The 57,057-nt window shown below is 49.8% G+C and overlaps 1 protein-coding gene across 2 annotated transcripts; it reads right to left on the bottom strand.

Annotated features, from left to right (window-relative positions):
- Window positions 1-20,414: 20,414 nt before the first annotated feature.
- Window positions 20,415-56,458, bottom strand: SLC6A12 (solute carrier family 6 member 12). 2 transcript variants are annotated; one of them, XM_058852954.1, is made up of 15 exons: window positions 56,262-56,458; window positions 48,220-48,416; window positions 44,528-44,662; window positions 42,706-42,846; window positions 41,255-41,342; window positions 39,613-39,745; window positions 36,697-36,831; window positions 35,101-35,204; window positions 33,555-33,679; window positions 33,168-33,280; window positions 32,311-32,448; window positions 30,948-31,050; window positions 24,034-24,134; window positions 22,834-23,004; window positions 20,415-21,831 (listed from the first exon to the last, which is right to left on the bottom strand). In XM_058852954.1, exons 2-15 carry the CDS (start codon window positions 48,410-48,412, stop codon window positions 21,688-21,690), a joined length of 1,824 nt encoding a protein of 607 aa, XP_058708937.1. In that variant the 5' UTR covers window positions 48,413-48,416; window positions 56,262-56,458; the 3' UTR covers window positions 20,415-21,687. The 2 variants fall into 2 exon arrangements, with proteins under 2 accessions (XP_058708937.1, XP_058708938.1); XM_058852955.1 differs by lacking the exon at window positions 56,262-56,458 and adding an exon at window positions 55,258-55,406.
- Between the last annotated feature and the right edge of the window lie 599 nt (window positions 56,459-57,057).

Genomic DNA, 57,057 nt, shown 5'->3' with positions numbered 1-57,057 from the left:
CTGCAGGAAGAGCTCTGGCACCAGCAGGCATGCAGAGAAAGCACAGGTTGTGGGTGACCCACCACAGAGAAGAGAGATGTGTCTGTCCTGTCTGAGGGACAGTGGAGGAGGGCACGATGAGGGTGCCACAGCTCCCAGGTCTGGGATCCAAAGCTGAGTGCAGCAGCCCCAGAGCCATCTGAGAGTTTGTGGCCCAGCCAGCCAAGCCCAGCTTTGCAGCCACACCAGGGCTGTGCTCCACTGAGCAATCCTGTGCTTTATCCCTCACCATAGCTGTGCTCACAGCATCTGGCCAGGGAATCCCTGCTCTGCTCAGCTCCCCCCTGCACACCACGTTGCATGTGGTGCTGTAATCCCCAGGTGTGCTCAGCCTGTGCTCACTGGTGGTTACAGCCAGCCTGTGAACCACTGAAATCCCACTAAGTCAGGACTCCAAAGTCCTGATGATTAATTGCATCAGTCTGACTAAAAAATTTAATTAATACCTGCATCGATTTTAGGTCCTAAGAAGTATATAACCATCACACCAAAACTGTTTGGAAAGAGAGAGAGAGCAGGCTGCTTTACTCCACCTGTGTGTAAACCAATATTGCACTCGTGTCTTGAAAAATAAGTGCAGTTCTCTCTTCCTGTCACACAAGCTGCTGCAAAGTCAGAAAAAGGCATAGAAGAGAGCCAAAAGGCTGCTTAAAAGTGTGGAGCAACATCCACATGAAGAGAGTACAAATGAAACCAGATCCATTGTTCTGTGGAAGAGGTGGCAGGGGCCTGTGGATGTACCAGTGTCACAGGACACAAGTATTCACCATTTCTGACACAAGAACTGCAAGGGATTCAAGCATGAGCAGAGGGTGGTAGGTTCAAAAAGAGCAAGAGGTGAGATTCCAGAAAATGTGCAGCCATGGAGACTCCACTGCAGGACACGCTGGATGCCAGGAGTTAGGGGGTAAATCACGGAAGGAAAATCCACCAGATCCTGCTACTGCAATTCTGCACAACCTTGAGCTGGAAGCTGTTGGAGGCTGAGGGACTCTTCCAAGGAAATAACACTCTCTACTTTTGCTGGGTTTATCCTCTCCCCTCAGCATCTGCCCTCAGCCAGTACAGAAGGCAGGACTGGGATGGGGTTTGCTCTCACCCACTTCTCATCCCATTTTACAGAGACAAATGTAATCCTCACCAGGGGTCCTGAGGGTGATCAGTGCTACAATCTGCCAGAGACAAAAACATTCACGGGTGCAAACACTGGAAAGCAAACTAACCAACCAAAAGAAAAACAAAACGGGTGTATTGGGAAACAAATCAATGCTGTAAAGAGGTGCCATGCTCCAGCAGTCAAAGCTGACCTTGCTTGAGCTTCTTGCTATTGGCAGTCTGGTCTCATAGAGAAGCAGCAGCCATTGTCCCAAGGGGTGTTTGGGGACTCATTAATTAGCATTTCCAAAGGGAAATGCACAGAGATGGTCACATTGAGGCCAATGGCAGTGACTCCTGTTTACAGCAGGCAGCCTGTGGTTACAGCAGGTGGATTTTGTTCCCCCACAGAATTCATCACTGAGGTCAGGAAAACTCTGTCAACTGTGAAGGGAATGGCTGAGCCAGGCAATAACTGTAATTCCTTCTGATAAGGCAGTGGAGAAGGCAGGAATTGCCTTGCTGTGGGCACAGTCTGTAAGCAAAGCCCCTGAGCTGTGGAGCTCACACCGAGCCCCCCTCACTCCTTTGGCCTGGGATGGTTGCAGTAAGCCCAGCAGAAAGTGGCAGCATGAAAATGCCATTTTACTCAGCCCCTGAGGCAGATGCCAGGAGAGGAGAGGCCATTGCAGGACACCCAGAGCAAAGGCTTTGGTTGACAGATCCCATTTCCATCCTGCACCTTGTGATTGCACTGTCACAGCAGCTCCGGCTCCTCACTGAAGCAGGGAGAAAAAGATTATACAGAACATGTAGGAGGAAAGCAAAATAAAGAAAAATTATAAATCAAAATAGAAGAAATAGCACCAAAATCCTTGGGAAGAACTCAGAGCTGGGCTAAGTCAGGGTAATTAACTATGCCTGGAGATATAACAAATTGGACTCAGCAGAAGCTATTCAGACTCACTTGTTTTCTGTGGACAAAAACCAGAAGGTAAGCTGCTGTCTTTAAAAAGTGTTTCTATATCCTGCTCTCCCTGTGCTCTTTCCCCTGTTCCTGTTGCCACAGTTCTGGAGTGATAGGTGCTGCAGCCTCATGGTCACACCTCATATTTCCTGCACCTGGGGCAGGATGATAAAGGAGCAGCAGACCGCACTGGCGATTCCTTCTTACCTGAAAAGTGAGGCTCTTTATCTCCAGCTCAGAAAGAATAAAGTGTATTACAGAGGTTTCTTCAGGCAAGAGGATGCCACTGAGTATCCATCCCCCCTTCTGTCCTGCCTCTCTGCAGCGAGGGGTGGTGAGGGCAGAAGGGCTGGTGCATGTCCCACAGCCTGGCTGTGCCATGTCCTTCCCCAGACACACAGCCCTGACCAGCAAAAACAGGCATCAGTGGCCCAGGCAAGTGTTTGACTCCTGTGCTGCTCACAGGCTGAACAAGGGCTCCCACAGGCATGAAATGCCAGCCCCTCCACTCACCCACATCCAGCACCAGCACAAAGCCCTGTCCTGTGCTGACAGCCCAGAGAGAGCAGGGGCACTTCAGCAGCTCTCTGTCATGCCAGATCATTTGTTCTGAAAAGCTCACCGTGCTTTGGGCCAGCAAAACGCCTCAAGGACTCAAGATGATAATCAGTAAGAGCAGAGCTACAAGGTGGAGGTGGGCTCTGCTTTGCAAGGACTTGAAAACAAGGTCAGAGAGCTTCAACATGACACTGTAGCAGGTTCCTCATTCAACTTCTCCCAAATGCACTGGATTCTGAAGCCAGAACTTTCCGAGCAATCAGTGAAAGCTAATGCCATAAATTCCTGGCAGTAAAGGAGTGACCTGTGTTTCACCAAGTTGTGTAGAAGGCCTGGTCTTCTGCTGCTCAAATCAATAAAAACAATTGTCTGGTCTCCAGCAGACGCAGGGCCTGGCTGAAACACATTCTGGCAAACAGACCTTCTTTTTTTTTGAGGGATTTCACTTTGAATAAGAAAATAGCACTGAGAAAATATAACTGCCACTTGAAACTCTGTCTCTTGAAATGCTGTTGTAACAACAGTGACCTTTTAACTTACCCCTGCTTCAGCATCAAATATTAACAACCTTCTCAAATTTGACAGAAACCAAAAATTTAATGGGCACAAAGTTGCCCAAAATGAAAGAGCAAAATGACCCATGGAAATATATCTTAAAATACTTCACACACCTCTTATCTGTCAGTGAGGTAACAGCCACACAAATTACTTCTGAGCATTGCAGGTAGAGGCACAATTAGTTTAATTACGCAGCACAGGCTGTTGTTCAGTCAATTAGCCTCTTCCTTCTATCCACACCATTTTAGTGACAGCCCAGTAGCCCCAAGGCTGGTGTGTCTTGTTTAGAGCCGTGACCAGATCAGGGCTCAGCAGACTGGCTCCATGTTCTGCTCACTGCAGCAGCAGCAGCAGCAGCATGCACTGGAGCTTCCTGCATCAGTCAAGGCTGGAGGGTCTGGGGAGGAGCTCCCTGGGGGAGCCTGAGGATTCTGGCAGAGTGCTGGCCCCCCCCATGGAACCCACTCAGGGCTGGAGCATCACTGTCCTGTGCAGCTGGGCCAGGCAGACAGGGCTCTTGCTTCCCAGCCCTCTGCATGCTGCCCCAGAGCTGCCACTGCAGCCCCCAGCCTTCCATCTCCCCCTGAGGACAGGTGATCGCTTGCTTGGAGAAGTCAGCACTCACAGAGGATGTGAGAAAAGAGCAAATTACCCCTCTGAGGTGATGGAGCTGTGCATGGCCTGCAGCTCCAGCCCCTTTGCCAGCCTCTTGCATAGGTTTGGGTTGCTGATACCTGGCTCTGTCCTGCAGCTGCTGTCCAACGTGCCTCAGCAGCTCCCTTCACTCTCAACAATGTGCCAGGTGAGGCTGGCACCACACCACGACCTGATCCAGGTGAGAGGAACAGACAACCAGGCCATGAGCCACGTTTCATAAACCATCAGACAAATGGGACTTGCACATGGGGCCAGGACACATCTTTCAGCCCCCAGCCATGATCCCAGGAGGGCTCTGGCAGAAACCTCACAGCCCTGAAAAGCTTTTGGAGCTGCTGGGCCTGGCTGCATCCTGCCACGCAATCCCTTTGCCAAGGGGCACCTTCATTTTTGTGATAAACCTGCAGGAGAATGGGGACAACCAGTGCAACAATCTCCCTGTCCCCAGGTGTGCATTTGAGCTTCCTCTGCCTCCTCAGCCCATGAGGAAAAGCGGGGTCAAGTCCTGCTGCTGGCCAGGGGCTGTGCTTCACTCAGCCCTGCTGCTGTCACCTCAGTGCCACCTGGCCCTGTCCCCGAGGAGAGCGGGGTCTGTGCCTTGCTTGGAAGATACAAATGGTGCAGCCTCTCAACCATTTTAATGCTCTCACTTAAAACTCACCCTGCTCCCTGAGAAGCTGCCCCAGGAAGCAGGGATGGCTTTTTTTAGGCCCTTTTTTGTGGCTCTTGTTTGGCCCTGACAGACTGTCCTGACCCAGTCTGAGCCCCACAGCAGTGAGAGGATCCCTCATGGCAGAGTCTGAGCAGACTGCACCTTTCCAGATTGGGAAGGACACACAAATAGCTTAAAGGCATCCTTGTCTCCATCCTCCTCAGAGAAAGTACCACATTAAAAAGATTAAAGGTCTATTTCTGCTTGTTTTAAATGTGTTGATTAAATTTAAAAGTGTTTTCCTTTTTGTATATAGTGCAGCCTGTCATGCTGGGATGCCAGTTTCATGATGTTGGCAGTTTTTGCTGCATTATTCTTTTGCCCTGCCTGAAGCAACACAGACATTTTTGGCCTTATTTTTAGCTAGCTGTCTATTTTAGACATTTTTAGCTTTATTCTGTGAAGACCCATTTGTCTGATCCCAACCCCAGTTCCTTTCTGAGTTCACTGGCGAGTTTCACCTGTGCTTGAAAAAGGAGCACAGCTCTCAAAGAAGTTCCTCAAGAAGTAGGGGATGGAGGGAGAGGAGAGCTGCAGGTCAGTGCTCCTCCAGGAGGGAGCTGGGGTGACCTGCTTGGTTCCTTGGAAAGGCACAGTCCCACTCCAGGGGGGCTCATGGAGAGAACATCCCCAGTGCCTCCAGGGAGAGCAGCAGTGCCCAGAATGGCCACAGAGTTTCCAGTTTCTCATGGAATTTCTCACTTGATGCCTCCTGTGCCTGTTTGTGGCGTGGTGTCCAGGCACTGGCACCAGGATGTGGACAGGCATCCATGCTGGGTTCTTCTCTCTTTCCTCCAGAGAGGCTGCAGGGTCCCAGCTCAGTCAGTGCAGCCTGAGTTACTGCTCACTCACTACTGCCTCACCAAAACTCTGCCTCTGAACCAAGATTTTAGCTTAAATCCTGAAATGAAACAAACATCCTGGGTGAGACTTTGGCATTCCCGGGGGCAAAGTGCCCTGTTTTACAAGGACTCACCAGTGCTGTGCAAAGCCATGGCTGAGCAGTGTGTGAGGGGTAAGAAATCAGAACTTCACACACATAAAGCTGGATTTGGTGCAGCTCCAGAGATGTTGCAAGTGGTGTCAAATAATTTGGTTATTTGTCCTGGTATGCTTTGGGGGGTTGTTTTGTGTGCTTTGTTTTTTTGGTTTTTTTGGGTTTTATTTTAGGTTTTTTAGGGGTTTCCTGTTTGTTTGCTTGTTATTTGGGGTTTTTGTTTGTTCAGGGTTTGGTTTTTTTTTTTGTTTTATGAAGTCATTGAACTGAGCAGATTGGACCAAACTGATGTTGCAAAGAAAAGTGATTACATGCACTTGAGTAAGTCACCTTGGACTTTGTTGCCACAATTTAATAACGATAAAAGTGAATAAGGAAAAGAACTGTGCAGGAAAGAGCAGAAAAAAGCATGACAATGGTCCAGGGTCTGCTCTGAGCTGTCCAGCTTTGACAGGGAGCAATCTCTTCTCACTCTGTGTCCAGGGGAGCAAAGGACTGGCTGTCTCTGGGGCTGGGAAGCTCAGCTTGGGAAATGACCCAGGGCACAGGGAAGTTCAGCCTGCTCCTCACTGACCAGCACCTGCTGCCCTTGGAGTAGGATGAGCAGGTAAAAACCCTGCACCGCCTCAACAAATTTCTGCCACTGCATTCGGATGAGAGCACAGAGGAAGGGACGCGGAGAAGGATGAGACAATCACAGACCTTCCCCCTGCTCCTTCTGGGCAGGGTCACAACAGCACCTGATCCAGAACACCTGTGAATGTGCCTGTCACCACTCTGGCATCACATCCAGCTCCAAAAAGGCTGGAGCATGCTGAGCACATTGTTTTCCTGCTGCAGCATGGCCAAGCTGAAGAGAAAATCTGTGCTCATTTTCAGAGGCCAAACTCTTTGTTCTTCTCATGAAACCTGAGAGAAAATCATGCTCCAGAGCCCTCAGGCTGCCACAAGGCTCCCTTTGTTCACACGCCTTTTTGAGGGGCTGGAAAACAGAGACCAGCAGAGCCAGCTGCCTCTGCAGGAACCTTGCGAGAGCATTGACTGAGGTTTTCCTCCCTCCAAACAGCCTGGAAAACGTGTTCATAACCCTGAGCAGCATCCCCTGCTGTCCAGGATCAACCTGGGCATTATCTCTAGCAGTGTAGCACTCAGATCCTCTCCCATCCTCGCTTCCCGAGCTAAGCTCCACAGAGCAGTGGAGAAGGGGCAGCTCTCCCCAGGACCTGTGATCAGGAGATTGGGCAGAGGAAGGAAAGGTTGCTGTCCCTGTTGGCTGGAGACTCGAGTCACATCCACACAGCCAGTCCATAGCAGGGTGCAGACCCTGGCTCCCTGGCACCAGGAACAGCCTTTACCCCCTGAGCATCTCCACAGGGCCAGACACAGCGGCCACTTGCTCCATCCCCAGCAAGCAGGACTGTGTCATGTTCACCCACACTGAAAGGACATTAGCTGCTTGCTCCTTGTGCCTGTTCAGTTTCTTCAGAAGAAAATACATTTCCAGCTGTGTGTCTTCAACCTGATTTTTGTTCTCCTCACAACAAAATCCCAAACCATTGCAGAGCTTCTCTCGGAGGGAGAGGAACCAAGATGAAAAGTGCTGGAGGTCTCTACCAGGTGCTGGCAGAATCACAGCAAGGTCACCAGCAAACTGAGGAGCCTTTGGTATCCAGCCTGCAGCTCTGAGAGGAGACAGGGAGCAGGGAGAGGGTAGGAGGGGAGGGAGGAAGGGGATGGGTAGGTTTGTCCAGATCTCCTGTGCTGTGGGGAGGGCTTCACTGAAGGAGTGAGTTACCTCCTTCAGACCCTCTTGCAGACAGACAGGAGGGAAGGGCACAGACACAGACCCCAGAAACATGCCAGCAGCTGTACAGGCAAGGAGCTCTGCTCCCACAGACCATCAGGGCTTGCAGGACCTTTCTGAAAGGTCCCCAAGAACCCAGAACACCGTGTGCCACGCTGACCCTTGGGGCTGAAATAGATAAGGCTGGGGAGGGCTATCCCAGCCCCAGGGAGGAGCAGCTGAGCCCATGCCTCCCATGGGGTATCACCAAACCCATTCCCTGAGTTTTACTCCTCCCCAGAGAAGCTGGCCCCAGGTTTCCACAGTCAGTGCCCATGCAGCATCTGTACTGAGCAGTCACTTGCACTCACTACATTTTCCCCCAGCCCACAGGCACCGTGAGAAGCTCTCCAATACCTGGGGCCCCAGCACCAAGGTCAGCTGTGGGACAGCCATCTCCCCTCTTGCTCTGCCCGGTAGTGCCAGCTCCCTGGCTGGAAACAGAGGGCTGCTCGAGCAGCAGGGCAGGGAGCAGCACCTGCAGGTCCTTCCCAGCCCCCAGCAGCATGGGGGAGAGATGGATCATACCCCACTTCTCTCCTGCAGCAGAAACAGCCTCTTCAGCCCAGGATTTTGCTCAGTGAGCAGGTTTTGGAGGTTGCTTGCTGCACCTACCTGCTAACACCTAGAGCAATCCAGTTATCTCTGCATGGGAGTGACAGTGGAAAGTTGCTGCCTTCCCAGCAACTGGTGTCTCTCTTGACCAAGGGGACACTGCAATGGCAATGGCAACTGCCAGAAGAGGTTTAGGCACTGTGGTGGTGCAGCTGGGGGTAAAGCTGTGCAAGACCTGCCCTTCACACTGCTCCAGCTGAGGGCCAGGCAGGGCTGTCCTCATTTGCTCAGCCCCCCATCACTTTTTGGGAGACAGGAACAATTCTGCATCCAGCCTTGTCCTCAGGGTGCTGCGCCACTCAGCCCCACACGCCAGGCAGTGTGGATGGAGAGCCCAGCAGCTGCAGCACTGCTCCCCAGGCTGCTGGAGCAGGCAGGAGGCTCTTTCCCACCGCTGCTTCCACACTCCCTCCCGTGCCCCCAGTGCTCACAGCCCGGAGCAGACGCTGGGACTCACCTGCCCGTCGGTGCCAGCGGGTCCTGGGGCACGCTGAGCTCTCACGGGGATGCACACACAGAGTGCTCCCACAGCAGAGGGGAGCTGTGAGCCCCTCCTGCAGGGCCCTTCTCCCCCTGCCTCACCCCACACTGCTCCTCATTGCGCTATCGACGAGACCTTAATGAGCTTTGCGCTCACGTCCAGTCGAATCAGCGCCCCGCATGTCGCCCAGTGGGGCGGGGGGGTCCCACAGCCACTGGAAAATCACAGTCACTGCGGAGAAGAGGCTCCAAGGGCACGGCTGGGAGCGAGGACAAAGCAAAAGGGCTGATCCCAGAGGCAAGGAGCCATCGGGCAAGGGGGTGGCAAGGGTTGGTGGAGCCCATATTGCCGCAGCGGTTCCTGCAGGGATTTATTGGTTCCTGCAGGGATTTGTTGGCTCCTGCAAGGATCGAGTGCATTGCTGGGATGGGTCAGGCCTTTGGGATGGAGGGGGCAGCCACAGGAAAATGGACACTTCTTGTTACCAACCACCAGCCAAGGAAAGGGACCACGAGTGAATAACCAGGTGCTTGGTGTGTGAATCTTGCCATTGGCTCTAAACCAGCTTGTGTGGAACCTCTGTTTCTCTTTTCCTTTCTGGGGCCCAAGATGATTTCTGTCCACTGGGAGTAGAGAGTTTTTTCACTCTCAAAAGCAGCGTGGGGGAGCTGCTGACGCCGTGAGCATCGCCTGGTTAGAGGCAGCACTGACCGAGGGGCAGGGGAAGGAGCCCAAGGGACATCACTGTCCCCAGAGATGGCACCTTAGCACTTCCTCAGCTCCTCTCCTGGTGCTGAAACAGAGCTAGGGATGCTTAAAATAGCACCAGCAGCACATCTGGCAGCTTTCAGTGCTGAGGAGGTGACCTGACCCCCCTCCTGCCCCACGTACAAACCAAGACTGGCTTCACCCCGTCAGTGACACTGCAGCAGCTCCAGGGAGGCTCAGCTGGGCTGAGGGCACCAAGGTCACACCACGGGGTTTATTCCTTGCTATCAAAACTCTCCTCCTTTAAAGGCCCCCCCTGCCCCCCTAGGGCAGGCAATAACCCAGCACAGCTACACCTGGCACAGCTCATGGGCCACAGCCCCAAAGGGCTGGGAGGGAAAAGCTGCTGCCTCAGAGCTTTGCTGGGCTTGTGCTTGTGGTGCCACCTACACCTGTGCTGTGATCCTGCCAAGAGCCTATGCTTAAAGATCACATTTCAGACTAAGTGATCACCAGAGGAGCATGGAGGAGGCTGTAAGACCCCCATCAGGTTTTTCTGGCCTTTAAAGGAGAAGGACAGTGGTGCCAGGAAGGCTGGCAAGAGAGAAACTCGAGAAATAAAGTTATTTTTACTGGGTAAAGCCAGGGGGCTTTGAGAGCTGAGTGGATCTCCAGCACACATGCTGCAGGCATCCTGACAAGAAGACATCCCCTCTCTAGAGCTGAAACAAATGCAGTGAGTGGCAATCTCTTCTGCAAGAAAGCTGTGGGTCTGACAGAGCACCCTCATCCCTCTCCTCTTCAGGGAGTCTGTGTCCCCCACACCACCCTGGGAGCTTGAGTACCTCTTATTTAGCAGCTAAGGAAGCTAAAAGAGAAGTAAACTACATCTGTCTCAGAAATCTTTCCTTTAGGCTCCTAGCTGGGATAAAACAGCAGGCAGTGAACATGTGCTGCCTTTGCTCCCCAGGAATTCTGTATCTCTGCAGCTGAGCACAGCTTGTGCTGGCCAGTCCTGCAAGCACAGGGAGCACCAGTGCAGCACAGGGAGAGCATTACTGCCCACCCTGCCATGCAGCACTGCTGGAATTGCTGCCAGCTGAGTCCTGCAGGGGCAAGATCAAATCCCTTCCTGCTGAACTGAGGCTCACACTGTCTTGGAGAACTTTTTCTATGGTGGTGGGGTTAGAACGAGAAGACCTTTAAGGTCTTTTCCAGCCCAAACCATTCTGGGATTCTATGACACAGCTCTTGGTGAAAGCAGAGCTGCCCTCCTGTCTCCTGGAAGGTGTGAAGGCACAGCCCTGCATGTGCTGGGCCATGGAGGAGGCTCAGCTCTCCCTCTGTGCCCAGCTTGCTGTGCACACGGAGCCCAAGACAGGTCCCTTGGAATGTAATGCCGTGATAGCTGGATTGGCTTTGGCCAAACCAACCAATTTAAAACAGGTACCTGCAGGTAGTTTCAGAGGGGAGCCAGCAGCAAAGCCCCTGGCCTCCTTCTGTCAGAAAGAGTGAAACTTCTGCTATCAAGGTATCACAGCTCACCCTTTTCTGAGTCTGGCATTAGTCCATCTATCACTGTTCTCTCTCAGCCTTCAGTCTCTCTTCAAGACCAGCTGCTGATGTGACATCTCCTAAAATAAAAAGACAGAGAGAGACAGTAGGAATTTGCTTGCAGGGCAGGTGGAGAGCTCAGGCCTGAGGGAAGCAGCCTGTTGTGTGTGCTTTCACAGCTCTCCACAGAGCCCTGGCTCAGGAACACCTGAGATCTGCAGTGGAAACTCCAGTTCCCACAGACAGACTCCCTTCACACCAAACCATCTCCCCACCTACTGCTCTGGAAAGAAAACAGGCCAGAAAGAGACCATTTCCACTGAAGGGATAAAGACTGGACCTGAAAGCCACAAGTGTTTTCTGTATCACATTTGTTGTGTGAGTTAGAGGCAGAAGCAGGCTGTGAGGTGCTGGAGAGGAATAATGTCTCTCAGCATCAGTCTGAGCAACTCCTGCTTTTCCAGAGAAAGAGGGAAGTGGCACCAAGAAAAGAAGAGAGTACATGGATATTTCATACTTGGCAAGAACAAGACAGGGACTGGTAAACCAAAATGAGTTTGGGAACATGCCTTAGAAGAGAAGCAGAATTCATTTGAAAAGATGGGATTTGGAGCTGCTCTCTTGGTTGTTTTCCATAAATGTTCATGAGGCTAAATTTTGATTCACCAGTGTGTTCTCAGAAAATGAGGGCTTGGCAGATACTCAGACAAATACTGGCTTCAGTATTTGCGTTCAAAGCATTTGGGCTGCCACCTCCGAAGCTTTTGGTGGCTTGGGAAATATCCAGCAAGAGAACCCAGCCCCACCATATAATCTGTGTGAGTAAACACAAGTGCAAAGAGTGTTTTCTAAATAACAGCTATTGGATGTGATGACAGTGGTGGAAGCAGCCAAATAATCAGGCTAGACATCTCTGGGTTTAAAATTCATTTGCAAAAATCATTAACACAATCATTGCAAAATAAGCAGAAGTATAATCACTCAGGGATAATTTGCAGAGGAATAGGGCTGCACTCACTGAAAAGAGCTGTTATGAGATATGAGCCTGCCTTGCTCTAAGCCCACCGAGCCCACCAGCTCCAAAGGGAAGCAAAGCTGGCGAGCACAGCACAGCAGAGCTGGCAGGGATTGCTTTCCTGAGCCCAGCCTAAGGCATGGGCTCCTCCTCTGCCCCCTCAACAATCCTGCCAGCCTGCAGTGGGGCCAGCCTGGCTGCCCTCCTTCCTCCCTGAGCAGCCTCAGAGCCCAGCTCTGCTCTGACTCCTGGCACCCAAGCCATCCTGCCCTAAAGGGTGCCAGTAGGGAACAGACAGGGAAAAGGTGTGAGAGCAGGGTGGGTAAGGCAGGAGAATTCCTGTGCTCCCAGCTCCCAGCCACAGGTGCTCCATGTGACTCCCAGCCCAGCTGGGCAGGGGTGTTGAAGAACCCCTTGTGGTGTCCAGAGTCTCTTTGTCCAGTGGCTGGGCTGTTCATGCCAGGTACCAGAATCTCCTGCCAGCCTCCCTGACCTCTTCTCCCCAGGAAAACTGCCAGGATCTCTGCTCATCTCGGCCATTCCTGGTCAAGCTGGGATGAGCCAGTCCTATGGAACAGGGAAAGGTCTTGCCCCACAGGTTTATAGCTCTCCACAGGCTGCCAGCCGTGTTTCCAGGGCACACAGATTCCTTGAAATATCATTCATCTGGAAAGCTGTCCAATACTTTTCACACAGAGTACTTTTATTGACAATTACCTTCAGCCACTGGTATTAAATCTGCATTTATGCCACTTGTCCCTGCAGCTGCTAGGAACCCTAAGGAACAATTTCATCTGTAGATGACTTGTTTCAAAGTCTGGGCATTTTTAAATCTCTCCTGCTGCCAACAGCACAAACAGAACACAGTGAAGGAATAAAAATGTAAAAGAAATATGGCAAGAACAAAACTGAAAATAAATACAAGAAAAGAAAAGGAATTTCCACCACTGGAGGAGATTAAAAGTGACCTGTCAATGAAAAATAGATTGGGTTGCAGCACTTCAGTTCAGTGCATGCCTGTTCATTTTCTTTCTCCTGGAATGCTCTGGAGACAGGGAGAACTAGTGAGATAATGTCACTGGATACTCTGGCAGTAAGATTTTGTCAGGTGTGAAACAGCCAGGTTCTGTTAAGCTCAGTGTTCTTTGTGTTGTTTGTCCTGTGCACTTCACCATAACTCATGTGGTTGAGAAACACCTGGGAAAAAAATTTCCTCTGCTAAAGATTTATCAGCACTGAGCTTTCGGTCAGCGAGTAAGACCTGAAGGACCAAGAGTCCCCCAGCACAAAATGAAGAAGATCAATCTGACAAGTCCCAAGATGTCTCTTGGGAGGAGAGGGATATTGGGTAGAAGAGAAAGAAAAGGCCACTAAAATAAAATCCATGCATTTAAAGATGTCTCTATGGCATTTTCCATATTCTTTCTTTTTGACGAAGAGCCTTCACCTCCAGTTTGTGTGGGTAAAGTATTTCCATTTGACTGAAATAAATAGGGATGTACAGATGGGTGTTTCTGGGAGAAGAGAAGCACACTGCTGCACACATTATCACCTCTGTGTTTGTCAGCAGCTCAAGTGGGAGCTCAGCCCTGGGCTCTGTCCCCCTCCCCAGGCTCAGCACAGCTGGTTTTGCTGCTCAAGGATGGTCCTTCCCCGTGGCTATCCCACCCTTCTGCTGGGGCTCAGCCCTGCAGCTCCTCACTGCAGCAGATTCCCTTTCCTGGTGGGCAAAGCCAGACCTGAGTGGCCCTTCCAAACACGGTTTAATCAGCAGTACCTGCCTGCCAGCTCCCAGGCTGATTGCTGCTTGTTCTCCAAGCCCTGTCCTTGTTCTCCAAGAGTAAGGCACCTGCTTTCAGCTTTCTCCAGACATGCTCCAGGGGCTGGAGTCCCAGAGTTCCAGCATGCCCGAGGTCCAGCTGACACAGGGACACAGAGGTTCCCAGAGGTCACACCACAGGGGTCCCTGGTGTGATTTGGGAGCAGATTTCAGCGAGGCAGTGTCCCTCCCAGCTGTCCTCCCTGCCACGGCTGGGTTTGGGTGACACTGGGTGTGCTGTGTCCCTGTGATACACCCAGCACAGCAACAAGGAGCACAAGGCAGCAGAAAGTGAGAGCTGTCACGGACACCAGCCTTGGGATTTCTGCAGGGAAGGTTCCTGGCAGGACCTGGGTAACAGCAGCAGCCACCCACTGCAGGGTGTTCTCTTAGGTCCTGTCTACCCAGCCAGTGTTGTCCCTCTAAATCAAAACAAATTAGGCCAAATTAAACCAGAGCAGCCCACTTCGAACATGATTATTCCAGCTTAAAGACCATTTGGGTGGTGAGTGGACATAGTCACACTGATGAAAATGTGCCTGAGCCTGCAGGCTGTTTTGATAAATGTAGTTCAAAAAACCTGATCATCTTTCTGTCAGTGGAACTGCAAGGGACTCACAAGGGACTGGAAAGATTTAGCTCTGTTGCTTCTAATCCATCAAAAACAGTGTGAGCAGTAGCACCGTGTTCAACTTAGCTCAAACTTGATCCTGATGGACTTCATATAAATTAAAATTAGTGTGAATGGAACATAAATAGAAGTGTCCTCACATGCTTTGGAAGATTTAACTGAAATCACATACTCTGTGAAACCAACCTAACTTTAAAGTAAATGTGTCCCTAGGTTACATCATTGGTGTAACTATTATGATTTTTTCCCCCTCTTTATTAAGAGGCTTATGCTAATAAAAGCTTTGAGGTAGATGCTTTAAATCAGCATCAGCACAGTCACACTGACAGAGCTTAGGCCACTTCCCAATGCTTTGGGAAGCTACAGGGAGGCTTTTTGTGGAAGGCTACAGGGAGAAGCCTTATTGCATATCTGTGTTTGACCTCAAGAGCACAGAGTGGGAAACGTGTCATGGGTGCAGAGGGAAAAGAGGATGGGTGTGGGTATGGGGTGCAGATGAGGGTTCCTGACAGAGGCAGCCTCACCACTGTCCAGCACAGGTGGACATCATGGTAAGTGCACAGGCCCTGGGGATGAGGAGGAGCAAAGGGCTGGCTGCTCTGGGGAGTGCACACAGGGACAACCTCATTTATTACAGCATGGCAAGGGCCAGAGCCTTCGCTGTGAGGGGAAATCTCTCCAGCCTGCAGCCCTGCTGCTGCTTGGCCGTGTGATGCACACAACCAGAACCAGCCCCTGGCTGCAACAATCGAGCTCCACACACCCCCACCCTCCAGGGAAATTGCATCTATTGACAGGATTGGGTGCTGGGAAATTGCTTTGCCATCGCTCGATGTGTCCCACGTCAGCCTGCCCAAGGGACTCTGGCCACAGCAACCAGAAGGTGCTGCTGACACCTCTGCCCAGGGTCACTGAAACACCCTTCCCTTCCTTCCAGAGAGGGAAACACTTTTTGGAGAGTTTTACCAAGATTACAAATTACCTCTACTTACAGTAGGAGCCCAGGGCCCCAGAGACTGCAAAGGCTGACAGCAACACATTTACCCAGCAGCGGTGTCACAGTAACATGTCACAATATCACAATGTCACAATATCACAATGTCACAATATCACAATGTCACAGTGTCACAATGTCACAGTGTCACAATGTCACAGTGTCACAGGAAACACCTCATTAAGGCAAAACCCACCAAAGCACAATGCCAGCATACCCACCCACCTGGTCTGAAATGTTCTGAACCTCCAGCTTCCCAGAAGGGATCAGCCCCCTTTCACCTTTCTCCTCTTCACATGAATCCTCACAGGTACCCCAAGGCCAAACAGCAAAGGTTTTGCTGCTGCCTCCCTTGACCATAGAAACAGGAAAGTGAGACTGAGCTCAGAAATTCCCAAATGCAAGGGAAATGCCACCCTGTCTTCTACTGCAAAAGAGGCTGGAGTTGGGGTCATATTAAAAAAAATTAGGCACTAAATAAATTTTGAAATCTGATTACGGCAGGTAATTCATAAAAAGTAAAAAAAATTAATTTCCATTATTTTCTTGGCTTAAACACTAAAATGAATAGGTTCTGAAAGTGCATGAATATCCTCCACCCAGAGGTTCTGAAAAAACTAACTGTGCCTGCCCACACTGTTCTTCTGTGTGGAGACAGACTCCCATGCTTGGGCTCCTGGACAAGGAGATTCATGGGCCAGGACATAAATCCTGGAGATTCATGGGACAGGACATAAATCCTGGAGATTTATGGGACAGGACGACTGGAGGTTTCTCCTGAGCCTCCGGGGTTTTTACTCAGCTGGTAATTAATGCTTTTGCTAAGGTGTAAAGCAGGTGTAAAGCTGCACCCTGCAAAGGCATTTTCGGGGTGGGAGAGCCCAGTGCTGGTGATGAGGGATGGACACACAGGAGACAGGATCCAGTGCTGGTGATGAGGGATGGACACACAGGAGACAGGATCCAGTGCTGGTGATGAGGGATGGACACACAGGAGACAGGATCCAGTGCTGGTGATGAGGGATGGACACACAGGAGACAGGATCCAGTGCTGGTGATGAGGGATGGACACACAGGAGACAGGGTCCAGTGCTGGTGATGAGGGATGGACACACAAGAGACAGGATCCAGTGCTGGTGATGAGGGATGGACACACAGGAGACAGGATCCAGTGCTGGTGATGAGGGATGGACACACAGGAGACAGGATCCTCCTGAGTGGAGCATGAAGAGAGAACCCCAGCAGCACCTCCCTGTTCCCAGAGTGATGTCTGCATCCCACCAGTGCCAAGGGGAGCCACCTGCCTGGGGAATTAATAGCTCATCCAAAAGCACTGCACAAAACCTCACAGTGCCATGATCTCCCCAAAGCTGTGAGCCCCAGCACCAGGCCAGTTCCCAGTGCCAGGCTGCCTCCAGCACGCCAGCCCAGCCAGGGTTTCTGATTCACACTGCTGTGCCTTGCCACTGGTGCCATTTCTCTGCAGCAGCTCCTGGAGCCACGAGCGTGCTGCGTGGGGCTTTCCAGCATAAAGAGCTCTGCTCCTGGACAGCCCAGTCAAGAATCCCAGCTCCAGCTCTCAGGTCATCCTCACTTCAGAGGCAGAAGGTGGGGAGGAAGCTCATGTTGCAGCCATGGCCCTTCTCCAGGACATGTGAAAGTGACAGGTTGCTTTTATGCTGGAGGGAGGGTTTATTTCTCCATGAGAAAAAGAAGCTGATTTCATGTCCTGTTGAAATACGAGGTCCAGAAAGGCACCAGATGGCCTCCCATCCTCCCCCAGAGACCACTATCTACAGCATGCTACAACAAAAGCTGCACACTCCATAAAGCATGTTTTGGAAAAGTTTAGTGGTCACTGGCAAATAATGATTGAGTGTAAGCACACTCCTGGTCCAAACGAGCCATCCGAGTCCAGAGCTCCCATCCTGGCTGTAACCCAGGCTGGGCAGGAAAATATTCTACAGCCTGTAAAAACACCCAAATAAAACAGGAGAAAAAAAATCAAAAAGCCATTTTTAACAGGATGGTCTTGGCATGTCACCATAACCATGACAGGATGGAATTGCCCACAAGTGACTTTGCACAGACAGCAAAAGCATTTCTCCCTGGGAATCCCTTTCCTTTCCTCATAGCTCTCCAAGCTCAGGCTTGACAAACCAGAACAGACAGCTCTGAAAATACATGTCCTCCTCTGCAGCTGTGGGTCAGGGGCTGAAACCAGAGCCAGGATCGTGCTCCACAAACAGTTGAGGGGGCAGGCCTCATTGTGGGTTTAGAAAACAAAACAAAGCAGATCAACCTCTGCTCTGTCCATCCATGCACTGTTAGGCACATCTCTTCTCTTCCCTTGGCAGGTTCAAGAGTAAAGTCTTTCACTTTGAAACCTCAGTCTCGTTCCTGCAGCCCTGCACAGGGAACTGGATAGCAGCATCTGCACATCTCCTCAGCCTCTTGAGTCATATATTTTAATCTTTAATTTTTGAAATAAGTTACTATTTTGTCTTCTCCTTTGATGAACACTACTCCCCTCTTAACCCATTCAAACACAATTTAGCTAATTAGTCAGAGGTTACCATATGTAAGCACACACAACCTGGTAAAGCAAAGGACTGCAGGAAGACCTGCTGTGTTCTGCATGCCCTTGTGACTGCTGCTCTCCTTCCCAGCCCTCGCTGCTGTGCAGCTGAGTCCCCCTGGCCTTATTTCCACCTGTGCAGGGCCCACCTCTCCTCAAGGTGGGGAAAGCTCCTGAGCAAAGCTCTCCTGTCACACACCAGGGAAGCAAAATCTCAGGGAAGTCCCCAGGCTCCAGCACAAACCACACTGCAGAGTACCCATAACTCACACAGCATAAACACAGCCTGAGATCTGAGAAACCCCTGTTCTTCTAAGAGATTTAATTTCCTCCAGCTCAGTCCCTGCTGCCCTCCTTCATCTTCCCACCCTCGGCAGGCTGCAATAGCTGCGCAGGGGAAGCCGAGGGCTTTGCTCAGGCTGGAGCTGAGGCTGCAGCCCTTGGTGTTACCCCTGCAGGAGGGCAATGCTGGCCAGGGGTTCTGTGCAGCCCAAAGGATGGGGTGAGGGCTGGAGGAGGCCATGGCTGCACCTCCAGCTCACTGGAAACCACAGCACTCACTGTCCTTTCCCTGAGTGCTGCTGTGAGCCCCTGGGACAGAAGAACGTTTGAGAGCCCAGAAGAATTCCCACTGCAATTCTCCTTCTCCCAAAAAACTATGTTGGGGGTCAGAGTCACAAAAGCTGAAGATATCCTGGTGATATTTGATTGTTTTATCTTTCTTTCTTCAAATTTTGTCCAGTACAAGGTTTCAATGACCATTTCCTTTTTTTTTGCCATTTGTCACTGTCAAAGGAAGAAGGGAGGGAAGGCTGAAGTGGGGGGGGGACAGGAATAACAGGATGGAGAAGGATAATACAAGATCTTTTGGCTTGATTTCTTTTTTAACAAACTTTGTTCTGTCTTTTTCTTCCGGAGAGAGGGATGAAAAATGGCCTTTTTATGAAGAAAAAAAGCCAAAACAACAAATCAAAAAACCAAAAAACCAAAGCAGAACAAACAAACTGGAAACCCAGAAGTGGTAGTTAGGTGTTTACAGGTGTCCTTTCTTCTGTACAGTGTTTTAATTCCAGCTGGGAGGAGCAGCACAGTATGAAAACCTCATATCTTCTCTTGGACTTCAGCCTCAAATGCATCATGTCTTGGCATGTTATTAACAATTACAGGGGAAAAACCCCAAATCTCTCCCTCCTGTGCACACCAACCCTTCAGCAGTGTATTCCTGGTGGTGTGCAGGACAGGAGCACTTTCCCATCAGACTCAGAGATCTCCAGAGGTGCCCAGTTCCAGAGTTGATGGAGACCTGTCAGATCTGCCATGTGCATGCAGAGTGCCTGAGACATTTGTAGAAATTTAACAAAGCACTGCTCAGTCTCTGATTGTGCTGGGGTCACACAGCAAAAATCAACCACTGCTGGCATTCCCCCCTCTTCCCCCAGCTGGGTGGTTTCATTTTTAAAGGAAAGGGAATTAAATGACACTGGGTCACTGAGCTTTGACTTAAAATTCCTGAAACTTTGTCAATTCCATCCAAAGAAACTGGATTAATTTCCTGGTCCCGAGAATTTTATGGTTGTTTTCAATGGGCACAGCAATGCCTCCTCTAGCTTTATTAGAATAAGTTGCTTCCTGGCAGAGGTGGGATGCTATTGTCAGATTATACATGAGCAAGAGGAACAGGTTCATGCAGTCAATAACACAGCACCACATTTGTGTTCCAAACTGAAGTTGTTTGTTTCTATCTAGGATTTTTGCAGTGTTACTCAACTGCCTCAGAAAAAGAAGTGAGCACATCTCCATTACTTCTCTGGCAGCACGACACTACCTCACATCTTAAAGGCATGGCAGCAGGAACAAAGGGGCTAAATGTCCTACCAAGGATTGTGCAAGAGTCAAGATTGGGGAGATACTTCCCCCACCAAATGATGAGCAACACTGGTGGGAGGGAGAGGAGAAATCACCAAACTGCTTACCACGAGCCCTGACTGCGAGCCTCTGGGTGCTAAGCTCTTCCCACAGCTATTTGCAGTATGACATTCAGCTCTTTAAAAATACAAACACAATAAATGGTGTCCTATGTGGTGCTGCAGTTCTTTGCAGGGAATGTGAACCAGGTCTGCCAGCTTCCTCCACCTTCCACAGGAAAACATCTCAAATGATAATTTCCCAGAGAGGTACAAATCCTGATACTTGACGTTCAGCGCTCATTTCACCGGCAGTTTGTAGTTTTTTAGTTTTTAAAGGGAAGGAAATGAGCAGGGGGAAGGTTGCCCTGTGCTAATTGTGCAGTTGGAGGAAGCTGCAGCAGATAAGGTTCCCATAGCAATGGCAGCAGGTGCGGAGATCACACCAGGCCCGAGTTCTGCGCTTGCTGTCGGCGCCCGTGGTTTATCTCTGCACAGCACAGGGAAAAGCAATTACTGGGAACAAGGACCAAGGGGATGGAGCCTGTGGCATCTGTGATTCATTTGGATGGCCATTCCCTGGCGTGGCTGGATGTGCCAGAGCTGCAGCAGCGCGTGGACCCTCGATCGCAGCCAGGCTCCTGCCGCTGGCTCCTCTGCCGGGTTTAGCTGTGGATTTTTGATAGGCATTGAAGCAGGGTTTGGCAGGGAGCTTTACAGCCCCAGCCTCCACAGGACACACTCATCTGGCACTGCACCAAACCCGCCATCAGAGCACATTTCCTCCCACCCATTGCCTCACATTTTTGACTACCCTGGCAACAACCAAACTTTAATTCGACACAATCTGCTTCCAGTGAAGCCATATTACCTATTAACTTTGCTTTATCTTGCCTGAGCTGATGATTATTGTGCTTGATTATGTTTTCCTTATCCCCTGAGCAGTCATCTGCACAAAGCCAAGGCAGTGCAATCGCTCTCCCACCCTCTTCCCAAAGCCGCTCTGCAGCACAGGACCAGGCCCATCAACTCCTCCAAAAATCCCTCTACAAAATGCCCCAGCAGTGCAGTTAAATTTGTGGGCGTGCAATCCTCAGGGTCTCATTTTCCCAGCTGTGCTGCAGCTCTTTTTCCTTTTCTTACCAACTGCTCTGGGACTTTTCTTGCACCCCATGAATTTTCTGACAGAATTGTCAAATATTCATTGGTTTCACTCTTGGATAGGTTTTCACTGGGCTGTGTAGTTCTGACCAAGAGCAAGTGCCCTAGGTAGTCATTCCTCACCCCTTTTCCAGGCTGAGAGTGCCCTGAGATCCATCAGGAGCAGCTCGGATTGCATTGAGCACATCGAGCACCCTGCCTCTCCTCTCCTCCCAGGGACAGCTGAGGCTGTGGCTGCTGGCACTGCAGCCTCCTTTTGTCACTGCCTGTGATATGTTCCTGCCTCTCTCCCCTGTACAGAGGTGGCCTAGAAATGCACTTTCCTTTCTCATCCTCCAGCTTCTTATGTACTGCTGAACCAGTTTACTTATTTCCTGAGCTGACGGCCCATCGTTTCATGCTTTTGCATCCCTGACTTGGTTCCTTCACACCTTTAATCTCTGCTCTCTCTCACCACCTTCACGACTGTGGTTTCTTTTCCTCCTCCCAACAGGAATGCACTTCCCCCCCTTTTTTTCTTTTTTTCTTCATTTTTTTCTTTTTTTGCTCCAATGTTGTTTTTCTCTTCCCAGGCGGTGTCAGCAATGAAGGGCACTCCTGACAAAAGCGTGCTGCAGCCTCCGGAGGAGGAGCTGTCCCCAGGGTGTCAGAGAAACAGAGGAACGCTGCTGGCAGAGGGTGCGAACAGCTGGCTGCAAGGAGAGGAACTGTCCCGGCTGTGAGCGAGAGAAGGGAAAAGAAACCGCTTTGGGAAGCAGAGAGCGAACCAGTCTGGGTTACGGAGGAAACATCCCGGGTGCCTCAGAAGTGTGTTTCTCTCTCTGTGATGCTGAGCACCTCCTGGACTGGCGGGGACCATCCCTCGGGCCTCGCAGCAGCCGCTCCCATGCGCTTCCTCCCGGGCTGCGGCAGCTCCTGGGCCGGGGACAGCAACTGCATCAGCCGCTGAGGAGAGGAAGAACAGCGAATTAGAACAACTGGTAATCAGGCTGACGAGCAAACTGACGGCCAACAGTGACCCACAGCCATTGCTGGGGGCAAAGGCATCTGGAGAGCCACGCCAGCCTCCTCTGCCCCTCTGCCAAAGGGTGAGGAGAGCAGGCTCGCTGCTGCTGCTCTCAATGACCATTCTTGTGTCTCTGAGCTCACATCTGGCTGTGAGCGATCCTCTGCTCTGCAGCATCCTCACCGAGCTGCTGCTGCTGCTCTCAGTGACCATTACTGCACCTCTGAGCTCACATCTGGGCTGTGAGCGATTCTCTGCCCTGCAGCATCCTCACCGAGCTGCTGCTGCTGCTCTCAGTGACCATTACTGCACCTCTGAGCTCACATCTGGGCTGTGAGCGATCCTCTGCTCTGCAGCATCCTCACCGAGCTGCTGCTGCTGCTGCTGCTGCTCTCAGTGACCATTACTGCACCTCTGAGCTCACATCTGGCCGTGAGCGATCCTCTGCTCTGCAGCATTCTCACCAAGCTGCTGCTGCTGCTCTCAGTGACCATTACTGCACCTCTGAGCTCACATCTGGCTGTGAGCGATTCTCTGCAGCATTCTCACCGAGCTGCTGCTGCTGCTCTCAGTGACCATTACTGCACCTCTGAGCTCACATCTGGCCGTGAGCGATCCTCTGCTCTGCAGCATCCTCACCGAGCTGCTGCTGCTGCTGCTCTCAGTGACCATTACTGCACCTCTGAGCTCACATCTGGGCTGTGAGCGATTCTCTGCAGCATTCTCACCGAGCTGCTGCTGCTGCTGCTCGGATGTCAGCAATTTACACCACAGACATTTTCTGTGGCAATGGGAAAAACACCATCAAACCCTTTCCTTTCCTCTGCCGAGTGGCTCTCCATTGATTTTGGTGGGAGCTGTGAAGACTTTTAAATGTTCAGTGTAGCTCCTCCCTGGGGCCCATCCTGAACCGTCTGGCCCAGTGACCACAATCCCAGTACCTGTTTCAGGGGTCCTTTGGTTTTCAGGAGGATGAAGATGGCATAGAGAGGAATGCAGACCATGGAGGAGAGTGCCATCAGCCAGCCCAGCAGGTAGCCCCAGGGTGGGTACTCGTAGGAATTGTTGTATTTCAAGGGTGTGTACTTGATCAAGGAAAACAGGAAAACGCCCTGGGGAGCAGAAAACACAAACAGAATGAGAGCAGAGGGGCAGGCAAGCCCGGCCACCCTGCAGGGACTGGCAGGGGTGGCAGCAGGGACCTGGCTGTCCCCAGGGTGTAAAAGACCAGAGCCTGCTGTGTGCTGCCTGCCAGAACATCTCTGCAGTGCAAAGCCTTCAGGCTTCTGAAGAGCTCAACATAAGCAAAGCTGGCAGCAGCTTCCAGGGTCCAGCAACACTGAAACAGCAATTTATTCAAATCAAAGACAAGAATTGTTGTTCTGCCTGGCAGAAACACTCCAGAACAACAGCACGGACACAGATTTAGCCCTCCTGGGGCTCTCTAGCTCCAAAGCTCTCAGACAATTTGGACTGGTTTGAAAATTTCCCAGATCTTCAAGTCCTGCTGAAGCCTGGGGACAAAGGACTTGGAATCTTTTGTAAGTTGTAGCTATAGATCTCATCTGTGTTCCACTGAGGTCAAAGAAAACAACTCTCAGCATCAGATACAAGAACAGAATTTGGCTGAGAAAACATGTAAAAATCAGTGGAGCAAGACTGGACATAAATTCAAAACAGGCAAGAACTTGCCAGAACTTGGGTGCATTTTATTTAAACTCAGCCACAGAAGTTTTGGAAGAGATTTAATAACACAGAAAACAAATGGCTGCAGAAAGGTGTTTCTGAACTATGGGCAGTCCCAGGAGCAGAGACTCGAAGCAAGTATTTCAGAACAGGGTAATTTGCTGCTCTTCTACTCATAGGTGATTTGACCAAACCTTTCCAGGCTTTGGGGACATATTTCCTTTTGTCTTCCAATAAGCAATTGGATTTTCAATTAATAAAATAAGGTTCAATTAATTTTCCAGGCAAAACAGGCTTTTAAAAGGAAATAAATAGCTACCTCATCTATGGACAAGCTTCTACCTCTCCACAGCAGTTTGAAAACTTTACAGCAGCACCTGGGAGATAAATCAGCCTTTTCTACTGAGAATGTGGAGACCCAGAGTGACATGTCATGATGTCATAATTGCACTTACCAAGCACAGCCCTGGGGTGAACACCAGCCAGCAAATCTTGATCAAGGGCCACGGCCGGAAGCCAATCATGTCCTCAATGTTGTCGTAGAAGCGGTCGGCACCTTGGCCACCAACCAGCACAAAGCCACAGGTCAGATTGGTTTTGTTTCCTTCAACCCCTATTCACATCAGATCCCAAACTATCTTTATCCTTGGTGTTTTTATTGCTCCTGCTGAAAACGTGGCTATCCTGACAACAGAGCAGCAGGAGATGGGGCTTTCTGGCACTGAAAATCAGTGGCTAAATAGAGATGGAGGGGTTGAAGTTCATCCATAAGTGTCAGAAAGATTGACACTGAAGAGAAGCACAGTCCCTCAGCAGCTGAGAGTGAGAAGATGCAGCCCATGCCCAGGGAAAAGAGAGGTGCCTGCTTGACAGAGCAGCCAGGGAAAGCTCTTGCAGGTGAAGCATAAGGGATTGTGTGAGTGGGGAACACCTAACAAAAGCTTCTCTTCGTAAATAAACATTGGTATGCCAGGGAAATCATGTCAAGAATCACCTCTGAGTTGGGCAGGACCCCTGTCATCCCAAGAGCCTGTCTTCCACAGAATATTCTATCATAAACTCAGAAAACCTGGGAATTGAAACTCTTCTGAAAACCAAAGCTTCCATCTGCAGGTGCTGCTGTACCGTCCAGTGAGAGTGTCTGCTGGGCTCTGATCTCCTCCTTCCCTTCTCATTAGTTTCACTTACTGGGTTGCTTTGTTCACAGTGTGTGGGACCCATCTAAACCTTGTGGTGCCCTGGAATGGGATTTACCTCAGGAAAGAACCTAAAAGTGCTGCCACCAGCCAGACTCCAACCATTGACTCTTCCCAACCCAAAGCACGAAGAGCAAACTCATGCAATGGCAGGGAGGAGACAACAAAATGCAGATGGATTTCAGCAGACCTTGCAATAAACTCTGGGGTGTCTTCAAGTATCAGGAGCCTAATGTTGGCCAGAAGGAGATGTAAAATGAAGAAAAATCAAAAAGTCATTATAAGGTGCCCTAGCACCTTTCCAACCAAAACTACCCAGAGATACCAGACTGCCTCAGGCAAAACAAGACAATATTAGACAAAAAAAATTGAGCTAGTCTGTCCAGAAAAAGAGCTACCACTTAAGCACCTCTGGGATGAAATAATACCGTATTTGTCTTATTAAAGCTTTATCTTGGTGCTTAGCTGTTAAAGAAGGATTCTGCTTTTGGGGATGTTCATCCATCTGTGAACCCATGGTCAGGCCACAGTTCCATTTGCTGATGTGATAAGAATTTGCTTCTTTATATGCTGGACTAGGCCAAATATGTGCCTGAAGAACTGGCCACACTTGTGAGTGCTTGGGGTTTGGTGAATTTTATTTTGGTTTGTGGGTTTTATGTCTCAGAATTAAAATCTCTCATATTATGTTTCCCTTAAATATAGTAATTCTACAAAAGCACATTCTGTATGCTCTTTTTTTTTTTTTTTTTTTTAATTCTTCGCATTATTTTCTATGTCCCATGACTAATGCTTGCAGAAAATCTCTTTTAAACCCAGCTTTTTGAAGTATTTGTGGGGAGGGGGTAAGGGGGAGGATGGTTCTTTGAACACCTCTTGGTGCAGAGTTGGCAAGTTAACAAGTGGCCTCAAGCAAAGACAAGCTGTGGTGTATCAAGGGACATGCAGCCTTGTGTGGGAGCCCAGCCTACACCACAGAACTCCCAAGCTGTAAATACCATGAGGCTCCAGATAGTGCTTCTGAAAATATATTGGGGATGAAAGGAGATGGGATATAAAATTAATTTTGCCAGAAAGCCAAACTCTTCCACAGGGTGAAAAAAAGAAAAAAGAGATACAGATCATGTGAATTGCAGTTTAGAATATGAGCACAGCACAGTGCCTTCCACAGAAACCCACTGTCATGGCAGATATATGAGAGATAAACTAATTCATAATACAACTTCATGGCAGATGTAGTTTCCCTGCCAATTTCACTAGATCTAGGATCTGGTCAAAGAGACATAACAATTAAAGAAATACAAAAATGCCAGACAAAAAGAAGAATACACACATCCATCCTCCAACAAGAAAAATCCCCCCAAGTTATTTTGTTAATTATGATGTGCCTCCACCTGGCCTTGTCCAGGACAACTGCCAGGTCCTGAATTTCCATGGCCACTGTGGCAGGAGTGGGTGATGTGATGATACTGGGATGTGATGGGGACTGACATGATCATCCTCAGAGGGTATATCAACAGGAGGCTTGATATATTCTACATCTCACAGGCAGATGAAAAAGTAATCAAGCTTAAGAAGTCATCAGTTCAACCACTCAACACCAGCTTTTTGAGCAAATTAAAAGCTGGAGGACACTCTGGAGCAATGTGCCCTTCCTTCCCAGCACATCAGAAGGATTAGATAAAGCTCCTGCAGAGAAAACTGTAAAAAACTTCCCCAAAGAGATTTTTGTTGGAATGAACAAAGCTGTTTGCTTTTATCTCCAATATTCCAGGACAAGGAAGGATGGGATGCAGTCACTGGACAGTTAACCATGAATGCTGGCACCACTTCCCTCGTGCTGATCAACCCCATATACCTTCAACGTGGTTGTGTGCTCCTCTGGCAAATCATTTAGCCATGTAAACTCACAGGAATAAACTTCACATGAACCTAACTGCAGGTTTGCTCACATCCTTCTCTTCTTCTTACAGAGCCCTTCTCATTTTGCACAGCTTATAAAAACAGCAGATGAGACCCAAATTAAAAGGGACAAAGATTTCATTTGAATTTTACCATGTTCAAAAACCAGTGAGTTTGACAGTTCTGCTAGTTTGGAATCTATTAAAAAAGATCTCTGTCTTTTCTCCCAAGTTACATTTATCTGCATTCATCTATATCAAATTTCACCCACACCATTGCAAGAGGTGATGACTGTGGGTGCCACAGCACCAAGCTTGTGTCTGCTCCCTCTCTCGAACCTGCAGCATCAACACCTGCACCAATCCTGTGCCAAGAGCCTGCAATGGAGCCGTGGTGGCACCACAGCTGCACATCTGGCACCACAGCTGCACATCTGGCACCACCACTGCACATGTGACACCACTGCTGCACATCTGGCACCACAGCTGCACATCTGGCACCACAGCTGCATATCCTGACACCACAGCTGCACATCTGGCACCACACCTGCACATGAGACATCACAGCTGCACATCTGGCAGCACAGCTGTGCATCCTCTGGGTACCAGGCACACAGAGCAGGCCCTTTATGGCCCATAAAGATTCAGGTGAGGTTGTTCATGGCCAGCACCTCTGAGAGCCTTCAGCACACACAGCCAGAGCAAGCCAGGCAGGGTCCAGACAGGATCCAGACAGGATCCAGGCAGGGTCCAGACAGGATCCAGACAGATCCAGGCAGTGCCCAGGCAGGATCCAGACAGGATCCAGACAGAGCCAGAGCAAGCCAGGCAGGATCCAGACAGGATCCAGACAGGATCCAGACAGATCCAGGCAGTGCCCAGACAGGATCCAGACAGGATCCAGACAGGATCCAGACAGGATCCAGACAGGATCCAGACAGATCCAGGCAGTGCCCAGACAGGATCCAGACAGGATCCAGACAGGATCCAGACAGGATCCAGGCAGGGTCCAGACAGGATCCAGACAGATCCAGGCAGTGCCCAGACAGGATCCAGGCAGGATCCAGACAGGATCCAGGCAGTGCCCAGACAGGATCCAGGCAGGATCCAGACAGGATCCAGACAGGATCCAGACAGATCCAGGCAGTGCCCAGACAGGATCCAGGCAGGATCCAGACAGGATCCAGACAGGATCCAGACAGATCCAGGCAGTGCCCAGACAGGATCCAGACAGGATCCAGGCAGGATCCAGACAGGATCCAGACAGGATCCAGGCAGTGCCCAGACAGGATCCAGGCAGGATCCAGGCAGGAGGAAGCTGCCATTTCACACTGGTAGCCATGCTGCATGTGAGCAACAGAACCAGAGACAGATTTATCACTGCACAGGACGGGTTTAGCCCAGGGTACCCTCTGGCATCGGTTTGCTTTGGCTGTGGAGAGTCCTGATGATTTCAGCCCTGGCTCTCCTGTAGTGAGGGAGGCCCCTGCTTTCTCCTGGAACAGCTGATCATAATGTGCATGCTGTGCCTGCCTGGAAAATGCCCTCTGCAGCACATTTGGGAGGCACCATGGAGTGAATGTCAGTGCTCACAGCCCTGCTTACAGAAGCGCTGCCTGTCCCACAGTGGAGGGGGAGCGGAGAAGGGGCAGGGGACACCAGAGCCCCCCCAGCACCTCCTCCAGGGAACACGGTCAGCGATGCTGTGCCATCCTTCCACAGGCAGGGAGCAGCAGGAGGAAAGCCTCGGGTCTTTGGAGAGCAGCTGCCTGGCAGCAGGGGGAAGCTGCCAAGTGGTGGGTGGCTGGCGAGTGTGCTGGGAGAGGGGAAACTCAGAACACTTATTTGTGTTGGGAGAGCTGCTGTAATTCTTCACAGGGTAAGCAAGAGGCTCAGCCCTGCCAATTCCAAGGCTGGGGAAAAAAACCCTTTAATCAGCACTAGTCACTTTTTCCCCACTGTAATGCCTCACCTCGGCCCTCTGGTTATGTTTTGGACCAGAATCATCCCAATGGATGCAAAGCAGGACATCAGGAGGGTAAAATCACACTGTGTGGAGTGGCACAAATGAACCCATGGTGGTGAGAAAAAAGGCCTTTTCTCTGTCCCCAGCTACTCCATCTCCCTTGGAGGCTGCTGGGGCAGCATCACCTCTCCTGTTATTCATTGCCTGTGATTGCCTGTGTGACTGTAAAAATGGCATTAAACATGAAAACATAATTCAGTTTAGTGAATTAACCTAAAATGGTGATCCCCATCCAGTCACAGATGGATGGGGATCCCCACATCCCTTTAAACCCCAAAAGGACTGGGCAGAAGGTGCCTCAAAATGAAAATCTGGCCAGGGTCAGTTACTGCAAGCTGTCAGGTGAGCTTCCCTTGAAGGACATCTTTCTAAAATAAATCTCTCTTAAGGATCTGCTTCTCTTGCATTCCCTGGAGCCCAAGACCAAGCAGCTGGACTGGTTATCCTTTCAGCAAGAGAGGAGTTTATCCAAACTAGCAATTGGCTCCTGCTATACACAAAGTGTTTGGAGAAAGTGGTAAGGCCTTCATCAGCAACTGCACTGCAGCCAGTGCAGCCTCTATAAAAGTGTAAACACCAAAAGGAGCACACAGGGAATGACTGCCCCAACAAGGCAAAGGTGGCATCAAATGGAGCTGGCAGGTGACAGATTCAGAAAGAGGAAAAGAGATTGACTCCTCACACAACACCTGAGAAAACCATGGAACTCCTTGCTGCAGCGTTTTGTGGATGACAAATGCTTTGCCAAGTCAACTGGAAAAAAATAACAGAAGAGAAATAAATAGATTTCACTTCTGGGACTGGAAATTCCTGGGCAACAAGGTGAGTATTTCATCTGGTTCTGGACCCCCAGAACAAGGAAGATATGGAGCTGCAGGCCCAGAGAAGGACCATGAAAACTGAGAGAGGACTGGAGCACCTGTCCTTTGAGGACAGAATGAGAGAGTTTGGGCTGTCCAGCCTGGTAAAAAAAAAAGCTCCAGGGAGACCTTGTTGCAGCCTTTGAATATATAAAGGGGGCTTGTAGTGACATGACAAAGGCTGGCAGTTGTAAATTGAAAGAGAGGTTTTGAGTGGATACAGGGAAGGAATTTTTGACTCTGGAGATCCTGAGACAATGGAAGTGGTTGCCCAGAGAAGCTGTGAATACACTACCATTGCAAATGTTCAGGGCCAGGTTAGACAGGGCTTTGAGCAACCTGGTCAAGTGGAAAGTAGCCAAGAGGGTGGACTAGATGAGCTTTAAAGGTTTCTTCCAAACCGTTCTATGGTTCTGTTATAATTTGCGAAAAGCTGGAAGAACACTGACAGAAAGTATCACTCCTGATTTTTCTTACATTGCATTCCTTTATGAGCATCCACTCCTGACACTGAGACCCACCATGGTGCTGTGTTTGCAATCTTTCCCTGAGGTTATGAAGGCAGTGCTGCCTGCAGTAGCTGGGACCAGCAGATGTGTGGGTGTGGGATGATGAGGTGTGGTCTGAGCTGGCATCTGCTACAGCTGGGCATAATCCTTACACGTGTGAGGCTCCATGAAGTATCCATGAGGCAAAGAGAGGGAGCAGCTGCTCTGCATCACACACAAGATGCTTTGCCCAAAAACCACCAGCCTTAACACAAGCTTCAGAGAGAAGCCTTTGTGGTCAGGAGGAGATCTCCCACAGGATCTCAGAGGAGACTCTTCTTACTGCACAGAATAACACGCAGTTGGTTTCATCCTGATAGCTCATGAAGCTCAGTTTTATCCTGCTCCTGGGCAGTTTAGTTACAGACTTCAGTGAAAGCCAAAGCAGCTCCTCCTATTTCCTTTCTGAGTGCCATCATAGCCTGGGTAAATAGGAAGCAGGAATCATCCCAGAACTAACACAAAGCAAGTTTGCATCCCAGAATTTCGTGTTAAATTAAGTGGCAGGACTAGGCTAAATGCACAATGTAAGCAGACAGGGACAGACACCAAAGAACAGCAGTCACTCCTCTGTAGCTGATTTTCTGATTCAAAGGGCAGATGGGAAGAACAGCAAGGTAGTTCAGTCTGAGGCACCCACAGAGACAGAACAAACATTCCCAGTCTAAATGTGGAGCAATTAAGAAATGTTGCAAGAAAACACAGTGAAAACTAGACAAGAAAGAACATAATTACAGCACTTCATTGCCCCCTGAGGGTCTTTTCTATCCACTCTCATTTCTCAACTCCCCATTCCTGCCTTGCTAAAGAATTATCCAGATTTTTGTCCTGCACTTACCATACACCCATCCTATACAGATGACTTCAAAAACAGCCACAAAGAGCAGGCATGTGCCACTGGCAGCATAGTAGTCAAAGAGCTGGAAGATGTACATGCCACCCTGTTGAAGAGGTAGAGAAGACAGAGCCATGACAAGACTTTTCCATGCCAGGGAAAAATGAGTGGGGCAAGCAGAACAACACAGCAGAACACTGAACCAGGAGCAGGTGGGAGAAGAGCCTTCTCTTGGGGCTGCCCTCACTCTGTTCCAAAAACCACAGTCAAGCCTGCTGGTAGGAGAGTTTTTCATGCCTGTTTTATGATGCTGCTGGGCTAGGCTGGCCCCTATGTGCATAAGAGCAGGAGGTCCTGTTTTTGGGGTTGTTTTAAAGCAATTAGGAAGTTCCCAGAAGCATTTTTGAAACAGCGTGTAGCAGCGTGTAGCTTTGCACCCAGAGAATCATGATCCTGAGCAAGGATATTCAGACACCTCGTTTTACCTTCATCCAGCCTTGCATTCTGCACAAGTTCCAAGCTCTGCAATGGCAGAGGCACCTGGCTTTCCTGCTGCTTCTGACTTTGAGCTGAGCCCTGCAGAGCTGCCATCAGCAGCCTGAACAGGCCCATGGATAGTTTGACTTCTCCAAGAGAAGGAGAATCTCCAGGTCAAGGAGATTCTTTCCAATAACACTGAAGGGCTCTAGACACAATGCCACTCAAATTGATTACAGTAGGTGCTGCCCTCAGCAGATCCTTAGCTGGGATCCAGGATCCATCTGTGCCTCAGGGGTTTAACAGGAGTTAGCTGTCTCTGCAGAGCTGCTGGAGGCAGCACAGGAGTGCCAAGATCTCCAGCCAAGCTTGTGGTACCCACAGGGCCCAGCCCCACGCAGGAAGAGATGCAGGGCAAACACCAGCACAGCTCTGCTCCTGCTGCTGCCGGCATCACAGGCTTCCCACAGCTCCAGCAGGGTTTTGGCACAGCCATCAGCCCCAGGCTCCTCTCCTGCTGCTCTGCTCCGTGTGGAAAGCAGCCAGCAAATGATCACTGCCCTTGGAGGAGCTTGTTTTCAAACAGCTCGGCTTGTTTTAGCTGCCAGGTCTGGAATTTGCACAGAGCTGAGTGTCAGGCAGCCTCTCTGGGCTGTGGGACCAGGGGAGGGCTCAGTGATGCCCCAGAGCCCCACGGGGTCAGAGCAGCGCTGGCTGTGAGGGACAGCAGCTCACGCTCTGGAAATGAGACACAATTAACAGCACTGAGGACAGGCTGGCTGGCTGTGCCCAGAGCAGTCTGTGCAGCAGTCTGTCTGTCTGTGCAGCAGTCTGTCTGTCTGTGCAGCAGGGGGTTTGGTGCTGTACAGCCCAGCTCCTCCTGCCTCACCTCGGTGACCAGCAGCAAGCCCAGCAGGTAGCACATGACAGCAATGGCCAGGATCAGCAGCTCCCGGCGCCCCTTCTTCCGAAATACTCCTGGGAACATGTCAATAATAGCTGTCACCAGGCTTTCCACACAGACAAACTGCAGAGGAAAACAAGTCAGAGAAATCAGCGTCTCTCCTTCCCCAAGCACGCACTTCCCCTCACTGTTCTTTCTGTCCTCCTGCCACCCAAATCCTTATTTTTTCATTTTTTCTTTTCATCTGTCTTGCCCCCAACAAAGGCCAGCAGAAACAGAGGAAAAAGACCTGATTATATATTATTATACCTCACAAGGGCTGAGGTATCACAGAGCTGAGCCTGAGCAGAACACCCTCTTGCTGGACATGCAGGACACCCCCTGCTCCCTCGTGCCAGCAGCAGAGCTGCACTCTGCACTCTGCAGGGTTTGCTCCTGCCATAACAGGGATTTGGGATGTAAGACAAGGCACACCAGTGAGGACACAGGGATTGCTCTGGTGGGATGCAGCTGGGAGAAAATGGCCCAATTCCCTGTCCCAGACTGCCCTGCCCTGCGCTGGGCCTCGCTCTGCAGGGTGCACAGTTTTGGGGGGTGTAGCTGGGACATCCTCACATACACACAGGGAGAAGATGCCAGCAGAGATGCCAGCTCACATAAGCTCTGGCCTGCCATTGGCCCTGGCTCTGGGCTCCCACAGGGTGAAAATACTGCATACAATGTACAGAAACCTACTGAAAGTACAGCAAAGCACAGAGCCAGCTTATCCCTTCCAATGACCCTGGGAATGCTCGGCTGGGGACAGGCTCCTGCATGTGGGATGAGGAGGGGGCTTTGTGTACCTGGCTGTCCAGTCCCAGGAAGATCAGCATGAGGAAGAAGAGGCAGGACCAGAGCTGAGACACGGGCATCATTGTTACTGCTGTTGGATACGCTATGAAAGCCAGGCCAGGACCTGCCAACAGAGCACAGGATGAGCGAGTGTGCCCCCACACCAGCGCCTGCAGCACAGAGCAGCTCACACACCTCTTCAGAGCTCCTATTGCCACAGCTCCTTGCCCAGCCACGGCTGGAAGCTGTGCTGAGGGGTACTGGTCCTGCAGACCTCTCTGCAGACACCCACAGCAATGGAGGATGTAGAGAACACCTTGGGTGTCACCTCTGAAGAGTGCCCTCCCCTTCAGGCTCTTTGTTTTCCCTTGGCTCTGAAGCCTCCCAGAAAAACTCACCTGATTCAGCCACTTGTGAAATAGGTACGCCCTGCTCTCGAGCCATGAAGCCCAGCACAGAGAAAATGGCAAAGCCAGCAACAAAGCTGGTGGCACTGTTCAGGGAGCAGAGCAGGATGCAGTCCCTGCAGGAAGGAGAGCAGACAGAAATGGGGGTTTCCTGCTGCAGAATGGATCCACTTTGGATCATGCCTGTGCTCAGCTTCCCTAGCAGGACAGCACCAGCACGAAACAGCAATGCTGTTCTTGAGCCCCTCAGAAGTGAAAAGCTCAGAGCAGAGTTACAGGGCTATACATGGCACAGCAGTGGGGGAATGGGGCACAACCACATAGCACATAGCAATAAAAAACGTGTCAGGAGTCCAGAGAATAGGAAAAACAACAGAGAAAATGAAGAAAACAGAAAATTAGAAAAGGAAAAAGGTTGCAGAAAGAAACATAGTCAAGAAAGAGGAGTATCTGAAAGCATGAAGATATACAGGTTCAGCAGGTCTAGTAAAACAAGAGCAATGGGATAATAAAAATCCTCACTGACAAGGGCTGTGTCTACACTGTCTTTATCAGCTGTGCTCAGATGGGGGCTGGGATGTGCTGTGCTACTTCTCCTGAAACTTCTGTGCCCTTGGTCCTTGTGAAAATTGGGCACCACTCAGAGCTGGCTGGGCTGGAAACCCCTGGATCCTGCCTGGGCAGCTGCCAGAGCTGACCCACAGCATCAGCTGCTCTGGGCAGGCATTGTGGACACTTTTGGGACACCCAGGACTGCCAGCACAAGGTTCCTAAGGAATGTGAGGAAGGTGTCAGCACACCACTTCACTGGTGACTGAAATATTTTGGGACAGCTAGGAGAAAGTATTAAGTGCCCAACCAGCAGCCATGGCAGCTGCTGGAGAGCAGAAGGAGGGATGATTGATGTCTCCCAAGCACAATTCCATTTTACCAGCTGTGCTGGAGCAATATGTGAAGGAATAGCAAAGTCCCTGTTTCTCTGTGGAGGGTGTCAAAAAGGGTCCTGATGAGCTCCATGTCAGGCCATGGGTAAAACAGACCTGTAATCCAAGGGCAAGGAGAAGGCCAGACAGACTTGATTCATCTCTTTGCTAGGATCACAAGGCCACTGGCAGTACATTAGTCTGATGGAAGTAAAGCACTGCAGACAGGGCCCTGCATCACCTTTGTGCCACCTGCCCTGCCCAGCAAGTGATGGCAGAGCTGGCCGTGTCACCCTGCCCACAGACTGCCAAAAGAGTCTGTGCTGTCTGCACAGTGGCTGGAGACACTCTCCATTTCCATTCCTCCTCCAGACTCTTCTTTCCACACTGACTCATGCAGGAGAGCACTATTAAAGCCGTTTTCTGGACTCCTCTCTTCCCTCAGCCACTCTCGGTGCCTGTGCTGAGTGCTCTGCAGCTTCTGCTCCCTGAGCAGCTCCTTAGTCACAGCAGCACCACCCCAGGTCCCCCAGGGACAGAGCCTGCCCCTGATGCAGCTCTGTGCTGTATGAGAACATTCCCAGAAGGAAATGAGGAGCCCAGACCCTTCCTACCTGTAACAGTTGTTGGTGTACTTGTTGTAGCTGCCCAGAGCTGTCAGGCACCCCTCGCAGATGGCATAAGAGAAGAGGATTTGAGTGCCTGCATCCATCCAGACCTGGAACAGAGAAGGTCAGTGGTCTCCAGACCTGGCAACAAAATAAACAAATGGCTGTGCCCTGTCAACAATAACTCCTCCAGTCATGGAGAACAAACCCTGTGAGACAGAAAGGGGATCTACAGTGAATGGAGAGTCTGGGATTCCTGTCTGGAGAACCCGAGCTATAGAGCTGGAAACCCTTTAGGAAAAGGCTCTAGAGGAGACCATATTGTCACATCCCACTCAAGGTGACACCATTTCTCCATCCCACACCTCGGCATTCAGGGTAGAGATGGCATCCCTGGTAGCTTGGCTGCAGCTGAAGCTCTCACTAGAGATGTCTGTGGTCCCTGCATGGCCCAGATGATTAATCTCCTTGCAGAGCCACTGCTGAGTCACCCCAAATGAGAGTGTGATCAGCAATCCGTGTACTCCCTTCTCTGCTCCCAGATTTATCTTCCCACCTCTCTGAGGCCACAGTGCACAGTGAGGGCAGCAAGCTGCTGAGATGAGAGGCTGCAGGCCAGTGGGGTGTCACACACCCAGCTCCCCTTTGCTCTGGCATTCCATGGGAAAAGCTGGGAGTGCTTTCTCACCACTGCTCCAGCCCCGTCCTCCGTGGAGAGCTGAGCTGTGGGCTGAGCTGCAGCTCTGCTCTCACAGCCCCAGGGAGAGCCCTGAGCTGGGAGTTTCAGGCAGGCAGGGAAACAGCCCACCTTTCTGATGGTCTCCAGGTTCCCCACTCGTCTCTTTTTCCTCTAAGCAGCCCCCAGCTGCAAACATCCAGGCAGCTGGAATTTGGTGGCCTTCAAAGAATCCCAGCACAGGCACTGCTGCCTCAGTTCCCACTGGTTTCTCACCATGGCATGCACAGGAACCCTCAGGCATGGACACACATCCCATGTGAACCAAAGCCCTGCCTTCTGCCTCCACTCAGCAGCAGGATCTCATTGAGGGTTTCCATGAGCTCCAAAAACTGGTAGCAGGGATTGACCCTTTGGCCAGCCCCTGCCCTAGGCAGGTGGGATCAGCCCCCAGGGCAAGTGAAGGGAACCCAGCTGGCCACAGCCCATGGTACGTGCATGTTATGTTATGTTATGTTATGTTATGTTATGTTATGTTATGTTATGTTATGTTACGTTACGTTACGTTACGTTACGTTATGTTATGTTATGTTATGTTATGTTACAAAAATAAAAAGTTATGTTATCTTACAGAAAAAAATTAGAAGTGATCGATTATATAACCCCTCCCTTAATTCTCTGCATTTAACAGCCAGAAAAACTACCTGTTACATGCTAAATATTTTATATATCTTCTGGTTTTGCTGAGCCCTTGAGTGGAAATGACCTAATACACCCCCATGCTGCAGACCACGAGCAAACAGGATGTGCTGTGTAGGGGGACTAGACCCCTCCCAGAAGTTTTAAGGACAGGCAGATGTTCAGATCCAAAGGCCAGGGCACTGAGAACATTCCTGTGGCCAGCATTTTCCTGACACCCCCCTCACCTGTGGGTCTGCCAGCCTGGAGATGTCAGGCTTCAGGTAGAAGATGATTCCCTCAGCAGCCCCTGGCAGCATCACCCCTCGGACCAGCAGAATGAGGAGCATCACATAGGGGAAGGTGGCAGTGAAGTAAACGACCTGCAGGGGCAGGGAAAGAGAGGAGAGAGCAGGGAGGGGCACAGGCATCACCTCTCCCCATCCCATCTGCAGCCCCCACCCAGCAAACCTCCCTGAGCCTGCTGCTGACGCAGAAGAGGGGTGGGAGAGAAAGTAATCAAGGTTACATCTCACTGGTGATTTAATAATCTGCATTTTGCTCTTCATCCAAGACTCTGCCACTGGTTGCTCTGCTTTGTTTTCTCCTTCCAGTCAGTGTACCTTCCCTGCTCTCCAGCTGTTCCCTTCATCTTTCTAGAGCTGCAGAGCAAACCCAGATCTCTTCCTGTCGCTGGGTTTTAATGAGGTGTTAAAATGGTCCTATGCACAGCAAGAGCTTTCCAAATTAAACACCAACTTTTGCTGTCCAATTTGAGACACCTATGAGGGGTCTCATTTCCAGAAGTGCTGCAGATGTGTCACTCTCATCCCTTCAATGCCTCTGAGCTCACAGGTAAAAACTGGGGGCAGCTCAAAGCCTTTAAAGAAAATGTAGACTGTTATTTTTGTAATTCCTATTTTTACTTCTTTTTGTGTGTGATATAAATAAACATTACAGTAGAATTAATCATCTCTAAACCATTTCTTTAATATAACATATTCTTTTTTTCTGTTTGCAAAATATTTGTGAGCAAGTTGCAACTTCCTAATATTTATTCATTACTAAAATTACTCCAAGTAATGCGGAGGGTTGTTTACTCCATGAATTCATAGTGATGGGCCTGAAATGACAATTTTTTGTGCTTAGTGATAATTGGCCAAATAAGTCACAGTACATGGTACTTCTGCTGTTCCCTGATTGAATTAGAATGGCACTCCATTGAGTACAAGTATTAAAATCTACCTTCAGAAATCTCTTTTAAGGAACATTTATGCGCAGCAGCTGAATGCATAAGGAAGAGAAACACTGGGCAAAATGAATAAAAGAAAAAGGCTTTTAAAAGAAAAAAGAGTCTTTATGGAGTTATTTGAAATGATTGTCCCGAGGTCACCGTGCTTTCTTTAAATTTGGATTCCTTACGTCACGAAGCAGAAACAGAAGGATCTGGCAGGGTTATGTGATTAGAGCAGCCTCTCAGGCAAGCACACCCTCCTGTTTAATCTGGGGCTGTTGAACAAAGTTATGCACCTACTCAGAATTCTTCGCTCTTTCCTAATGCTTGTCTTAGTATGTTGCTAGCAAAGAAAAAGAGGGAAGCAGCTGGATTTTTTGACAGTGCCTGTGTAATACCCAAAATTATTGCCTGCAGAGAAGACAACTGGCCTGTTTGACCTGCAGCATATTTGGGGACAGAAAACCCCTCTCTTACTGTTGCACCATGTCCATAACACCTGGCTGGTAAATAGCCAATAGCCCTGTACCGTAAAAACTGTGATTTTTAAATCTTCTGTAGTCTCAGGAAGACCATTCCATTTTCTATATGTAGTCACTGCTTTCTCTCACTTTCTGGTCTGGTTTGGCCAGGCCAAGTCAGCTAAGTCAGCCTGACTGAACCACTTTAGCTTTCTCCTTGTGCAGGTAAGTTCTGCACACTGGGGAAGCACCAGGCAAAGGAGAAACTCAGTAGAGGAGGCTGAGAGCTAAAGAGACCCTCAGGGGGTTTAACTGTCCTTCCCTGCAGATCACACAGCCTCTGACACAACCTCTTGTGACGATGGCACTGCAGTATTCACATCAGGGGGCATCAGAAACTCAAGGTTTAAAGTGCATCCATCCCCTCTCCCCATAAAGGTGGAGTCTGGCTCTCCTTCCTTCAGAAATGGGACAACAAGTCAGCACCAGCAAGAACCAGCCATCAGCAAAAGCTGGGGAAAATCTAGTCAGGGAAGAAGCTGTTAATGGGTGTCCAGTGCAGTTCTTAGTGAGCAGATGGGATTTGACACTGAAACACAGGAGTCAGCTGTGAAAGGGAACACTTGTGAAGAGTAGAGACAGTGATTTGAAAGAAGAAATCTGTTGCTGAACTTGGTTCCCTCCCTTTGCTATTGGGACACCCACAAGACTAATCATTAATCATCAACCATCATTAATGATCCACCCATCTCATTGGAGCTCCAGGGAAGAAAGAGGTCCTGAGCAAGTCAAGGCCATGGAAGTGTCCCTAATACCCAGCCCAAGGCATCAAACACTCATTCACTCCAAAAGGAGAACCAGTCCATCTGCTCTGCAGGATGAACTTCAGGAGGAAGCATTGGCTCCAGTCTCATCAGCAAAATGCAGAAAATGACCAACAGACCCCAAACCTGAAAGAGCACAGAAGAGAGGCCTAGGACACTTCTCCCATCCCAAGTATTTTGCAGGATAAAGAAGCAGGAGAGACTCATTATCTATGCTCTGAGCTGGTTACAGGCAGCAGCTTGTCTGTTTTGCTCAAATGTTTAATCATTGCCAGGGAGGGGAAGTCTGCCACTGCAGAGGATCTTGTTGAAAACACCCTCAAGCCACAGCAGGACAACACACTGGTGAGTGGCTGATTCCCAGTGGCACCTGGGGAGAATCCATCAGCCACTGTGGGTATCTGCAAGTTAAAATGTGACTCAAGACTCCCCTCGGTTCCCAGTTCTTTTCCCACTCTCCCCTCCCTGGAGCTACTCATTTATTCTTCCCCTTAGGGTTCAAACACAACTGTGTGTGTCAGCATGGCCTCAACAGGTTTTGGGTTTCACTTTGGTGCCTCCTGCCTCTGCTCCATGAAGAAGAAAAAGAGACTGGGAAGAAATGCAAGGAGGCTTATGGGCTGGGAGGATAATCCCCATTCCTACTTTGCCCGTGGACTTGACCCCTTTCCAGATGCAGAAGTAGCAGATGATCCAGGCCAGCAGGAGACACAGAGCCAGCTCCCAGCGCACAGTGCCCAGTTTGTCAATGCCATCCGTGAGCCCCAGGACTCTTCTCCTGCCGGTGTCCAGGGACAGGGAGAGAAGGGTTAACACCCCAGACCCACTCACCCACACAGACCTGCCCCACAGTGCCCCATCCAAAACTCAGCAGCCTGTCCACAGCACATCTGCCAGGGCTCCCAGCCATGCAAATCATCCCAGCTCTGCTTAAAGCTCCCCTCTGCACTCATCTCCGCTCTGCCGTGTCCTGCAGCTGACCCCAGCCCTCCCACTCTCCAAACCCACGGTGCCATGCCCATCAGACCCCACAAACCCAACCCCTGCTCCCCACTGCTCCCCGAGCCTGGCAGCTCCCCAGCAGAGACAGCTCAATCCAAAGCAGGCCACCAAAGCCACTGTCAGCCCATGGCCACCACTCTTCCTCCCCACATGCTACAAATGCCCTATATGTAAGCATAAATTATCTTTGTGACTCCCATGCCTTCCCTCAGCCTCCTTCCTTGCAGATTCACCACCATGAGGGTCAGCCACTCAGGAGCTCAGCACTGCAGCTCATGCAGCTCCCAGAAGCCCAAGCCCACACTTACAACTCCTCTGCACATTCTGCTCAAAACCCCTTCCCTCAGTGTGCCCTTGCTGTCCTACAGAAAAGCCAGCAGCTGTTCAGAGGGGTCTCAGCTCTCACAATGTGCTCCTCGTACGTGCAAGGAGCAGGGGAGGAGAGGGGCCAGCAGTGTGCAGGCTCTTTATGCAGCCATGGGCACATCCCATCTTCTGTGTGCCCTATGCTGGCTGCCACAGACAAAGTCAACCCTTTCAAAGGTACTTCAGGAGACAGAAATGGGGAAAAGCCCCAAGCCCAAGTGTTGAAGCTGAGTCCTTGACACCCCTGTTCTTTATAAGATTTTTCTCAGTAGCATGTGGGGTGGGAGGGTGGCACCAGCGGCCATTTCAACCTCCCCAGGCTGCACTGATGACCCTGTCTGGGACATTGTCTGGCCTGCTGCAAGATCCCTCACTCAGACTGTGTTTTAGTGCCTCCAGCCCCAAATTCCTCAAAATTCTCCACCTTCCCCAAATTCTTCTCTGGCATCTCGTTCACACATCTCAGATCTCTGCTCCCCAGGGAAGATCCTGGGCAGCCTGATGGATCCCTTCCCTCAGACAGCAAGCAGGGCTGGGTCAAAGCAAGGTAAAAGTCATTTTTCCCCTCTGTGTTTCCCTGTGGAGGAGTGCCCTGGCCTGTGACGGGTCCCTGCCAAGCTGTGACACCCAGCACATGTACCCCTGCTAGCAGCAAGCCCTCGCCTGCTCTCCGTGCCTCTCTCGGTGGCCACGCTCGCCCAGGCAGGTGCCAGGAGGGGAACACACCCTCGAGGTGCACATGAGCTCCCTGGGCAGCACACCAGCAGCTGCCTGGGCTCTGTGCCCATCTCCTCAGAGCTCCCTGTGCTCCCCGTGCTCGGCTCTGGCACCTCACTGCCACAGACACACAGCCCCAGCCCCTCCTGCAGCTGCAGCCTCCGGATGAGAGAGCCTGAGCACAGGGACAGCAATCACATACTCCCAAAACTCAATCATGGAGGAGGTGGCATTCACTGGCAAGGTCCTGTTGTCCAGGCTGGATCTATTCAGAATGTCCATACAGAGATCTACCAAAAGAAAAGGAAGCCAATGAGGTGAGAAATTCTCTAGGGCTCCCCCATGAGGGATGTTCCTTCCCCTCTGGACCCTAACCTTCACTCTGGCAGCACACAGATCCTTCATCTTGTGCTTTACAGCATCTCATTCATCTTTTGCATCTCACTAAACATCTCATTAAACTCTGGCTCTCCCCAGGTATGGATCTGAATCCAGCAGTCACCAGAGGGGCTTCAGGAAGGGAAGAGGGGAAGGAGAGAACAATTCCCTGCCAAACTGACAACAGATGGCTGCAAAACATGGATTATCAAGGGATAGCAATGGTGAGTAGTCAGGATAGAAAATCCCATTCTCTTTCCACATCACACACCGTGCTCTGTCCACACATGCACACACCACAGAAGCCTTCACATTCTCCTTTGCCATCCCCAACCCTGTTACAAACCACAAAAAAACTAAAAACAGAGGAGATGCCACATATCCAGTGCACCTCATCTTGCATTTTACCAGCAAAAGACAGCCCACTGGAAAAGCAAGGAAAGCCAGCTGTTGCTGGGAAGCTTCTCTCTTTCAAGAGAACATATGTGGCTTTCCTTACACACAAACCCATTCTGGGGGAGCTGAAGGAATTGGATCAGCTCTTTAAAAGGCTGGGTACTTCTGCTGGGATGAAAGGGCAGAGGGAGCTTTCAGTGAAAGGCCCACAGGGTAGAGAAATTTAACTAATTGCAGAAATTAATCATCTAATGCAGAAGAAAAAGGGAGGGAACCAAGCTGCTGCCAAGCAAAACAACCTGCTCATGAGGATTACCTCACATCTACCCCATCTTCCCAGGCTCAGCACAAGTGCCCTGGGTGAAGCCAGAGCCAGGTTTCTCTGCAGGGCAGAGCTCAGTGAAGATGAGCACAAAGTGATGGGATCCCTGGTGAATGCAGTGCTGTGGAGGCTGCATGGATGTGATTAACCAGGAAAACTGTGCCCTTGGAGTTCTGTGCTGCTGGTTCCTCCACTGGGAGACCTGAACAAAATCCTGCAGCTCAGGCTTGGCCTGATTGACCCAAAATCTGAGTGCACAGAGGAAACTGCTCAGGCAGCTCCTGTCCCAGAAACTGCACAGGAATGGGGCAGAAAAAGGGAACTGTAAGATAAACTCTTGCACCAGAGCTAATAAAAATCTCCTGCCACATGAGGAGAGCTCTAGATTGGCTTGAAAACTCCACCATGCCCCTCTAGTGCTTGCCTATTTTTTGGTGACATCACAGGGTGGCTCATGAGAGCTCCTTATCCAGACAAAATTAAATATTTTTAACAGAACCCAAATAATTTCTGGGAATTGGAAAGAAGCTAGAAGCTGACCAAGGGAAGTTGTGTACCTGAGTTCCAGGAGTTATCACAGCTGGCCCATGGTAGCACTGAGGTGAAGGAGCTGAACAGGTAGAAGAGTGCCCAGGACAGGATGATGATGTAGTAGATATTCAGGTATCCCACAATGACTTGGGAGGCATATCCAATTCCTGTGGAGAGAAGCAAAGGAGGTGAGGATGGGACTGGAAACCAGCTCCCAGCACATGAGGCTTAACCCCAAAGACACAGCTCAGGCTGTGGTAACAGGGATGCAACACCAAAAACGTGACTCTCCAAAGAACAGTGCAAGATCCACCTAAGGGAAAGAGGAAGGATTTTGTGACTGTGCACGCAGACAGGAAACATTGCTGGGTAACTCTAGACAGTTCTGAGGTGAAACAGCCAGAAAACTTGACGCTGATTTGAAAAAAAATTCTGATGGCTACCATGGCACAGCGTCATAGTGCCTCTTCTGCAGAAAAATACAGCTCTGGGCTTTGAAGAAAAGAAATGCAGCTGAGACTCTCACTTCTGGGAAGAGCCAGGCAAAAACCATTCTTACAGCTGATACCCACCATGCTCAGCTCTGCTCTTGGGTCCTGCTTGTGCCCATTGCTCACTGACACCTCAGAGCAGAAGGGCCCAATTCATGTATTTAAAACTGGTTTTCAGTGACCTTTGAGCTGCCCCTGCTGTCCAGCTCCAGGCCTGGGCCAGAGCGCAGGGGTCCCCAGCACAGGAGGCCACAGACTCCTCAGGGAGTTTCAATAGCACTGTGTGCCCATGCTCAAGCAAACAAACCAGGCTCCACTCTGCCTGAGCACAGCTTTCTCCATCTGAAAAACATGATTGATAAGCTCTCCTCTGGACAGGGGAATTGAGGAAATTGCATTCATATATTTATATTTATATTTATATTTATATTTATATTTATATTTATATTTATATTTATATTTATATTTATATTTATATTTATATTTATATTTATATTTTATATTTATATTTATATTTATATATAAATATATAACTATATAAATATAGTTTATATGATTCATATATTTTAATATTTCATATATATTATATTATAGATTATATTTCATATAATTTCATATAATTAATATATTATATTTAATATAATTCATATATGTAATATATTTAATAAATTCGTATATATTTATATAATTTTATAATTTTATAATTTTATAATTTTATAATTTTATATATTTATATATTTATATATTTATATATTTATATATAAATATATAAATATATAAATATAAATATAAATATATTAATCCCATTAAACAACCTTCCCCAGGGCCCCAGAAGTCCTGGTTCTTATCCCTGTGGCTTAACCTCAACCCCATCCCATCTCTGGTGTGTCAGACCCAGTGCACACAGGGTCTGATTCCCCAGTTTGCAGGATGCCAGCCTGCAAACGCTGCCACAGCAGCCCTGGACACAGGAGAGGGCAGGGAAAGTGTGATAAACCAGAGAGCTTTCCCCAGTCTCCCCTCACTGTTTGTCCTGGACTGCACACAGGTGTTTGTACACTGCTATTTCCATCCTCCTCCTCCTCCTCCTGCTTCCCCTCAGTGCCAGGCTCTGAGCTCCTCGAGCAGAGCCCGTGGTCCAGCAGAGCCCCCAGGCAGCAGCACCCACCCTCACCCAGGGCCAGAGGGGTCAGGAGCTGCCCCCGCACACACAGCAGGCAGCAGGAGGAATAACAAGGCTGGGAGAGAGAGAATAAAGGAGAAAGAAAAAAAAGAATAATAATAATATTTCAAAAAAAGGGATCTGAGTCACTAATAGTTAGAGAGTGCTGCCAGTAAATGCTGTAACTTGACTGACCTTCAAAGAGGGGACAGATCTTCCTCCAGGCCGTCACCCCTCCCTGGCTCGTGTACTGCCCCAGCGCCGTCTCCAGGAAGAACAGGGGGATCCCACAGGTGAAGAGGAAGATGAGGTAAGGGATGAGGAAGGCTCCTGCAGAGAGGGGTTAAATGCTGCCTCAGAAACCTCTGCAAAAACCTTGTCCTTAAAACCTCTTGCCAGATACGTGGGACCACAGCTGGAACCAGCTACATAAACATAAATATTTCTCTGAACTAACTGTGCAACCTCTGCTAAAGAAACAAGGTCTCCACCACCATCATTTCTCAGAAAAAAAAATACAGGGGTGGTCTGTCCTGTGCTCCTGCAGCACTTCTGCATTTGGCATGGGCCAAAACCTAGAGGTAAGGAGCAGCCAGGCAAGAAGCTAAAAAAAGATAGTGCTGAAGAAGTTCTTCATGCTCCTGACCTCATTCTGGCTTTCAGCAGGAATGGGGTGAACAAAATGAGTCCTTGTTTCACATAACCACATTTGTTCTGCCTTTCATGAGAGTCACAGCAAAACTCCCACTTGCCCAGAGGATACAAACCCGGAGGCTGGTGACATTTCTGCGTAAGTAATAAATTTGCCAGGATATAAATTTACTTGAGACATATTTCACGTCAAATTTGCAAAGCAGATTGCACTAGAAGAATGGAAATAGGGGAAGAGTATCTTTCCAGCATTTTCAAAATAAAGAAGTTTAACTCCTACCTTCAAAATCAATTTCTTTGCAAAAATGTAGAGAAATCGCTGAAGAGAAATCAGCCTGGAATGGCCCTCAGATTAACCCTTGTCCAAATGGAAGAGGAAAGAGAGAAAGGGCAAGGCTTTTTCCCAGAAACAATAACCAACATAAACTATGCATAAGAAAAGACAAAAATAACAACAAAAAGTTTAATGCCCTGAAAAAATGGTTTAGTGCTCTGTTCAGCTGCCTGAAACTTTTTTACACCTTTTCACCAACCAAAACACCAAATACATTCACTGCTCTGCTCAAAACTGCTCCTGAGATCTCATTTTCACAGCTGACATTCCTTCTGTCACCTCTCTCTCTCTCTCCACATCCTTAGTGTAGATTTTCACACTTCTGCTCCCCTCCAAACAGGAAAAGGTGGCTTCCTTCCTCACCAAAACAACTGTGGCAGCCTTGCCACTCCGTAAAATAAACTTCTGGTCATGAACACTTCTCTTTCCAGTGCCTGGAGAGCATCTCAGGTGCTTGCAAGGAGGATGAGAGTGCCTCTCTCAGTCACTGTCCTCTCCTCCCCTGCCAGCACAGGCATCACACTGAAATCCTTCCAGTGACAATGAACAACTAACAACGCTTGCCCTTGTTTTTAAGCCAACAATGACAAAAACAAAGAACATCCAAATTTCCCCTAAACACAGCTGTGTAGCTGCAGGAGACCTGGGGCCAGAGGGAAGGAGGCTGGCTCTCATGTCAGTCCAGGTTTGTGGGGTAGGGGATGAGAACTGCAGACCCTGAACTAGAGGCAGCTGCGGTTTTTGGTGCTGCAAGAGACATCCATGCAAAATCCAAGAGAGCCTCATTACCCTGCACACAGACCAGCCTCTCACAGATCCCAGCCCCTCTCCTCTGATACAATCTGTCCCACAGGTTGACCCATTTTGCTCTCTGAGCAATGATGTTTTTCTTGCACCTCTGTTGTCTTGTCTCTCTGAACTGTCCCACAGAAGTTACCAGCTGAAACTCCAGCTGTGAGCCCCTCCTCAATTTGTTGTTCCACTGAAGGAGAAACAGACCCTCTTTCCTTATGAGTCCATAACAAGTTCAGGCTGCTGAACAAGGAGATCAAATTGGACAGTGCAGCAATAGCTAAGACTGCAGTTGGTGGCTTTACAGGAAATTGGCACTATTGCTGCTATAGCATTCATCTTCACAGCTGTAGAACTATTTCAGCACATCCAAAGGTGGAGAAAGGTGACAGCAGTCTCAAGGGTTTGGGGGGTGAGGGTGGGACAGGGATGCAGCATTTATAGGTGGAAAATGCTTTTTTCAAGAACTTTTCCAATGCTGAGAATATCTTTGAGTGTCATGGGAAAGACATTGACTTGTCCACCATCAGTCTTCTGGTTCCCTGGAGCCCTGGAGAGAGAGAAGTCCCTCCTCCAGCAGTAGCACACTTTCTGCAGAGGCAGCGTGTGGAGCTGTGAGGGAAGGACTCTCCCATCCTCACCTTTCCCAAGCCTAGCCCCGCTGCCCTCTGAATCACAGCCTTGGACACTCCAGAGCAGTGTAATTAAAGAGAAAAATGTTATTCAATAGATACTTTAAGTGAACAAAAGTAGCCTTTTCACTTCCCCTAATTAGCATACAGATTGCAGGGAGGGCTGAACCAGGTTCCACAGGCATAAACTGTGCAAAGATATCATCTGAGCTCGGGGAGAAAATTTCCATGCAAAACCCATGACTCCTCTCTCAAAGCATCACTGCAGAATGGGCTGCTCAATCACATGGACCTCCAGAACCATCCAGTTAGATGTTTCCTAACCTGTGCCCATCTGACTTGCTCTTGGTGCCTCCCATCAAAATATTGGAGGAGAAGACTGGAGGATCTGCAAAAAATCATCTCAGGTTCAAGAAAACCTTAATTCCCTTCTCTGTAACCATTTCTCACCCTGCCCCTCTTTGGTTTTGAGGACGTATTTTATTGTCCCTTGTCTAATTTGGATAAACTCCAGCAACAGCACAGAGGACAGGAATTTGGATGCCCTGGGAAAAATTGCAGTGGAACCACTCAGCTCTTGGTGAAAGTTCATGGCACCTGGGAAAAGATGGGCCTGTGGGGCATGGTCTGCAGAAAAAGGAAGCTCAAAGTATGAAGGGGGGTGTGAAGCAAATCCCAGACCATTATTTCAAAGTGTTTTTAGAGAGCAAGAACAAAAGAGAAGTTATTGCTGTATTTGACATGTAATTGGTATTCCTCCTTTTCTTTTACAAAGCTAGATTTTTATTCACCAAGAAAAGTTAGTGACAGTCAATTATTCTCTTACGTTTTCATTTTATTGTTATGAGAAATTTTAACTTTTAACCATGTAATGATCTTATTGCAGTGTTACTGCAAGAGAAATGGAGAACAAAGAAACCAAAGGGAAGGTGAATGAACCATTTTTGGGGATGAATTTCCCTAGCAGTGGTTTGATCACTGTGAGAATTGCTCCAGGGGAAGAGGCAGGAATCTCCTCCTAGGGAATACCAGGCCTTGGCTACCTTGGATACCAGCACTGCCTCATCCTTCCCTCCTCTGTAACAAGGGCCTGAAAAAGATGGATTTGACACCAGGAGTAGGAAAAGGGAAATATGTAGGATGAGGTTGATGTTGGCTTTCTGACCACTGACAGCATCTGATATTTTCCAAAGACCAATAATTTCTTGAGATGCCCAAGAGCCTTAAGTTGTTACTAGAGTTCAATTTTTTAGGATTCCAGATTAGAGAGCGCTGTTTTAAAAAAGAGTACCCACTGGGGAGCTGGATTCACCCCTGAGCTTTTACTCCTCCTGCTTTTGGCAGGAACTAGCTTGTTGAAGGAGCAAATGAGGGAGTGCCTTAGGGCACATGAGGCACAGGAGAAATGGATCCAGGCATGTCCCTGTCTCCTGTCATAGCTGCAGATGTAGAACAACTCACGTGAGCTGTGAACTCACCACCACCGTTCTTGTAGCAGAGGTAGGGGAACCTCCACACGTTTCCCAGGCCGATGATCTCCCCAGCCACAGACAGCACAAACTCCATTTTGTTCCTCCACTGGCCTCTCTCTTCCATCTCCTCTATTTTTATCTCTTCAGGAGATGTGGTGGCCCCATTGGGCTCTCCATCCTTGGATATGGCTCTTGTCATGGCTCTGTGGGACAGAAGAGGAGAGCATGGGATGGAGGGAGCTGCTGCAGGACACACTTGTGGCAAGAGGAGTGAGGGGACCAGACACCACAATAAGATGTGTTCCCAGAATCCCAGTATGTAAATTGAGGTACATCTAACTGGTGGCATTGCTGAGCAGAAGTTGGCCTTTCTAGAAGTGATTTTCTTCAGCAAGGGATACACATTCCCTTGCTGAGATTAGGAAAATACACTGGAAAACAAGTCTCTCTGAAGCAGCAGCATCTCTGCTTCCATTCCAGCTGGGACTGCAAAGAAATCAGGGTTTTGTTCCTTTGTAGCAACTCACAAATTCATTTTGCTGGTGGTTCAATAAGTTTTTTAATAGCACATTTCTCATTCCTTCTGTGCCACCTAAAGGAACATCCCCATCTTCAGGGAACAACAGAGACAGCAATCTGCATCACCCACAGCACTCAGCATTTCCACTGCCCTGGGTCTGCTCTGGACTATTCATACCTGCTCTCTCTTTGGCTCTGGAGGCAGCCCAGGCCAAGGGCCTGTCCCAGTCAGCAGCTCAGAGGTGAGCAACACCACGTCACCTTTCAATGTCCTTCACCTGTAGGAGCACCACATCTTCTGTAGACCCTTTGCACCAGGATGGGGCACCAGGACCATGATGGCAAACTCTTCCCTCCCTCCTGTGCCTGGCATCTCTGCAGTCACATCCCTCTGGACAAGCCCTGGGTCTGAGCCATCTCATGACTACAGGAGCAGGGACTCCTGGAACCCTGGAGCCCTGAGTAGGCACTAGCAGGGAGCCTGACCTAACTGGAAATAAGAGTGAGTGTAGACCCTGACACCTGAGTGTCCCAGCAGCCAAGGAACACTGTGACACTTGTTTCAGTGTCATTTCAATAAGGCAAGGAGGAAGCTGGAGCAGGAGCTGATGGCCATGCTTGCACTTACCCACACAAGACAGCATCGTTATCAAAGTGTCTCATTTACTTCTGTAAAGGAAATTATTTCCTCAATGCTTACCCTCTGGATATATCAGGCCCTGGGGCAAAGAAAGATGCTTGTGTGTGAAAAGACAACTTCTAATGAATGCTCACAGCAGAACAAGTAGTTCTTTGAGACAGGCGTGTTTCCTGCCTGTTATTCAAGTAAAGAAAGGAAATCAGATCTCAGTGTAATACACCAATTGCTCTCTAAGTGCCCTAGGCAACAACAGTCTTCATTCCCCCATCTGCCCTCCTGAAGGCTCATCCTATTTGCTTTGCTATCAGCAGCAGATTTCCACGGACTGAGTCTCATCTGAGACATCAACCAATGTAAGAGGGGCTGCACCAAGGTCAGGGGGACATAAAACCATGGAAGAGAGCAGTCAGGGGCTGCTGAGAATCATCCTCCAGGCTAATACAGCTTCCTCTTCAAAAACATGGCAGAAAGATCCTGGTCCCTGTTAAATTTAAGAGGTTTTTAGAACTATTGCCAGTAAAAGCCTTTATCTGGGCAGCACTGCAGTGGGCATGACCAGTTTTGGTGCCAAATGCAAATGCACGAGGGCACTGAGGAAGCAGCCTCTGTTTTATCTCCAGCCCTTGCTCTTTATGGTCCACATGCTGGAAAGCACCTGTTTTACTGGTATGGCTTGCACTGATCCAAAACACCAAGGGCTTTGGCACCTGTGGATCTACTTGAGAGCATGAAGATGAACCAGCCCTACAAAGATGAACAGGATCCTACAAACCTCTAACCCCACGTTTAAAGAAGGTGGTGGAAGCCAGGAATCAAGGCACACACCCTAAATGTTGGCTTGCAGCTGCAGCTCCCCTGCAGTCCTTCCAGCCCCAGATTTGTCCCCTTCACTTTGCCCTTCTGCTGGGCTGGACTGGGAGGTGGAATCATCAGGTTCTCCTGCCAGCCAAATTTCCTGCCAGCCATTTCTCAGCTTCTGAAGGCCAGGCAAGACCCTTTTCCCCTCTGCCTGCCTGCAGCAAGGCCTGCCAGCTGGCTAATCAGCTCATTGTGATGCTGCAGCACAGCCTCCTCATCTCTGAGAGGAGCAGAGCTCCACGCACTGTCAGATGTGAGAGGAGAAGTAACACATCCTTAATGAAACGTGTTTGATCTGTCACAGTCCTCGGCACTTTCCAATTTGCTGCAGTCCAGGGCACGTTATCAAGCACAGTGATGTTTAAGTCTGGGTCTGTTGAGGATGTCCCAGGAAGCTGGCAGGAGAAGACTAGTTAATTCTTTGTTTTTATTCTTTTAATGTAAGGTGGATACAAGAGTCAGCCTATTTCTACTAACATTTGTGTTTTTATTTCATTTTTGGTAGACCTGTTTCACACATGGGTGCAGAGAAAGGTCACAGAGAATCACCATCTCTCACCTAGCCCTGGGAAGGGAATGTAGGAGCCCAAATCCTCCCCAGCCTCCACCTCAGGGACACCTGGACCAGGACTTTTTATCTGTCCTCTGACCCCTGAATGGGCCAACATGAGGGATAGAAGTTGGGATGCTGCAATGAGGAACTCAGCTGGGAGAAACACAAAACAGCAAGTGAGAAACAGCACTTCTGCCTCCATGTTCCTATTTTAAAAAGGGAGAAAGCACCTGGCTATGAAATCAAACCTTTTCAAGTGGGAGTAGATGGTGGATTAAACCAGTGTCTGGAGCTCTGGCCCTTCATGGCATGAACTACAATTTCTCCTTTCCCTGACAAAGGCATGCACATTACACATCCCCACTATTTCCCTCTCTGCTTTGCCTGCTGTTTCCATGAGAAAGCCTGTTCATACACCTGTCTCTTTTCCTGAGCATTTAATCCTACTGTGCCCCTGCTCTATATGTTCCTAGGCCAGATGGGGACTCAAATAACTTCTTGTTTCCAGCTAGGAACAATTTGGTTCTCCCACAGCGGTCACAGCCACCTGCTGGGTTACATCCTCCCCAACAGGCAAGCATTTTCCTCTTCCTCTGGTTTCCCCCTCCTTAATACATGACTTTGGAGTAAAGACTGTGCCCCTCACTGCTCACCCGCACATTTTCTGCTGTTCCTTCACCAAAGTTTGGAAAAACATTCCCATGGCTACTTCATTCCTCTTTTTTTCCTCTGCCATAAAGCTTTCACAACTGCTAAAATTCCATCTTGATGCAATCCAGAGTCTACCCCTCCCCTGGACCCTCTCCACCACCATCACCTTCCCTCCTCAGCTCCCTCTGACCCCACCAGTCTCTTCTAGAGGTACTCTGTGGCATTTTCAGCCCTCAGCCCTTGGAGGAGATGGTTTTTTACCCTTCACAGAAATGACCTGTAGTCTGTCACCTCCCCACAGAGATCAGTGAGCTCCCTCTATGCCACTCCACAGGAAATGTGGAAACACAGGTACAGTGTTTGCTACTGGGCTTGCTGCACAGAGATCACCGCAGTATTTCCCCAAAAAAATTTATAGCTGGGAAAGCAAGAACACACCTGGATTCCTGCAGGACCTGGAAAGAGAACAGGCAGCCACAGACCCAGAGCAACAAGCTCCATTCTTAAACAATTGAATGAGGCAACACAGTCTCCCCTTGGTCACAAATTTCAGACTGTGTTTGTCCCACACCTACCACCATGGGATCCTTCAAGTGAGGTGACAAAGGGCAAGGAAAACCAAGGACATCCCTGAAGCACTGTGGTCACTCAGCAGCTGCCTATGATGTCCTGAACAATGCAGATTTGCAGGAGAACAGCATTTTTTGGCTTTGTTTGGAAGCAAGATGTAACTGAAGGACAAAGGCAGTAATAAGAAAAAGAGGAGAAAGAAAGCATCATTTGAAGCAAAATATGGTACTATCCTCAGGCTCTCTCAGGGTAAAAAGGGCTTGTTCAAAGTTGCTCAGGTGAGGCAAGGAACAAGAGTGACACAAGAAAGATGAGTGAGAAGCCACCTGGAGTTTTGGCACCAAAGGAAGAAGCCAGTAGTGATTCTCTGAAGCTTTTCTCCCTGCAAACTTACTGCCTGCTCCTGACTGCTGTCAGACAGGAGTTCCTGCTGCTGGGAAGTTAACATCCTCTGTTTGACCTTTCTTGCTGTTTTATGAGATGAGGACAATCTCCAGAGGGAACAGTGAAACACAGGGAACAGCAGACAGAAATGTCTCTTAAAAGCAGCTGATAACATCTCTGAGAGGAAGCACAGTGTTAAAGCTCCCTTGGACACTGGAAGGTGCTGCCTGGACTGCAGAATGCAGAATCACAGGAGACAGAGCTGTGATTCAGACAGAACACAGACAGCTGCACTGCATTTCTATTTCTTGGTTTCATTTTGAAACAAGCAGCAGCCAAGCACATAAACTGCAATTTAAGATGGGGAGGGAGGAATCAGAAAGCAAGAAGACTGGGCTGTGTTACAAAAGGAGGAGCAGGAGGACATAGAAAATTCCCTGGTTGCACAATCAGAGCCAGCAGTCACTCAGCAGCTGAAATCCTGCGCTGCATTCTGATGGCAGCAGGCGGAGGCGGCTGTGGGAGAGAGACAGAAAATCAGGGCTCAGCGAGGAGCTGCAGTGCCAAGGTCCAGCTTAAGGAACCAGCCCGGTTAAATCAGAGCATGGGGGCTGCTGCTGGAGCCGGTCATCTCGGCCAGATGGACAAGAAAATATCAGCAGGGGAAGCAAGTGCTTTCCAGCCAATCTAAGAGCAGTTTCATGAGCAGAGACAGCTGCTTGCAAATGGGAATGCTGCTGGAAAATGGCTTGCTCCAGCTGCAGAACAGAGAAAGGCAAGGAAACATGTAGAAAGAAACACTAATCAGCTCTAGGACAGCAGTTGAAATTAAAATGCCTTTCATTTCAAGCAATTGAAAGTTAGTTGGCTTCTTTACACTTTCTAATTAACTTCCAGGTTCTGTGGGCTGCAGGGTATTCTCAAAGCATCTGTTCAGCAAGGTTCATGAGGCACAGGAGGCTCTTACAAGAATCAGATCCTACCTATGTTTTCTCCAGTGTGAAATAAGAGCAATGCTTGTGCAGTCAGTGAGTTTGTTACTTACTGACACCAGAAAGAGTGAGATAAGGAACTCAGAGAGTTCCTTATGAGTGAGTTCACTGATGGCACAGACATCTTCAGTACAAGATGCAAGGATTATAGAGCATCACCCTTCAGAGCACACACTCCCAGTGCAGGAGGGTGCCAAATGCATCCTGCTCTGTCTTCTGCTGCTGGGTAGGAGACCCTCCAAAGCCCCTAAGAGTGACTGGACTTTCCTGAGGATCAGTGGCAAATCTCTTGCTAAAAGCAATGTAGGCTGCGGTTCCCAGGGCCAGATCAGTCTCTGATGGTGTCCATGAACCACCATCCCTGTTCTGGGCTACAGAGACACAGAGGTGGTATCTTTCTCTAGAGAAAAACAAGACTAACTGATGAAGTCCATAAGTGGTGTCTAAATATGACTAGAAACCAGTTTTTGCATCAAACCAGATAATCTGGACCTCCACTCAGCCCATAGGCTGGCAGTATCCAGTGTAACACAGCAGGAGAGCCAGCCACAGCAGCATCCATTCTCCTTCCAGAGCACCAGAACAGGCCTGCTACAGACACAGATCCAGCCAGTGGAGCCCCTAGAGCCACCTACCCAGGGCTGGAGCTGAATGGCCAAAGTCCTGGAGCTGCAGCAGCCTGCCTCAGAGGTCCTTGTGTGCAGCCAAAGCAGTGGCCAGCACAGCTCCTGGCACTGGCTGCAGGAGCAGAGCAGGTGAATGGCACAGAGGGTGAAAGCCACGCTGCTCCAGCACCCGCTCTGCAAACAGGTTCTGCACAGTGGGGCAGCGACCTGTGGGGTGGCCCAGAGTGCTCCTGCTCAGCCCTGCACGGGCTCAGCACCCCGTGTAACACCCTGCATGGGCTCAGCACCCTGTGTAACACCCTGCACAAGCACAGCACCCTGTGTAACACCCTGCACGGGCTCAGCACCCTGTGTAACACCCTGCATGGGCTCAGCACCCCGTGTAACACCCTGCATGGGCTCAGCACCCCGTGTCACACCCTGCACAAGCTCAGCACCCTGTGTAACACCCTGCACAGGCTCAGCACCCCGTGTAACACCCTGCACAGGCTCAGCACCCTGTGTAACACCCTGCACAAGCACAGCACCCTGTGTAACACCCTGCACAGGCTCAGCACCCTGTGTAACACCCTGCACAGGCTCAGCACCCTGTGTCACACCCTGCATGGGCTCAGCACCCTGTGTAACACCCTGCACAAGCACAGCACCCTGTGTAACACCCTGCATGGGCTCAGCACCCCGTGTCACACCCTGCACAAGCTCAGCACCCTGTGTCACACCCTGCACAGGCTCAGCACCCCGTGTAACACCCTGCACAAGCACAGCACCCCGTGTCACACCCTGCACAAGCCCAGCACCCCGTGTCACACCCTGCACAAGCACAGCACCCCGTGTCACACCCTGCAGGGGCTCAGCACCCCGTGTAACACCCTGCATGGGCTCAGCACCCCGTGTCACACCCTGCATGGGCTCAGCACCCCGTGTCACACCCTGCACAAGCACAGCACCCCGTGTCACACCCTGCACAAGCTCAGCACCCTGTGTAACACCCTGCACAGGCTCAGCACCCCGTGTCACACCCTGCATGGGCTCAGCACCCTGTGTAACACCCTGCACAGGCTCAGCACCCTGTGTAACACCCTGCACAAGCTCAGCCAGCTCAGCACGGTGCTCAGCACGGGTCCCATTGACTGAAACCAGCCCAGGCAGACACCATGAGTCCACAAGTGTCTTCCAGCAGTTCCTGCCATAATGCCACATCGTAACGTGGTGGGATTGCATCCCACCTGCAGCCTGGGAGGGGCCAGGTACCTGCTCTGCAGCTTGGGGCACCAGAACCTTCCTCTAGCCCTGCCCAGGAGCAGAGATACGGCACAGGGCTCTTCAGCCTCTGCAAGGACCACGTTGCAACCGTGAATCCAGAAAAGCTGGGCTGTGCAGAGATCAGGTGCAAGGTTCAGCCTCTTGTATCAGCAGCTGTCAAAGAGTTAAAACTAGGGCAATGGCATTTCCACTGGCATGAGATGAAAGCCCTGATTGGCAGTGATTATTTTAAAAGCAATGTTGATTTAGGAAGACACAGATCAGGTGTTATGAAACCCTCATGTGTTCTGCCTGCATTTGTTCACAAATATGGCCACAGATCCCAAGAGTTTAGCACATGCAGAAACTGTGCTGTCTCCCTGCCTCACCTCCTAAAGGAACAAATTTGATGAAACCTCAGGGGCAAGAAGAACAAAAAGTGCACTGCCAGGCACATCTTTTAACACTGCAGCCCCCAAGTCAATGCACTGGGGTCACTCCTCTGCAGGAGGAGAGGACTCGTGCTGGCAGTAGCTGAAATGCCTACAGCCTGTTCCACTCCTTGGCTGCTGTACCTATTATCAACCAGTCATCTCTGCCCTTCATCCCTGTCCCTGTCCTGCTCATTATTGTCTCTCTTCTCAATCTTTCTGCTGCCTGAGTACTTATCTATCACTCTCTCCTTTCTCTCTGCTGCCACAACCTTCAGTATCAATTACCGATCCTTCAGGCACCTCTTTGCTCTCAGTTTCCTGGGCAGCATCTGAGCCTGTCCTTTCCTTTTCCAGAGGAACCATTGAAAGAAAAACCTCTTCCCTGGGTTGATCCAAACTGATTATTTGCTCCTTATTTTCCACCTGGCTCTTGCTTTTCTTAGCTTTGGGGAGCTGTTGCCCCTGCAGATGTGCTGGCCCGCTCTGCAGAGCACGGCTGGCTGCGGGAGGAGCGGAGTCACTCCCAGGGTGACACACACACCCAGCCACATCTGCTCGACTCACAAACACCCAACTCACCTGAAGCCAGAGCAGGTCTCCCCCAGGCAAGCCCCTCCCGTCCTATCCTTTCCCGTCCCACTGGAGTCCAGGCAGGGAATCCACCGAGTGCCAAAGAGATACAGCAAGAGTTAAGGCAGAGACTACCCTCTCTCCTCCTCCTGTCCCACCCCTTCCAGCAGCTCCCCCCACCAAACTATCACCCAGCTCATGTGTGGGTGGTGGGACGGAGGCAAGGGAGGTGCATCAGGGCAGCAGAACTTTCTCCCCTGTTCCCTTACAACATGCACCTCTCCAGACCTTGAACTGTGGCCCTGACAAGAAAGCAAGATGAGAAAGCAGCCACAGGCGGGCAGGGTAAAGGCCCAGGGTTTGTAAATATCAACTGCAGCAGTCAGGGAATAACTCCATGTCCTCTTGACCTCTGCAGGGCAGGAAGTCTCCCCTTGCAGACCCCACAGCATGGCCCAGGCTGGCTGCCACATATTCCCACTGTTCTGGGGCTCCACCACTTCAGTGGGATAGGGACATCCCTCAGTGTCACCCTACAAACATGCAGAATGAATCTCCACGGAGCAGCACATCAAACCTTCTGTGGCCAAGCTCAGGTCTCACCAACACCAGCAGGTAGGTGGAGGAAGAGGCAGAGCGTGGGTGAAGAAGGAACATTGGCTCTGGGGTCACACAGCCGCCTCTGTGGCTTTGCTCTGGCAGCTTTCTGTGTGTCCATCTCAGCCTTGATGTGCTTTTCCTTTTCATGCTTCTCATGACCAGCACCAGAAGCAGGCATTCCAGTTACACTATTTTCCCCAAGATA

The sequence above is a fragment of the Poecile atricapillus genome, chromosome 18, assembly GCF_030490865.1.
Source record: "Poecile atricapillus isolate bPoeAtr1 chromosome 18, bPoeAtr1.hap1, whole genome shotgun sequence".
Lineage (NCBI taxonomy): Eukaryota > Metazoa > Chordata > Aves > Passeriformes > Paridae > Poecile > Poecile atricapillus.
This window is presented reverse-complemented; position numbering and strand designations above follow the sequence as displayed.

Coding starts and splice junctions, on each gene's coding strand:
- SLC6A12 (XM_058852954.1), bottom strand. CDS start 48,412: ATGACAAGAGCCATATCCAAGGATGGAGAGCCCAATGGGGCCACCACA. Junction 41,343..42,705: donor TGATAACTCCTGGAACTCAG/GTACACAACTTC, acceptor TTCTTTTGGTAG/ATCTCTGTATGGACATTCTG. Junction 23,005..24,033: donor TCACCCCAGGGCTGTGCTTG/GTAAGTGCAATT, acceptor TCTGCTCCCCAG/GGCGTTTTCCTGTTTTCCTT.